The sequence below is a fragment of the Oncorhynchus kisutch genome, linkage group LG1 (genome assembly GCF_002021735.2).
Source record: "Oncorhynchus kisutch isolate 150728-3 linkage group LG1, Okis_V2, whole genome shotgun sequence".
Taxonomy (NCBI): Eukaryota; Metazoa; Chordata; class Actinopteri; order Salmoniformes; family Salmonidae; genus Oncorhynchus; species Oncorhynchus kisutch.
In genome coordinates this window covers 67,599,717-67,667,350 of record NC_034174.2, presented here as the reverse complement: position 1 = coordinate 67,667,350, position 67,634 = coordinate 67,599,717, and the positions used below count along the sequence as shown (strand labels likewise).

Genomic DNA, 67,634 nt, shown 5'->3' with positions numbered 1-67,634 from the left:
CCCATGCAGTATTAAACTGACTGACCTGCCATTCTCAGAATCTACACTTCAAAAAAGATGATGCCCTCCAGAGAGAGGTCATGTGTGTGTTCTCTCTCTCCTGTAGTGTGTCTGCTCTGCGCTGGGTTGGCTTCTGAAGGCTCCTTTAGTGCCTGAGGGCTTTGAGAACCCACTCAAGGTAAAATATAACTTTGTTTGATTTCTGAGTATTATTTAAGGAAATGAATTCTTTGAAGACCATACTCAATTTGATTTATTCATAAACATATTTCTTGTAATGAATTTACCGTCTGTTTTATTTTCTCTAGAAACATAAGTACACAGAATTTATCAATGCAACCCAGAATATATGCTCCCTGATTATAACCAGAAAAAAACTTTATGCTTGGGAATAATTGCATGTTTTTTTCATCTGCATAGAAAAACAACATCAATCTTTAAAAAACAACAACATGTGACATAATTAAGACTTCAAATGTGATCACTTTATCCATGTCAGTTGCAAACTACCGAGGGTATACCATATTCAATAAAAAAACATGTTCTTTGAACATGGCACATGCTGTGCGTGATTGATATTGAGAAGCCATTTGAGATCTAACGCAGTGTGAGCACATAAACAAAATAAGATGGATTATTAAGAAACCATATTCAATCATATTAATGTATTTCTTAGTCTTCGTTTTCCCTCCAGACTCAACAATCTGTATGTACTGTCCCACACACACACACACACACACACACACACACACACACACACACACACACACACACACACACACACACACACACACACACCTCTCTAGCTATATATGCTATGCTCCCCTGGGGAGCCAGTTATATAAGAAGATCCGTTGATCAGATCACACATTGATCCCATACTGTGACCTCTCTCTGTGGAGACGACATGAAACTAGGCCCCCATTCTATTCATCCTAAATGATGCTCTAGCCTGGTCCCAGATCTGTTTGTACTGTCTTGACAACATTGACATCCTATTGACAAGACAGCACAGACTGATCTGGAATCAGGATGTAATGATGCACCACTGCATGATAACCTCCAGGAGTCACACAATACAATATGCTCTCTATTTGAAAATCCATTGTAAACACACTGGTTAAGTGTCTGTGTTCTATTATGATGGAGCTGCTTGTCAATCAAAAGGGCTATATATTGTATATGCTTCAGAAATAATTCATTCAAGTAAATGTTATGCTATTTAAAGGGGTTATGCTACTTTTGTCAAAGGCCAGATAAAAGGACTTTCTACAGCTCCTTTAATGTAGTATGTGTCTGCTTATATATAATTGGTGATCCATCTATGTAGTGCTTATGAATACTTAATGAAAGCTCAATTAAGCCTTGATAATTGGTTTAAGTGTGCCTGAACTACCTCCTGTTGCTGACCATGGGCAAGGGGAAATGCATAATGAATCATCTCTTGTGAATTCCTTTTAGTATTCACTCCTAGTACCCGCACACTGCTCCAAGCGATAGCACTTTCGCCAAGTATACAGTAATTCGTAGTATTATTTAGTAATTGCAGATCTATGCTACTTTGTTCCTTTTCTTCCGTTCTACCAATTCACCCTCCATCCTTTGTGTGGTTGATTAATGTTATAACTGGGCCTCAATGCAAGGTTTTTGAAAGGATTAGTTCTAAGAATCTTATGTGTCTCCTTCATCTCATGAAAGAGAGGTACGTAGTTGCACACACACAACTCTAACCTCATCTAATAGTTGCCTTCAGATGGGACAACTTGCTATAGGCTCTCTCTACTTGGCTCTGTACAATCAACAACATCGCAACATGAGGCTCTCTAACACCAATCAACACAGGTACTGCAACTGTTGTGTATGGATGAGTCATCGTCAGCTGCTTCCCTCTCTTCCTGTTAAGCATTGGTCCATTACAAACTCAGCCTGCCTGTGAGAACTATATTCTGCAATGTGAGCACGCTGATCAGACCATTTGTTAAAGCCCATGGAACCATAGTTATCCTCTCTCCAAACTCCTCTCTAAAACAACGGCTGTAATGAAGAGTTTCTGCCTAGCAACAAAGGAAGAGGAACACAGACTGCCTGCATCCCAAATGGCACCTTCATCCCTATATAGTGCATTACTTTTGACCAGCACCCATGACATTGACGGACCAGCTGAATCCAAGTGAAAGCTATGATCCCTTATTGATGTCACTTCAATCAATGTAGATGAAGGGGAGGAGACAGGTTAATGAATGCTTTTTAAGCCTTGATACAATTGAGACATGGCTTGTGTATGTGTGCCATTCAGAGGGTGAATGGGCAAGACAAAATATGTAATTGCCTTTGAACGGGGTATGGTAGTAGGTGCCAGGTGCACCTACTACCGAAGGTGATCTGAGGGAAAATGGGGGGGTACAACTCAATATCAATACCCTACTCAACAAATTGGATGCAGTCTATCACAGTGCAATCCGTTTTGTCACCAAAGCCCCATATACTACCCACCATTGCGACCATTGCGACCCTCGCTTCATACTCGTCGCCAAACCCACTGGCTCCATGTCATCTACAAGACCCTGCTAGGTAAAGTCCCCCCTTATCTCAGCTCGCTGGTCACCATAGCATCTCCCACCTGTAGCACACGCTCCAGCAGGTATATCTCTCTAGTCACCCCCAAAACCAATTATTTCTTTGGCCGCCTCTCCTTACAGTTCTCTGCTGCCAATGACTGGAACGAACTACAAAAATCTCTGAAACTGGAAACACTTATCTCCCTCACTAGCTTTAAGCACCAACTGTCAGAGCAGCTCACAGATTACTGCACCTGTACATAGCCCACCTATAATTCAGCCCAAACAACTACCTCTTTCCCTACTGTATTTAATTAATTAATTAATTTTGCTCCTTTGCACCCCATTATTTTTATTTCTACTTTGCACATTCTTCCATTGCAAATCTACCATTCCAGTGTTTTACTTGCTATATTGTATTTATGGCCTTCTTTTGCCTTTACCTCCCTTATCTCAACTCATTTGCTCACATCGTATATAGACTTGTTTATACTGTATTATTGACTGTATGTTTGTTTTACTCCAAGTGTAACTGTGTCGTTGTATGTGTCGAACTGCTTTGCTTTATCTTGGCCAGGTCACAATTGTAAATGAGAACTTGTTCTCAACTTGCCTACCTGGTTAAATAAAGGTGAAATAAATACAAATAAATAAATATTAGGAAGGTGATCTGAGGGAAAAGGGGGGTACAACTCAATATTAGGAAGGTGTTCTGAGGGAAAAGGGGGGTACAACTCAATTTTAGGATGGTGTTCTGAGGGAAAGGGGGGGTACAACTCAATATTAGGAAGGTGTTCTGAGGGAAAGGGGGGTACAACTCAATATTAGGGAGGTGTTCTGAGGGAAAGGGGGGATACAACTCAATATTAGGAAGGTGTTCTGAGGGAAAGGGGGGGTACAACTCAATATTAGGAAGGTGTTCTGAATGCTTTGTACACTCAGTGTAGATGCCATTCATCTGTTGCATGCTGCATCTGAGGCACCCTGCTGGGAATCTTTATAATGCCCCCTGCTGGGAAACTTTATATTGCACCCTGCTGGGAATCTTTATAAAGCACCCTGCTGGGAAACTTTATATTGCACCCTGCTGGGAATCTTTATAAAGCACCCTGCTGGGAAACTTTATATTGCACCCTGCTGGGAATCTTTATAATGCACCCTGCTGGGAATCTTTATAATGCACCCTGCTGGGAATCTTTATATCGCACCCTGCTGGGTATCTTTATAATGTACCCTGCTGGGAATCTTTATAATGCACTCTGCTGGGAATCTTTATAATCTTTATAATGCACCCTGCTGGGAATCTTTATAATCTTTATAATGTTCCCTGCTGGGAATCTTTATAATCCACCCTACTGGAAATCTTTATAATCCACCCTGCTGAGATTCTTTATAATGAACCCTGCTGGGAATCTTTATAATGCACCCTGCTGAGAATCTTTATAATGCACCCTCTGGGAATCTTTATAATGCACCCTGCTGGGAATCTTTATAATGCACCCTGCTGGAAATCTGTTTTTGAAAACCACAATGACAGTGATAGTATAACCATGACCTATGACCGATGCCTGATTCTGTTTTAACAGGAGAAAATGAATGTTTCCATGAGAGACAGATGGTTGCGATGGCGAGGTATTACTTGACAAGAATAACCATAATACAAGGTTCTCAGAAAGTATCCATAGCTAGCTACTGTCAGTTCCCAGTCTACATAAAATATGTCAAGATATGAATTTCCATATTCAAATTCTGTCATGCCCTGATCTGTTTCACCTGTCCTTGTGCTTGTCTCCAACCCCCCCCCCCCCCCCCCCCCCCCCCTCCAGGTGTTGCCCATCTTCCCTATTATCCCCTGGGTACTTATACCTGTGTTCTCTGCTTGTCTGTTGCCAGTTTGTCTTATTTGTCAAGTCAACCAGCCTTTTGTCTCAGCTCCTGCTTTTCTCCAGTCTTTCTTTTTCTCGCCCTCCTGGTTTAGACCCTTGCCTGTCCTGACTGAGCACGCCTGCCTGACCACTCTGCCTGCCCCTGACCCTGAGCCTGCCTGCCGTCCTGTACCTTTGCCCCTACTCTGGATTACCAACCTCTGCCTGACCCTGAGCCTGCCTGTCGTCCTGTACTGTTGCCCCACCACTCTAGATTATCGACCCCTACCTGCCTTGACCTGTCGTTTACCTGCCCCTGTTGCTGTAATAAACATTGTTACTTCAACGCAGTCTGCATTTGGGTCTTACCTGAAACGTGATAAGTTTACCATGTTGCATTACTAGTAAACACCCAATTGACTTTAACTGACATCTTAAAAGGTTCAGGATGGTAACCGCAATAATTCCCTTTAATTATATTTATTGTTAGGCCTACTTAAGGGCAATGTTTTGAAGCAAGGTCCTTTGTCAGAGCACAACCATCAAATTGGACATACTTTAATAAATTTTGACATACCAAGATCGACCCAAACATCTTGTGGATTCAATACACTTTTCAATACACCCACTTTTACCCTTGAAGCACAAAATTATTTACAGTGATATAATGTCACCTTTGAGCTCAAAGTAATTGTTCACTTTGAAAAGATCTATTTGATATTTTCAACAAAACAAATGTTGTACCAAGAACGGTTCAGATGCTGAGTCTTTCACAATGGGTTATACATCAGACTTCTCTAAAGTGATGATCTTTAAAGAATATTCTGTAAACTACAGTTCATATCGTATTTGTCCAATACAATACCATGGACTGCCTGTTTTGTCACCCATTTTCTGCTTTAATAAATGCATTTTATAAAAGTACTGAGTATACAAAACATTAAGGACATCTGCTCTTTCCATGACATAGACTGACCAAATGAATCCAGGTAAGAGCTATGAACCCTTATTGATGTCACTTGTTAAATTTGCCATTTAAATCAGTGTAGATGAAGGGGAGGAGACAGGTCAAAGAAGGATTTCTTAGCCGTGAGGCAATTGAGACATGGATTGTGTATGTGTGCCATTTAGATGTTTTTTGGGCAAGACAAAATATTTAAGTGCCTTTATAACGGGGTATGGTAGTAGGTGGCGGGTGCACCGGTTTCAGTCAAGAACTGCAACGCTGCTGGATTGTTCACGCTCAACAGTTTCCCGTGTGTGTCAAGAATGGTCCACCACCCAAGGACATCCAGACAACACAACTGTGGGAAGCATTGGAGTCAACATCGGGCCAGTATCCCTGTGGAACGCTTTGAACACCTTGTAGAGTCCATGCCCCGATAAATTGATGCTCAGTATGTAACGGTTTTCCTCCTCTTCTGAGGAGGAGTATGAAGGATCGGACCAATATGCAGCGTGGTAAGTGTTCGTCATTTTATTCAATAGCACTGAACACTAAAAATACAAAGTAACAAAAAAAACATCCAAAACAGTTCCGTCTGGTAACTAAAACAAAGACAGAAAACAACTACCCACAAATCATAGTGGGAAAACAGGCTGCCTAAGTATGGTTCTAAATCAGATTAAGATTCAAAGTGAGATTTGAAGTGTCAAAGCTAAACAAAGACTAACAATTTATCAAAGAAATTCAGACAGGAGAATCCGCGATGCCTAATTTCATTGGCATTGCATAATTAATTAAGCAAATGTATGATTAATATGAGGATTGCACTGGTTATGCATGAAATTATAGTTAGTATTGCCTGTCTCTATACCGTGATGAGAAGTTTGAGTTTGAACCATATTTATTTTAACTTGACGTTAAAATACGAATAAATGAAAAAACTCTGATTCTGTATATGCAAATACAATTACACCAAAACATACAGTATCTATGTATATATTAATATAAACATATATATTTACAAAAAATCCACACCGAATGGTCATACATGATTACTTCTTAGAAAATGTACAAATGTATGGATAAAAAGTACTACGCAACATTCAGTGAAGCTGAAACATGTATTTATGGTGCAATTGCAGTGTAGGTACTAGGTACTGAGCATACTGTACAATATAAGTGGTATGTGAACATTGTACATTGAAATGAAATTTAACATACATTAGCTAGATTGCCAAACCAAAACTACAGTAAGGGATTGTGCTAAAACCTGCCTTCCATGAAGAATTGGAATTACAATGATACAATATCAAACTAGTCATCCTCATGCGGGTAATTTATGACTGTGTATGTATTTACATTTAGCTATGAATCATCTTGACTCTCACACTTTTCCATTATCCACTGAATATCATGTTTCAGTACCTATGTTTACTGTACTGAGTACCATGTGTTGGCCGGTACTCAATAATCTCATCCTGACTATGTTAAACATCTCCTCTCAAGCTCAGCCTGATCCTACTCACTGATGCCACACATATTGTATTCTTCTATTCTGATCGATCCATGAACTGTTCCCATGTAGACATACATCATTGATCCCATACAGTGATCCAATAAAATGTCTCGGACTGTACTTACTAGGTTTGCGAAAACTAGGGATGCAAAAAATCTGCCAACTTTCCCAAAATGACAAAGTTTTATAGATATCCTGGTTGGAGTATTTTGGATTTCCTGCTTATTACTTCTTGATTCAGGGAATCTTTCAAATCAGATATCTGGAAAACCAGGGGATTTGGGGAAAGTTACCGGATGTTTGCAACCCTACCCTGTACACGGGTCCATACATTGATTTAAAACACTGTTCATTCCTGTACACTATTCAAATTCAGTGATGACATACACAGTTCTTCCTATACACTGTTCCATAGATTGTCCCCATACACCGTTCTTGTACACTGATCTCATACCCTCTTCCACTGGCCACACCAGGTCTCCTTGGGTAAAGAGGTCTTGTGCAATAAAGGTTCAACAAAACTAAAATTGTCATACAACAGGCCTCAGTGGTCGGCCATATTGGCAGGCAGCAGCTCCCTGGAGCTCTGATCCTGCTGGGGTCTGTCAGTGGTCAATCTCAGACTAACACTACCCTCCGTGGTGCTGGTGGGGTTGACCCGGAACTTCCTGTGGACCGGCCGCATGGCCACGATGAGCTGCCTCTTGAAGGTGTCACTCAACACAATGTAGAGGAATGGGTTGATGCAGCTGTTAATGTAGCCCATGCTAATGGCTATGTTGTAGGCGTAGGAGAAGGCTGGGTTGGGGTTCTGGACTCCAACGTGAACCAGCTGGAGGATGTAGTAAGGGGTCCAGCAGATGAAGAAAGCCAGGCAGATGGCCACTGCCGTACGGGTTACTTTCTTGGTGCGCACCCTCAGGTTCCTGGGGGGCAAGGGGGCCACGCTGGTGGTCATGTGCTTGAGGATCTTGAAAAAGACCACACAGATGATGAGGAGAGGCAGAGCGAAAGCCAGGACAAACTGGTAGAGTGTGAACCAGTAGATGTTGGTAGACGGATCGGGAAGTAGCAGGGCACAGCCCACCAGGTCGCCAGGCAGAGGCATGAGGCCCGTGTACATCCACACCGGGATGATGGTCAGCAACGACAGCGTCCATACTAGAACGATAACCACAGTTGCCACGCACGGTGTCCGAACGTAGTTGAAGCGGATGGGGTGGACAGTGGCCAGGTAGCGGTCCAGAGTCATGACTGTGAGGATGTAGGTGCTCACGATCTGGCTGTTGGAGTCCAGCGCGGTGATGACTGTGCACATAGTGGCGCCGAAGCACCACGAGCCGTTGCCCATCAACTGGTGGATGAGGAAGGGCATACCGACGAGGAAGAGAAGGTCGACGATGGACAGATTTAAGATGAAGATGTCGGGAACGGTCTGCTTGGCGCGGCACTTGGTCTTCTTCAGGATGGTGTAGATGACCATGCAGTTACCCATAATGCCCAGGAAACAGATGATGCCAAATATGGTGGGCAAGATGGCATTGTTGTAGTAGGCATCATGACCCCCACCTATAGGGGCACAAGAGCAGCAGAAGAGAATGTTATTAAAGTACCAGTATGAAATATCTTAGAAACCAGACCTGTCAAGCAACAATTTACATAGCCTGGCTGCTGTGACCCAGGTGGTACACTCTTTTTATACAAATATATATATATTTAATAATATAACTTTTTTTTAAATTATTAACCCCTCCACCACCTCCCTCTTCGGAGGACAAATATCTTGTAGTTTTTTTACAGCTTTTTTGCTACATATACAGTTGAAGTCAGAAGGTTACATACACCTTAGCCAAATACATTTAAACTCAGTTTTTCACAATTCCTGACATTTAATCCCAGTAGAAATTCCGTCTAAGGTCAGTTAGGATCGCCACTTTATTTAAGAATGTGAAATGTCAGAATAATAGTAGAGAGAATGATTTATTTCAGCTTTTATTTCTTTCATCACATTCCCAGTGGGTCAGAAGTGTCAAGGTGTGTCTAAAGGCGAAGTCAGGTGCAGGAGAGCAGAGTAAGATAAATAAAGTGCACTTTATTAAAGTTCCAAAACGGGAGCACAACAAAACAAACGCGCTCAAAAACACGGAACAATAAAGTAAAGCGCTAAAGAACATCGTATGACATGAAAACAATTACACACAAAACATGATGGGAAACAGAGGGTTAAAAACAATTAGATTGATTGGGGAAATGAAAACCAGGTGTGTATGAAAACAAGACAAGACAAATGGACATATGAAAAATGGAGCAGCGATGGCTAGAAAGCCGGTGACATCGATCGCGAACGCCGCCCGAACAAGGAGAGGAGCCGACTTCGGTGGAAGTTTACATACATTCGATTAGTATTTGGTAGCATTGCCTTTATATTGTTTAACTTGGGTCAAACGTTTCGTGTAGCCTTCCACAAGCTTCCCACAATAAGATGTGTGAATTTTGTCCCATTCTTTCTGACAAAGCTGGTGTAACTGAGTCAGGTTTGTCGGCCTCCTTGCTCGCACACACTTTTTCAGTTCTGCCCACCAATTTTCTTTGGGATTGAGAGCAGGGCTTTGTATACCTTGACTTTGTTGTCCTTAAGGCATTTTGCCACAAATTTGGAAGTATGCTTGGGGTCATTGTCCATTTGGAAGACCCATTTGCGACCAAGCTTTAACTTCCTGACTGATGTCTTGAGATGTTGCTTCAATATATCCACATGATTTTCTTACCTCATGATACCATTTATTTTGTGAAGGGCACCAGTCCCTACTGAAGCAAAGGTTGGGGTGGTGTTCTTTGGCTTGCAAGCCTCCCCCTTTTTCCTCCAAACATAACGATGGTCATTATGGCCAAACAGTTCTATTTTTGTTTCATCAGACCAGAGGACATTTCTACAAAAAGTATGAGCTTTGTCCTCATGTGCAGTTACAAACCGTAGTCTGGCTTATTGATGGCGGTTTTGGAGCAGTGGCTTCTTCCTTGCTGAGCAGCCTTTCAGGTTATGTTGATATAGGACTCGTTTTACTGTGGATATCGATACTTTTGTACCTATCTGCTGTTGTTCTGGGATTGATTTGCACTTTTCGCACCAAAGTACGTTCATCTCTAAGAGACAGAACGCGTCTCCTTCCCGAGCGGTATGACGACTGCGTGTTCCCATGGTGTTTATACTTGCGTACAATTGTTTGTACAGATGAACGTGGTACCTTCAGGTGTTTGGAAAGGATGAACCAGACTTGTGGAGGTCTACAATTTCTTTCCTGAGGTCTAGGCTGATTTCTTTTGATTTTCCCATGATGTCAAGCAAAGAGGCACTGAGTTTGAAGGTAGGCAAATACATCCACAGGTACACCTCCAATTTACTCAAATTATGTCAATTAGCCTATCAGAAGCTTCTAAAGCCATGACATCATTTTCTGGAATTTTCCAAGCTGTTTAAAGGCACGGTCAACTTATTGTATGTAAACTTCTGACCCTCTGGAATTGTGATACAGTGAATTATAAGTGATATAATCTGTATGTAAACAATTGTTGGAAAAATTACTTGTGTCATGCACAAAGTAGATGTCCTAACCGACTTGCCAAAACTATAGTTTGTTAACAAGAAATTTGTGGAGTGGTTGAAAAAACGGATTTTAATGACTCCAACCTAAGTGTATGTCAACTTCCGTCTTCAACTGTACATGTTATTCAATCATTGCACCCACACTGCTCGTGCGCATCAATGATCACGTGCGTGGCCAGGCGCTAAAATAGAACTTGGTTCTATATGTGACGCTTAAGTCACGCCTTTCCCATCTCCTTTTTGGTTTTTAGTAGCCTATACCCATGTACCATTTCCTCATTAGTTTTGAAGAGCATATACCCACGTGGGTGACTGAAAGATTAACTGAGGTCCAGACTCCAGGCCAGTCGGTAGTGGTAATTAATGCACATTAAAGTTGGTTGCCAACCGCCATATAAAGTCCAAAGAAGAAGAAGAAGCCTGAAGGAGGAGAGATTGCTAGAAAACAAACTTTTACCCTTTTGTATGTGGATTAATTGTCGGAGTAGAGGACCTTGTGCATTTCAGGGAAAATAACAACTCAATGTTTATATCCCAGGACAAATTAGCATTTCCACTGCTCCAGAATCCAATGGCAGCAAGCCTTACACCACTCCAGCTGACGCTTGGCATTGTGCATGGCGATCTTAGGCTTGGGTGAGGCTCCTCGGCCATGGAATTTCATGTAGCTCCCGATGAACAGTTATTGTGCTGACGTTACTTCCAAAGGTAGTTTGGAACTCGGTAGTGAGTGTTGCAACCAATGACAGGCGATTTTTATGTGCTTATGAGCTTCAGCACTCAGTGGTCCCGTTCTGTGAGCTTGTGTGGCCTACCACTTTGCGGCTGAGCCGTTGTTTCTCCTAGACGTTTCCATTTCCCAATTACAGCTCTTACAGTTGACCGTGGTAGCTCTAGCAGGACAGAAATTTGATGAACTGACTTGTTAGAAATGTGGCATGCTATGACGGTGCCATGTTGAAAGTCACTGAGCTCTTCAGTATTTGCATTTGAATAAATGCATAAATACACCAATATGACTTTTCCATGTAAAAAATAGAATGACCACTGCTGCACCTCCTGCCACTGTTTTGAACAAATTAGATTATACTATAATGAACAAAAAATTTAAACTCAACATGTAATGGGTTGGTTAGATGAGCTGAAATAAAAGATCCCCAAAGTTTCCATATGCACAAAAAGCTAATTTCTCTCAAATTTTGTTTACATCCCTGTTAGTGATCATTTCTCCTTTGCCAAGATAATCTTGGCATGTCAATAAAATGATTAAAAAGCATGATCATTACACATGTGCTGAGGAGTACTTCTGTCTATAATAAAGCACTTCTGTGGAGGAAAACTAATAATGGTGTGCTGTGCCATGCTCCCCAGTGGGTGGGCCTATGCCCTCCCAGGCCCACCCATATCTGCACCCCTGCCCAGTCATGGTAAATCCATATATTAGGGCCTAATAAAATTATTTCAGTTTACTGATGTCCTAATATGAACTGTAACTCAGTGAAATCTTTGAAATCAATGTTCAGTATACATATTCAAATGAACATTGCTGATTACATATAGTGGTAACTGTTCCAACTTTGGGATTTGGATAGGCTTTAATGCAACTCATACACCTCTGTTAACTTCATTGAATCTACAAAACTGTTAGTGTTTAACTTTAACATGTGATGACAATACAACAGAACAGTTGAACAGGAATGACATTTGCACTAACGGGTGGCCCAAAAAATATATATAACTTAAAGCCACACCCATTCTAAACCACGCCTCCACAGTTCCTCCACGAACCAGTAGCTACATTGAACCATTATAGGTTCCTCCATGAACAAAAAAAAAAAAAGGTGCAAATATGAACCATTTTGGTGATTGTTAAGCAAATAACTGTTGGTGTCATGGTGATGCATATCCTGGCACACATAGCCTGATGCAGACCTTTTGGAACATCTACATTTTAAAAAGTCTAATAAATCCATGAAATATAGCCTACACCTTCACAATAAATCCATTATTTATTTTAGACAGGTCTAAAGAAACATGAAGAAAATGTAGTCTATTTCAGAAGAACAGAATAGCATACTCTGAGTATGCTTATGTTAGGTCCTGATCTAAATATGCCAAATGGCTGTATGCTACACTAGTTAATTTAGCAGACAAGATTTGCTTAGAATTCTGTGCCTTCATTTTATATTACTTTGTAGTATGAAGAATACAATTGAACAAAGCTGAATAAAATAAAAATGATATTTTCTTCAAACATTTTTAGGGAGTGCGCACATATGGCTATTCTGTTCTGAGCGGTTAACAAAGAAATAGGTACTTCTATATGCTTCATTTAGATTTATTCATGTAACTTTAGTTGTTCTACAAACATTGGCCTACGTGTTTAGAGTTTTTATACATTGTAAGGCTGCATGAGGTGACTCTTATGATGACTTGAAAAAATTTGCTTGAAAGGCTTGCGCTCTACTTTATTTTTATTTTTACGCAGGCTGTACACACTTCATCAGTCTCTCATTCACAATTTGACAAGCACTTGATAATGCCTCAAATTTCCCAGAGGCATCCCCTCTATGCACTTAAATAGCGAACGGAGGATGTTTTTCTGTGGTTCATATTCATTCCAGCCAGGAAGGCTATACTCCTGTTGTAAAGATAAGCAATGTGGTTAATATTAAGAAAGTTGAGAAATAAATGTAGTAGGCTTAGCCTAAAGAAAGCTGATGGGATCGTCCTCTTTTCAATAGAGGCCATCACTATGTTTTCTCCCCCAATTGCATAGCCTATAGAAATGTTGCGCAGCATGAGCTCATGGGCTCTCATGAAGTGTTTGATTATATTTTCGATCACATTTGCATTTAAGTCAGAGTGATTAGAGGGACAATGGAGTGCTGAATGCCAGTTAGCAAGTGTGGTAGGCTACTAATAACCATCAGCAGCGTCAGAGCTTGGAGAAGCCTAATTACGTGACTATACGGTCACATGGAATTTGACTGCCTCAATGAATCGTGATCGTCAGTGTAGTGTTAATACGGTCACCGCAACAGCCCTATTCACACCCCTTGACTTTTTCCACATTTTGTGGTGTTATAACCACAATTTAAAATGGATTCAATTGAGATGTGTTGTCACTGGCCTACACACAATAGCCATTGATGTCAAAGTGGAATTATGTTTTTAAAAATGTTTACTAATTCATTAATAATGAAAAGCTGAAATGTCTTGAGTCAATAAGTATTCAACCCCTTTTTAATGGCAAGCCTAAATAAGTGCAGAATAAAAATGTGCTCAACAAGTCAGATAAGTTGGATGGACTCTGTGTGCAATAATTGTGTTCAACGTGATTTTTGAATGACTATCTCATCTCCATACACCAGACATACTGTAAGGTCCATCAGTCGAGCAGTGAATTTCAAACACAGATTCAACGACAAAGATCAGGGAAGTTTTCCAATGCCTCACAAAGAAGAGCACCTACTGGATATTCCATTGAGCATTAATTACACTTTGGATGGTGTATCAATACACCCAGTCGCTACAAAGATACAGGTGTCCTTCCTAACTCAATTCCCAGAGAGGAAGGAAACCGCTCAGGGATTTCACCATGAGGCCAATGGTGACTTTAAAACAGTTACAGAGTTTATTGGCTGTGATAGGAGATAACTGAGGATGGATCAACATTGTAGTTACTCCACAATAATAACCCAACTGACAGACTGAAAAGAAAGAAGCCTGTACAAAATAAAAAAATATTCCAAAACATGCATTCTGTTTGCAACAAGGCACTAAAGCAATATTGCAAAAAATGTGGCTTGTCTTGAATACAAAGTGTTATGTTTGGGGCAAATCCAATACAACACATTACTGAGTACCACTCTCCATATTTTCAAGCATAGTGGTGGCTGCATCATGTTATGGGTATGCTTGTAATCATTAAGGACTGGGGAGTTTTTCAAGATAAATAATAAAAGGAATGGAGTGAAGAACAGGAAAAATCCTAGAGGAAAACCTGGTTCTGTCTGCTTTCCATCAGACACTGGGAGATTAACTCACCTTTCAGCAGGAACATAACCTAAAACACAAAGTCTACACTGGAGTTGCTTACCAAGAACACTCATGAGGGGCCGAGTTACAGTTTTGACTTAAATCCGCATGAAAATATGGCAAGACCTAAAAATGGTTGTCTAGCAATGATCAACAACCAGACAGTGCTTGAAGAATTTTGAAAAGAATAATGAGCAAATCTTGCACATTCCAGGTGTGGAAAGCTCTTAGAGACTTACCCAGAAAGACTCACAGCTGTAATTGCTGCCAAAGATGATTCTAACATGTATTGACTCACGGGGTTGACTAGTTGTGTTTTTCTTCCACTTTGACATTACAGAGTGTTTTGTGTAGATTGATTACAAAAAAACGACAATTAAATCCATGTTAATCCCACTTCGTAACACAACAAAATGTGGAAAGGTCAAATGGTTTGTATACTTTCTGAAGGCACTGTGTTGCTATACCACATTCATGTCAGCTCGCGGGATCAGGCGGCTTGTTGAGACCTCTCACGGTTTGGATTTGAAAACAGCCCCCCCCATTATCATCAACACATCTTGCCGACAACATCAAAACAGACTTTCCAGACACTGAAGACAGGACTTTGGTAGAATTTACGAGCAGCCGAGGAACATTGTAATAAAGCGTGATGCATCGTATACAGTATAGGCTATCCATAAACCAAACCTGTGAAGATATTTCACTTCCCAGTAATACATATTTTAGTGCCCTTGGTATGTGCTATATACACTATCTTAGATTTTTTTTTTTACTCAATAACATAGCTGCTACTGTATGTGTGTGGTAACTAAAAGTTCACATGAATTTTCATGGCTCTTTTGAGATTAAGGTAGAGAATGAACCATTCCGACGAAAAACAAGTCAGTCAAAAAGGAAAAGGTTGGCACTAGCTGTGCCTTCAGTAAGCTACTAGACAGATTTTCATTTACCTCTGAATAACAAGTGTTAGACAGAGCAGTGAAGGAAACCAACCATTAACGTCTTCAAGGAAAAACGAACGAAAATAAAAAGAGGATGACTGTAGCTTTCATTATAGCCTACATTATGTGTGCCATAATAAGATAAAGTGAAATCATTGTAGGCTATGAATTATTTTTTAAACGAGCAAAGATTTCATTCAGTGCAGTGACCATTACACGTTTCTACTGTTTAATTGCTATACTGAATAGCCTACTGTACAAATATATTCAACCGTGATAAATGCTTACCTGTTGAAGATTCAGATTTCACTGCAACCGGTGAGGTGTTATCATACAATACCGACACATTATAGAAATCCATTGATAACTTCCGATGTTAATCTCAATAAAATCTGGGTAAAGAAAAAAAGATCAAGTGTTTATGCTCAGGGAAAATTCTCAAGCAGTTAATAACCCAAATGTCTTGCTGTTTTTAAATGATATTGTAGTGGCTAGAACTCACTGATAAAACAAATAATATTTACAGTTCCATCTTGCACATAAAAATTCTAGTACTACTATTATTTGTGAGATCCATGATAATATAATAAACGTTTCCGCTCTTGTAGTGGACTTTGCTGATTAGTAGCGTATCGTTGGCACGCGCTTGATGGAGTGGAGACAGGCGCCCAGTGTCTTCAAGTATTTTACTAGGAGACTGACAACTCTCCTGCAGCTGCACGGCGCTACTGTATAGTCTCTTCGTCTTTCATTGGCCGAGGATGAAGTTTCGAGGATAACTCTTCTGTTGAGAAGTCTAGCTGACTGGCACCATTGAGATGTGACTGTATTGTCTTGACTCACAAGTCGATGTGTGTATTTAATACATTTTGACAGCCACATCAAAGATCAAGGACCAATGTACTTTTTTAATGCTAACATGGCACAATGGCACCTCAATAAAGACATTTTAAGAGCACGAAGAGGGGTCCTACTTGTTATTTGATGACCAATAGCCTAGCCCGAAAGAATACCTTCACCAACATACTGTACATTTCTGTCGCTCTAGCATATCCAATCCCGGAATTTATTGCTCCCCATCCTTCTTTTTTTAGTGACAAAATGAAAGCAAACATGTTCCAAGCATTGTGACGTTTTATTGATAATTTCAAACGAATTGGGAACTTACAGGTAGCCTAACTGCCAAAATAAAGGAAATATCAACATAAAGCAGCTTAATAGGACGCTGGGCCACCAAGAGCCAGAACAGCTTCAATGCACCTTGGTTGGCATCATTGTGTGTCGTAGAAGTGACGCCATCAAACGTCAGACAATGCCTACAAGTGTCTGGAACTCTATTGGAAAGATGCAACCATAGAGATCCCGAGTGTTCTAATTGCTATGGATGCAACACCATTCTTCCACATACTCCATTTGGTGTTTTGTTGATGGTGGTGAACATAGTGCTAATTATACTGTGAGTTTCGGGGCCTAATAGTAAAGACATGTCATTTAACTGTATATTTGTTTATATTACCTTTTTATTTGGCATGAACACAACCAATCATGATGTTTTCATCTTATTGTCAAACAAATCCCTTCAAAAAGTAACTATCAGCAAACAGAAAAATGATCACTAAAAATAGAATGTGGTGTATTGAGAAATGTATTATGTGTTAATGAGTTTAGATTTAAAATGGTTGCAAATAGCCAGTGGGATTTCCATGCAGGGATTCAGTTATTTGAATGAACAAATGACAATGGGGTTTCCGTTCTGGCATTGAAGTGATTGGATTATGCGATACAAGGGCGGGTAAAGTTCAACGATGGATTGGTGAGTTGGGCTGAAGACACTGTAGAGAGTGGCCGACTGGAATGTGTTACGGTGAACATGAAATAAATCTGTTCTGTTTATTATAAGTTTATTATAAGTCTTCAGCAGAAGAATCCAGCATCTTAGGATGCAACATACGAACATAAATCACCCGAACATAAATATTAGACACTGTTAAGACATTTGTGTGGAGATGATATCATTTTATTTGACATTCTGGGAGAAAGTAATTCCCCTACTTCACTCAATTCAGTGCTTCCAAGTTCCATGGATCAAGTAGTTATTTTGATTATATTAAAACTAGGAAAATCTGAAAAGTCCCCTGCAGATCCATAAATGTAATAAATTACAACAATAAAATAATAACAAAACTCATAACAGAATGGCAAAAGTATTTTCAACATTTTGTTACATTACAGCTTTATTCTAAAATGTATTAAATAAATACACACAATACCCCCATAATGACAAGGAGAAAACAGGTTTTTAGAATTTTAGCAAATGTATTAAAAATAAAAAACAGAAAAACCTTACTTACATAAGTATTCAGACCCTTTGCTATGAGACTCGAAATTGAGCTCAGCTGCATCCTGTTTCCATTGATCATCCTTGAGATGTTTTTACAACATGATTGGAGTCCACCTGTGGTAAATTCAATTGATTGGCCATGATTTGGAAAGGCACACACCTGTCAATTTAAGGTCCCACAGTTGACAGTGCATATCAGAGCAAAAACCAAGCCATGAGGTTGAAGAAATTGTCTGTAGAGCTCTGAGACAGGATTGTGTTGAGGCACAGATCTGGGGAAAGGTACTAACAAAAATTCTGCAGCATTGAAGGTCCCCAAGAACACAGTGGCCTCCATCATTCTTAAATGAATAAGTTTGGATCCACCAAGACTCTTCCTGGAGCTGGCCATCCGGCCAAACTGAGCAATCGGAGGAGAAGGGCCTTGGTCAGGGAGGTGACCAAGAACCCTATGGTCACTCTAACAGAGCTCCAGAATTCCTCTGTGGAGATGGGAGAACCTTCCAGAATTGACAATCATCTCTGCAGCACTCCACCAATCAGGCCTTTATGGAAAAGTCGCCAGACGGAAGCCAGTCCTCAGTAAAAGGCACATGACAGCCCACTTGGAGTTTGTCAAAATGCACCTAAAGACCCTCAGACCCTGAAAAACAAGATTCTCTGGTCTGATGAAGACGTGCATGCTCATCCCAGAATCGTTTCACGTGTCTGTTTTCAAAGGATGGAGCTGAGAACATGAACAACTTCACAGTTAAGAACACTATAACAATATGAGGGACTTCTATTTAAGTCAGAAAATGATACTCATATGATAGGTAAGATATACATAACCCTGCAGAAAGCCTATCTTTTAGAAAAAAATATAAACTATTGGAACCAAGACTTAAAAATAACTGATATTGGCACAGATGAAGAGAGTGTTGGAACATAACTAACTAGGTACAGCGGTAGCCTTTTGTGAGCCCTAAGCGAGATTTGGTGGAGGGGCATTTTCACCAAGTGGGCAAACAAAATGTGTGAAATATGTACGTTTTTTATGTTTTTTTCCTGCAATTCTACACATTTTGCAATGGGGCGTAGAGAAAATGTTGCAGTTCTATAACACATTTCATGCAATTCTACCTATTTTGCCATGGTGCAGAGATTTTTTTGCAGTTTTAAAGCAAGTTTTCTGCAGTTCTACACATTTTTGCCATAGGGTGGAGAGCAAATGTAACAATTGTATTATATTATTTCATGCAATTCAACACATTTTGCCATGACTTATGCCATGTTAATGGTATGTGAGTGAGAGTGACTGTTACGGATTCCGCCGGTACTGCTGCTCATTCCGTGCACCAGCTCCGGAGGTCTATATCACCGGCCTCTAGGTGTAACTGAACTGTTTCATTACGCACACCTGGTTCCCATTCCCCCTCATTAGTAATTGTATATATGTGCCCTCTGTTCACCATTGTCTTGTCGGTTACTGTTCCCATGTCCGTTGGTCTTGTGAGTACCTGTGCATTGTGTACTCGTTATTAGGGGTCTTGTCCCGTGTGTTGTTGTGCACTTGTTATTACAGGTCTAGTCCCGTGTGTTGTTGTGCACTTGTTATTACAGGTCTAGTCCCGTGTGTTGTTGTGCACTTGTTATTACAGGTCTAGTCCCGTGTATTTATTGGAGGTGTTACCTGGCTCTTTTGTTTGGGTTACATCCCTGTGTTTTTGTATACGTGTTTGTTTTGGGCTTCTTCCCTATGCCTTTCATGGCATGTTGTATTTTTGGGTGGAGTATTAAAACCCCCTATTACGTATTCCTGCGCCTGTCTCCAATCATTTATACACCGTGACAGTGAATAACAAAATCAATGGGGGCCCCCTGGAGGTCAGGGACCCAGGGCACATGTCCTGCATGCCCGGTCGGTATTCGGCCATGATTACTACAATTAAAAACTTGTTAGCTGACATGGCTAATTGTCAGTGACTGACAAAACAAGAAACTGTTGATACACAACATTTAGAACTTGCACCTTGTGTAATTCCACTTTTCTCGACTGAGTTCCAAAACAATATATATATGGGGTCGGTTGGAGCGGCAAGGGACCCTAAGCGACCGTTAATATCGCTTATGCCTGGAGCCGGCCTGTAACTAAACTAATGTACAGAATTGAATATACAAGAGACAAAATGTGCACATTGTACATCATATAAGCAGAGTCATGTCTTAAGTGCAAAACTAACAGTGGCTCAATGATTAATGCCTTCTGCAGTGCTATAATGTCCAAAAGTTATGGAGTTAGAAAGTTGGCTGTCAGAAGTTTTACAATATAAATGCACTTTTAGTCCATCTATATGCCTATTTCAAGGCATGGAATATGAGGGTGAGATGAGATACCCAATGGATTGGACATTATTTTTCTCGTCAATCATTTTTTTTTAAACTAGGAGATCTGAGGTACCGGAATGCATTAGAACAAAATCACCTTTATAATAAAGCATTGCATACATGTCATCACGTTTACGTAGTGACACAGAGCAGTAGAGTAGAGGAACTTATCGAAGTTACACACATGGGGAAAAAATGTTGTGGCCTAGTTTCCGAGAAATGTCGGGCCTTTTATAAACGCATTTCATGCAATTCCTCGTCATCTTACATGACTGGAGACTTTGGCATAATCGTTTAAAATGCCGCGTTTAAAAAAACGTGGAATTAGGAGTTGGGAAATCTCCGACTTCAGTGTGTTCAAGACAACTGGGAAAGCAGGGAAAAACAATTTCCTACTGGGAAAATTCGTTTTGAACGGTCATCCAACTCTACAATATGAGGAAAAAATTATAGTCCTAAAAATGCTTTCCAGTTTCACTGATTTACCCAATGATGCACAACTCGCGTGCTGGTGAGGGCATATGAGCTCGTGGCAAAAGCCTTTCTCTCTCTCGCTTTACTTAGTAAAACAATATTTTGTACCCTACATCTTTCCAACCTGTGCTTTCCTGCAATTGAAGACTATTTCAAATATTGCGAAAGGCCAGTTTTGTCTGCATGTTCTTTGTTCACTGACAGATTTGCTGCGTGTTCCCGGCTATAGGTTATGCCTTGTTATTGGGCTGCACTCCGCAGTTAGGCTATTTTTTAAATAAGCTATTTGTCTGTGGCTAAATTTCTCGTGGTGTAGTAGGCTATTATGAATTATTTCATTTATTTCTGAACACCCACAGTAACTCTATAACGTTGGCACATGTATTTATATTTATCAGGTGTGCTGCAGCTCCTCCGGGGTGGGGGTTGCTGATTGCTGATTGCTGTTGGCAATGCTGGACGTCCGATGTCTGTAGTGTTGCAGGGTAGTAAGAATGATGAGATGTTAATTTCTTAATTCACTCAGGAACCACACCTGTGTGGAAGCACTGGTTTTCAATATATTTTGTATCCCTCATTTATTCAAGTGTTTCCATTATTTTGGCAATTATCTGTATGGAGCCTATCAAATTATCTGCATGTTTTTTCTCCTGTATCATTTCACAATTTATTCAAATGTTGTACCACTAGATGGCCCAGTAGTCCCTGCTACGGAGTCCCTACACCTTATGACACATCTACAACAGGTGAGGTCTAGAGCCAAACTAAATGTTGTCTTCTACTCTTCACACATGCATATTCATACAAAAATGTGTGTGTGAGAGAGAGAGAGAGAGATCTTTAGAAAACAAAAATATAATTACTTGACACATTGGAAAGCACTAACCAAAGAAACAGCAAACTGGAATGCTATTTGACCCTAAACAAAGAGTAGTACACAGTGGCAGAATACCTGATCACTGTGACTGAATGAAGGAATATTCAAAATGAAGGAATATTCAGTTTCCACAAAATGAGGTGGAAATTGAGATGCACTTTCTAACCGTTTGCCAAATGTATGTCTTATTTTTGTTATTTGTTTAACCTTTATTTAACAAGGCAAGTCAGTTAAAGAACAAATTCTTATTTACAATGACAGCCTACTAAAAGGCAAAAGGCCTCTTGCGGGGGCGGGGGCTGGGTTTAAAAATAAATTCAATAAAAATATAGGACAAAACACACATCACGACAAGAGAGACAACACTACACTACATAAAGAGATACCTAAGAAAACAACATAGCAAGGCAGCAACACATGACAACACAGCATGGTAGTAACACAACATAACAACAACATGGAAGCAACACCACATGGCAGCAGCACAACATGGTACCAGCACAAAACAGGGTGCAAACATTATTGGGCATTGACAACAGCACAAAGGGCAAGAAGGTAGAGACAACAGTACATCACGCAAAGCAGCCACAACTGTCAGTAAGAGTGTCCATGATTGAGTCTTTGAATGAAGAGATTGAGATAAAACTGTCCAGTTTGAGTGTTTGTTGCAGCTCGTTCCAGTTGCTAGCTGCAGCGAACTGAAAAGATGAGCGACCCAGGGATGTGTGTGCTTTGGGGACCTTTAACAGAATGTGACTGGCAGAACAGAGATGACCAGTTTACAGAGGAGTCTAGAGTGCAGTGATAAGGAGCATTGCCAATGCCAATTAGAGACACATTTCCCTCAGATTACACAGACCCACATCCTATTTTGATAAACTCCCATATCTATAAGGTTAAATACCACACACAGTGTGCCATCACAGCAGCAAGATTTGTGACCAGTTGCCACAAAAGGGCAACCAGTGAAGCAAAAAAGGCATTTTAAATACAAACAATACTCATCTGTCTATTTATTTCCCCTTTTGTTCTTAAACTACTTTGTGCATAGCCAGATGTATAACATTTGAAATGTCTCTATTCTTCAAGAAACATTTGAGAGTTTAATGTTTACTGTTCTGATTGTTTATTTCACTTTTTTGTATCATGTATTCCACTTGCATTGGCAATCTGAACATGTTACCCATGCCAATAAAGCCCTTTGAATTGCATAGAGAGAGACAAAGCCATCACCTACAGAGAGATGAACCTGGAGAAGAATCCCCTAAGCAAGCTGGTCCTAGGGCTCTGTTCACAAACACACTTCACAGAGCCCCAGGACAGCAACACAATTAGACCCAACCAAATCATGAGAAAACAAAAAGATAATTACTTGACACATTGGAAAGAATTACAAAAAAACAGAGCAAACTAGAATGCTATTTGGCCCGAAACAGAAAGTACACAGTGACAGAATACCTGACCACTGTGACTGACCCAAACTTAAGGAAAACAGACTCAGTGAGCATAGCCTTTCTATTGAGAAAGGCCGCCGTAGGCAGGCCTGGCTCTCAAGAGAAGACAGGCTGTGTGCACACTGCCCAGAAAATGAGGTGGAAACTGAGCTGCACTTCCTAAGCTCCTGCCCAATGTATAACCATATTAGAGACACATATTTCCCTCAGATTTCACAGATCCACAAAGAATTTGAAAACAAACCTGATTTTGATACTCCCATATCTACTGGGTGAAATACCACAGTGTGCCATCACAGCAGCAAGATGTGTGACCTGTTGCCACAACAAAAGGGCAACCAGTGAAGAACAAACACCATTGTAAATAGAACCCATATTTATGCTTATTTATTTTCTCTTTTGTACTTTAACCATTTGTACATTGTTACAACACTGTGTATTTATACATAATATGACATTTGTAATGTCCTGATTCTTTTGGAACTTCTGGGAGTGTAATGTTTACTGTTCGTTGTTATTGTTTATTTCACTTTTGTATATTATCTGCTTCACTTGCTTTGGCAATGTTAACATATGTTTCCCATGCCAATAAAGCCCCTTGAATTTAACGTAATTTAATTGAGAGCGTGAGAGAGAGAGAAGTGGAACAGGGGAGTGGGATCATTTCTTTGCAGATTTAAGTATTCCCAAAATGTCGCGATAGGAAGCTTCCTATATACAGAGCTCACTTTCTAGGAAGTGGATAGCCTACTAATAACACGTGTTTGTAGAATTTCAAGGGATAGCAAGTATAAACAAAGTAACATTACATGTAGGTAGGTGGACTAGGCCTAGGAGACCTGAATAGTTTCACTTTAGCTTCATGCAAGTCCTGGTGTACCGTCGTTCACATTTTTGAAATGATGTAGCCTATATTCTTGTTTAATTAGCCTACATTGTAGGACTAGCACAACAATAGCCTAATAGTCGTATCTTCGTCATCTTTCTTGTGTTGGAGCTAAAGTAGGCCTACAAGTCTCCTTTCTAAATTTTAGCAATTGTGACAACTAGGTTACTTTTAACTTTGTAACAAACTGTTGCTTGTCAAACTTGGAAACAATCATTTATTGCATTGTTACAACTATCGCAGGTCTTTGTTTTTATTCCCCAATGTTTCACTTGAATGAGCTGGACATTTATACAAAATATTGATTTAGGCTAATGGCAAGGGAAGAGGGCAGAAAACATTGTACCAGACACAAAACGATTTTGAGTCGAAATGAGACATTCTACATTTAGCTCGAGTTGAGTCATCAACCACATCTGCCTGTCAAACATCCTCTACAAGGCGTGTAAATTAGCAATCCCATTGGTTTTGCACAGCTACAGTACACCTATTGGATATGACAGTATTCTCACATCCGATTGGTCAATTGTGGAGATGATGTGCTGTAGTTGGTCTGAGGAAACGTCAATCAGATTATATCCTTCCTCCTCTTATTGTGCGAGCCTCAGAATGCTAGTATTGTCTGTGGGCGCGGCATCACATCACAAGCTATCATATTAGTGCGTTGTTTTTCGGTGTTGGTTAATGTTGCTTTACTGCTACATAGTCTCAGGTTCTCTATCTGCGTTCTTATTCACAGGTTTGTAGCGGCGTGCAGCGAGTGAGGGTATTTGCGCTACTCGGAGTGACTGGTCAGACCAGGGGGAAAACGGGACCGGAGCTTTTCTGGGGGGGTTTTCTGACATTGTTAATAATTTTCATAATTCCTTGGAGGAATAAACTCCATTAAAATACTTCAGAAGGGTACTTGTGCGTTCCTCAACACCGCATACAAGTGTTCCAACAATCCTCACCATGGAGGCCATTGCCAAATACGATTTCAAAGCCACTGCAGATGATGAGTTGAGTTTTAAACGTGGAGAGACGTTGAAGGTAAGCAGCCAATTGTTTCACTGTTTATATTCTTAAGAAATGTGTCAGGGACAGCATGTTCCTGACTGATTAAAGGCCTAGTTATTACACTATTTGTAATAGCCTGTTACCTTTTTTGTTGTTGGTCATTTTGTGTCTTCATATTAGACACTCCTGCACAGTTAACTGGTTTTAAGGACATGATCTAAAAACGTGTAAACAGAAAGTTCCCTAATTCACTTTAATTGGTCGATATTCAATAACAAAGTATTTTCCAAGAGATATTACCTTGTCATTTCAAATCTCTATTTATTATGATAGGCCTACAGAAGGAGAGGGAATAGAACAGAATATAATATAAATAAAAACATGTTGTAGGGGTGTTGTCCTTTGGTTCCAACACATTTGAATGAGGCGCAGCTAATGTCTTTGTCAATGGCAAGTCAATGGTAATCGGTGTCACGTTTTCAAGGAAAAGTTCAGCGATTGTTTCCGTACAGATATGGAAAAGGATAGCACTGATAACCTTTGGCAGGACACGATTCTGTCTTTCTCACATCCTATAACAAGCATCCTATATTGTATGCCACATATTACACGCGGTCATCATTTTGTGTGGAGAACCAGAATGAGCAACCCCAAAATTAGTCTTCGTAGCCTATATGACAATAATTTTTAGAGTCAAATAAATGCTAAAAGAGGAGTCAGAATGCTATGGTAAGTAACCCTACCCATAGTTGGTTTAAAACGATGCTTAAGCTCTTCCATCAAATCCTTTCTTTATCCTCAGTAGTTCAGCAATATTGGACTTCTTCTGTGGTTAAGTAGGCTATGTGATAATGCTGAAACAGGAAGTCTCCAGTATCATCCTTGGCTTCTATACATTTTTCCTCACTCAGAGAGTCAGAAATGGAGAGGGAGAAGGAAAGAGAGCAGAGAGAGAGTGAAAGAGAGAGGATGAGCTGGCAGTATGTTTACAACCACACCCCTTCCCTTGCTGAGATTATGACAGCTCCTTCATTTCAGTGTCAGAACAGTACTTTAACAGCTCTGCTTCAAGACATGCTATAATGGTTATAAAAGCTCTATTATAGCTGAACTTTTTTTGCGGCATAACTGCACGCTGACACGACTGCCTGCACTGCAATCATAATACTGGTGTCAGTTCGGGTTAAAACCATATGCAAAAAAAAAACAGCAGTAAAGAGAAGATTGAGAGTGAAGTGTGTGTCTCTGATGTAAATGGCTGGTTGTGGTTGTGTGCAGTCTTGTCTTCTTTCCAGCTCCCTCTCTCCACTGGTGTTTTGAGAACGGTCTGGCCCTGGTCTTGGCTCACCCTCCCTCCCCTGTTCTCCTCTACTCCGGCAATGTACCCCGGCAACGCCGCGTTCAGAGGCAGAAACAGATCTGGCGAACCAGGACAGGAATACGCATTCATATCTCCTCAAGAGAAACATCAGTTGAAGATGTTCACACTAGAGACAGGAACATATCTGATCATGTGGCTTTAAGAGAAATATGGCCGCGAGCTGTGAAAACGGTGAACACGGTTGAAACGGTGAACAAAGTTATCAGTCAATTTGTTGCCTACTGACTTAACAAGTCTGTGATTGCCCAAGAGGAATATCTGAAGGATGATTGGTGCGATTGCCGATCAGTGATAGGAGGCATGTGAGTGCAGGCTATACTGCGTACAGTATACACTAGTCTAAGTAACTTTTACTATCCGCATAGTACATTCTGTCATCCAAACCAATGGATGTCCCTCCCTCCTGTATTAGCCACAAGCTTTTAGCCGGCTTGACAATGACCATAGCATTTGGCAAGACAGCACAAACCAATCTGGAAGCAGGCTATATTCTAACAGCCAAGTCAATAGATTTCTTTCTCGTGTTAGCTGATTTGTTCACAGAAATGAAGCTCAATGGAGAGCGAACATTCTTTATCACAGCGCTGTAGAAGGGGATGGGGGAGTATGCCAGGCAGCTTACTCCATCCCCCTGGGCTTTAGGCTTCGCTCGCTCGGCGGGCACCACATAATAAATATTAATCATCCAAGAGTGTAGTGTGTGGCAACAGCTTGCCGGTAAAAACACTACTACACCCGAGGCTATAATTTTTTTTCCTTCCCCCTGCTCGGTTCTTTCTGCGTAGCGCAGCATGCATGAACTCCGCCCGGAGTTGCGAAAGGGTTCTGTTGAGTTGAGTTCCGTTCTTGCAACTTCCTGGGACTGCTCTGCTGATGCAGTCTTGGCTCTTCTGAGTTCAGAGAGGGAGGGAAGGAGAGAGGGAGAATCTGGAGGGGATTCAGGAACGTCGGCAGTGATTGAATTCTGACCATGGAGGGAGGATGGGGCTCTTTGGCACTGTTCTCAGGGCCCATGGGCGGCCTCTTCTTAACCACACACTTCAAAGCTTCTGGCCTGGCACTGGGTTTTTAGCTCCAGTACTGTTCCAGCATGTACTATTACACAAGTGTTGTTACAGGGTATTTAGTCAAGTGGCTCTTATGAAGTAGGTCTACTCTCTTGATGAACTGAGCTCTTATGGAATAAGCCTACTGTCTTGGTGAATTGCTGAGAATTAGAATACAGCCAATGCGTGACGTGCCATGTCCATGATCGATTTAGCTCGGTTCTTGAGATCCCCTTACAATACAGGGGACATTAAATCCTCATGGATATTTTTAGAAATCTGTGAAGATGAGAGATTATTTCCTCTGAATATGTAGGGTAACTCCCCCATCCCTCACTTTACAAAGGGTGGAGGAGTTTATTCTCTGGTATTGAGTTGTCAGGAAGAGAAGCATGTCAGAAATAAATAACGCTTACTGAACAGAAGTCTTGTCTTGTTTTTTGTGATACTCGACATCAAGACATCTCGGTTTTTCTCGCATTTTGAAGGGCAGGAGAGGAGACCTCCGTTTTTATTTGGGGAAGTTTTTTTGTTGGATAGACATTCAATGGCTCTGGGGCATGCAATCTCTCTTTCTCTCGTTCTCTATTTCTCTCTTTCTTTCTTTTTTCTGTCAACTGAGGCCCCAGCACAAAAGCCGGGCAGCATCAGGTCTAAATTTAGCCTGCAAGGAGTGGAAAGAAAAACCATCTGAGACAGGAACCTGGCCAAGGGCTGCGTGTCTGACGGAGAAGCCCAAAGAGAATGGAGCATCACTCTGGTCAAACAAAGGAGAAGAAGGAAACAACAAACAGCTTTGGTCTCAAGTGTCTGGCTAAATAGTTTTTAGGGAAGTAGCAGCACCGTAGCCTGGTCCCAGATTATTTTTTTATGTATAGCCAAATCCTGTGGCCATTGTCAATGCCATTTGGCTAAGGCTATACAGCACAGATCTCAGGCCTGCAAGGTCACACTTTGGCTCTTTGACTTTTTGGTGCCAACCCACGGACACCAGAAGTCTGTGTTCCAAGCTGGCAGTCAGGCACAGAAGGATAAACCGAGAGAGAGCGAGGGAGAGAAAGAAAGCACTCCACTCCGCTCTCCCAGAATGCCAGAGGCAGCGGGAGTCTAAAACGGGATGTACTGTGAATGTACAGTGAAGGACAGACAGCGTCTGCCAACGCTATCTAGTGAACTGAACTCATTCCCATGGCGGATGCTAACCTGCTAGGTTTCTTAGGAGCTTATACACCAGAAGCTGCGTCCTATGGGTCACTTATGTCATATGCATGATAGGTTCTTCTGCCATTTGACCATAGCCATTCTTTGTGTCTATTTATGAGTGTGTATGCTTGTGTGTGCACCTGCATGTGTGGGTGACACTGACTCCTTTGACAGGGGCAAATGTACAGTGTATCACTACCCGATGCAGATGAGTGTCAAGACAAGGGCGATGGAAGGAAAGACAATAATAGACACACATTGACTATCCCCATTGAGAGAAGAACAGCACAATCATTCATCCATCTGCTCTTCTCTGTCACAGATCTTGTCCTTCTCTTTGTCCTCCAGAAGGAGGAAATGGAGGTGAGGGATGCGGCTGGCTGCACTCCTCCATCTCTCCATATCTCTCCTCTGTTCCCTTCATCCCTCGTTCACTTCATCCTGCCTATTGGGGAGGGAGGGAGAGGGAGCGAGAGTAATCTAAACAAACAAACTAGCAGGTCCCATGTCACAGCTTGTGACCTGCTAAAGGTGCTAAAGAAGACCGAGGGAGAACAGGCCTAAAGTAAACCCACAATCCTGTGCCGGGCTTCTCTCTCGTCACCTCCCGTCGCCGTGTACAGAGTTACAGTATATTGACTTACAGGGCAGGAAAACAAAGCATGACAAAGAAAGAGAGAGTGGGATGGCAGAAGGAGAGGTAGACTAGTGTTTTTAAACCTTTGTGTTGCCTTACTACGCGATAGACACAACTTTAACAACCCAAACACCGGACCTAAATTGGTAGAACAAGGGTCTTTTCAAGAATTAAACCCTCAGGTTAGGTTTGTGAACTAATGTCCGGGTGTTCTAACAAATCGTGCACTCCCCCAAGGCTAAGTTAGGATGTTCTAACAAATCGTGCACTCCCCTCAGTACAATGGCAGGGTGTTCAAAACATTTTTGCCCCCCCCCCTGCGGCTACTGCAGCATGGATGATGCTTATTACCCTTGGAAGTGAATCTGACCTAATTACAGTATGAGATCGTCTGACTGGAGGGCTGGCAGTGCACACATGCACAGAGAGAGAGACACACACCCCGAGTTGTCTCACTGTAGCTTTGAAAAGTTTACTGCTACTGTCTGACCCAGTCGTAAGGCCAAAGGCTGCTCTTATTACCCCTGTGTTCAGGGACCTTCGCTTTGAAGCCATCCTGGAGCCTTGCTTCCTTGTTTTCCTGCTTGTCCTCCTGCATGGTTTGGGATAGGTAGATGCCGAGTTTGCTCCATTTCTGTTGGGAATGCCTTGAGATTTGACTAAATCTAAGGAACGAGGGATTTTAAACTTTCAGGAGAAGAGAAAAGAGTGTATATCTTCTCAGGTGTGTTCAGAACTTTCCAGGACTCACAACTTGCCAGATAGTTTCATTTTGCACGGGTTGACTTCCCCCAGTCGTAATTCTGTCCAGGGCTACAGTAGTTGAGGCTCACTACAACACACTCCCTACTGCTCTTTAGCTAAGAGTGTGATCATTGGCCCGACAGTGTGAAAAGCAAAACATGGTTTCCTGTCACATCTAATGCTGTTCTTGACTCTCAGCTTCACAACCATATTTTTTATTTGTTTATTTAATTAGGCAAGTCAGTTAAGAATACATTCTTATTTACAATGACGGCCTAGGAACTGTGGGTTAACTGCCTCGTTCAGGGGCAGAATGACAGATTTTCACCTTGTCAGCTCAGGGATTCGATCTAGCAACCTTTCGGTTACTGGCCCAACTAATCTAACCACTAGGCTACCTGCCGCCCCACCCTTGGCCTAGGGGGAGTGCAAGTAGATACGCACACATACACACACACACACACGAAACAGTGTAAAGCACACCGAAACAGTGTAGAGAACACATGCACACTGACACACACACACTAAACTAATCCGCAGTGGGACTAGCTTGGGCTGTTCAACATTGTTTTTCGTCAAAGCTGCGATCCTAACACCGCTCTGTCTAATGTCTCGGAAACAACCCTCTCCCACACCTCTCTCTCACACCACACACCACACACAGCCTCTCACCCTCTCTCCAGTGCTGTTTCAAAGATCCATCTCTAAGCCCAGTCAAATGCTTTAACCATTGATTAAACCTAAACCTGCCTTCTCCCACGTGGACAGACCATAGAATACAATACCCTGGCCTGTTAGCTCAATACGGATGGCTTCCTAACTAGAAGCTTTGTTTTCCCTCCCTCCCTAAGCTTTGGGTTTTTTATCGCAACACCCAGAAATGGCTCCCTATTCCCTATATAGTGCACTACTTTTGACCAGAGTCTTATTGGCCCAATCAAAAGTAGTGCGCTATATAGGAAAATAGGGTTCCATTTCAGCTGTGAAAGTTGCCTTCTCACACCTCATTTGTTTTTACTGTGATGTCAATAGAGCCATTCTTACTTTATTTATATAGTTCAGGGGACTGGGGGGAACAGGCTAAATTCTCACTATTTATATAGTTCAGGGGACTGGGGGGAACAGGCTAAATTCTCACTATTTATATAGTTCAGGGGACTGGGGGGAACAGGCTAAATTCTCACTATTTATATAGTTCAGGGGACTGGGGGGAACAGGCTAAATTCTCACTATTTATATAGTTCAGGGGACTGGAGGGAACAGGCTAAATTCTCACTATTTATATAGTTCAGGGGACTGGGGGGAACAGGCTAAATTCTCACTATTTATATAGTTCAGGGGACTGGAGGGAACAGGCTAAATTCTCACTATTTATATAGTTCAGGGGACTGGGGGGAACAGGCTAAATTCTCACTATTTATATAGTTCAGGGGACTGGAGGGAACAGGCTAAATTCTCACTATTTATATAGTTCAGGGGACTGGGGGGAACAGGCTAAATTCTCACTATTTATATAGTTCAGGGGACTGGGGGGAACAGGCTAAATTCTCACTATTTATATAGTTCAGGGGACTGGGGGGAACAGGCTAAATTCTCACTATTTATATAGTTCAGGGGACTGGAGGGAACAGGCTAAATTCTCACTATTTATATAGTTCAGGGGACTGGGGGGAACAGGCTAAATTCTCACTATTTATATAGTTCAGGGGACTGGGGGGAACAGGCTAAATTCTCACTATTTATATAGTTCAGGGGACTGGAGGGAACAGGCTAAATTCTCACTGCAGGATTATTTACTGGTTTGCTTCAACTCCAGGAAAAGCGTAATTGTTTCAGGAACCGTGTGTGTGTGCGCGTGTGTGTGTGATAGGGAGATAAATGAAGCCATCTCCTCTCTCCCTTTTCTCTCCCATCCTGTAATTTGGTCGTCGCGATGGAACACAATTCCATCAACATGATGAGCATGAAAATACCCATAACTTTTGCTTATGTGGTTGCCAAAGTGTCATTTCCGTGTTGTATGGCTTCTGGAACTGCAAAATATGGTTATTTTGTTTGAATGGGCACAGAAACGGTTTTAATGGGATCGTTACAATATCAGAACTATTACTTCTTAGAGGAAACTCATCAGAAACCCTCAACAGAAACTCTGGGTATAGACTAGAGTTTGGGTATAACCAGAGATACTGGATATAATGATGGGATTACGCGTCTCCCCCCTAACAATGGGATTCGTTATCCACAGAGCGGAATGGCAGGCTGTCGAGCTCCTGTCTATTCCTCTCTGGTGATTGGCGTATAGATCTCCGTTATTTAATACTTTTTTTTTTTTTATATTCGATGAGCCGTCAACCGCCTGTATTCAATGTAGAGTGAGATGCTATGCTAACCTCATGAATATGCATAGACTGTCACGAGTTCTGACAAGGACAACTCTGATATAAAGTATTTTTTCTCAAAGATGCCTGGATGTCACTTGTGACACACTTACGTCAGTACACCCGTAACATGCTACGCATTACGAAATGGCTGTTAGATCAAAAAGCCTCACTTATCACAATAGCAATACATTTTTATCTTGACTAAACTCTCATTGACCCCCATACAAAAACACCTCACTTGCTTAATAATCTACTAAGTGTGGACAGATTTTGGGCGGAGTAAAACCTCTCGCTTCGCCTCTTCAGGCTTAGTCCCACCCTTAGCCATCCCGCGAGCCACATCAAGTCGGAGTAGTGTTCCAATTCAACTTTGGGCAAGGGTAGTGCCTTTGAGCCCTGTAGTTGTCCCTCTAAACGATGCAAATTGACATGCAGATTTTCTATCTAGTGGTTATCAGAACTCCCATGAAGCACTGCGACCGAAGTCTCTAAAGTTGCTTCAGGAAGGTGGCTGGCAAATATACTATGATGGAAGCAAACATAAGTAATTATAACGTCATAACAGGTCATGCAAAAAATGTACAGTTAAGAGGAATATATTAATGCAGAAAAGGATTATGCATATTTATTGGTCATGAAGTTCATTTATAAAAATCGCTATTTAACATGCTGACTAGCTAACATTAACCAACTAGCCATACATTTAGCTTGCTGATGGGCGTGACATTTGTATGACTTGTAATTTGGGATGCACGATATATCGGTGAACATATCGGAATCAGACGATTATTAGCTAAAAATGCCAACATCGGTATCGACCGATGTCTAGTTTAACCCCGATGTGCGAAACCGATGTCTACGCTGACGTGCATACCTACAGTTGAAGTCGGAAGTTTACATACACTTAGGTTGGAGTCATTAAAACTCATTTTTCAACCACTCCACAAACTTCTTGTTAACAAACTATAGTTTTTGCAAGTTGGTTAGGACATCTACTTTGTGCATGACACAAGTAATTTTTCCAACAATTGTTTACAGACAGGTTATTTCACTTATAATTCACTGTATCACAGTTCCAGTGGGTCAGAAGTTTACATATACTAAGTTGACTGTGCCTTTAAACAGCTTGGAAAATTCCAGAAAATGATGTCATTGCTTTAGAAGCTTCTGATGGGCTAATTGACATCATTTGAGTTAATTGGAGGTGTACCTGTGGATGTATTTGAATGCCTACCTTCAAACTCAGTGCCTCTGCTTGACACCATGGGAAAATCAAAAGAAATCAGCCAAGACCTCAGAAAAAATTGGCAGACCTCCACAAGTCTGGTTCATCCTTGGGAGCAATTTCCAAATGCCTGAAGGTACTATGTTCATCTGTACAAACAATAGTGCGCAAGTTTAAACACCATGGGACCACACAGCCGTCATTCTGCTCAGGAAGGAGACACGTTCTGTCTCCTAGAGATGAACGTACTTTGGTGCGAAAAGTGAAAATCAATCCCAGAACAACAGCAAAGGATCTTGTGAAGATGCTGTAGGAAACAGGTACAAAAGTATCTATATCCACAGTAAAACGAGTCCTATATCGACATAACCTGAAAGGCCGCTCAGCAAGGAGGGAGCCACTGCTCCAAAACCGCCTTAAAAAAGCCAGACTCTGCACATGGGGACAAAGATCATACTTTTTGGAGAAATGACCTCTGGTCTGATGAAACATAAATAGAACTGTTTGGCCATAATGACCATCGTTATGTTTGGAGGAAAAAGGGGGAGGCTTGCAAGCCGAAGAACACCATCCCAACTATGAAGCACGGGGGTGGCAGCATCATGTTGTGGGGGTGCTTTGCTGCAGGAGTGACTGGTGCACTTCACAAAATAGATGACATCATGAGGAAAGGAAAATTATGTGGATATATTGAAGTAATATATGAAGACATCAATCAGGAAGTTAAAGCTTGGTCGGCAAGTGGGTCTTCCAAATGGACAATGACCCCAAACTTCCTTCCAAAATTGTGGCAAAATGACCTAAGGACAACAAAGTCAAGGTTTTTGAGTGGACATCACAAAGCCCTGACCTCAATCCTACAGAAAATGTGTGGGCAGAACTGAAAAAGCGTGTGCGAGCAAGGAGGCCTACAAACCTGACTCAGTTACACCAGCTCTGTCGGGAGGAATGGGCCAAAATTCTTGCAACTTATTGTGGCAAGCTTGTGGAAGGCTACCTGAAACGTTTGACCCACGTTAAACAATTTAAGGCAATGCTACCAAATACTAATTGAGTGTATGTAAACTTCTGACCCACTGGGAATGTGATGAAAGAAATAGAAGCTGAAATAAATAATTTTCTCTACTATTATTCTGACATTTCACATTCTTAAAATAAATTGGTGATCCTAACTGACCTAAGACAGAATTTTTACTAGGATTAAATATCAGGAATTGTGAAAAACTGAGTTTAAATGTATTGGCTAAGGTGTATGTAAACTTCCGACTTCAATTGTATGTCATGTGGCCTTGTGGTGTGTGTCTGAGTGTAACCGGGGGAGAGAGAAGGCAACCATGTTGACTTGCAGTGGTAGGCTTTTTGCTGGTTATTCAACTCATCTGATTACATAGTATCTGTCTTGACTGCATCAACTGAGAGAAACTAGCTTAGCTTGCTAGCTAACGTTAGCTAGGCTAATTGAGACTACATAACTTTAGCTGTGTGCTTTCCATTCCCTTCTATAGCAAATAACAACTACATTCAGAGTATTAAGTGGCAGCCTACCTGTTGGCTCTTGGTGTTGTAGCCTGTCTTTCTCATTTAACTTTTAGTTTTGTCATTTTAATTCCATTGACTAGCCTAGATATCTGCCACACGGAGCGGAGCGTCTATCTATGACTGTAGCCTAGTGCCGGTTTGATGACTTCAGAACAGTACTTCCACTGGTAGTGACTGAGTGAAGGAAATGCGACTGTTAAACTGCTATGGAATGAAAGTCCAGCTTCAGTACTCCTCCACTTTGAACCACAACCAGAGGATGGGTATATTACGGGCATATTGTTTTTCTGCTGTTCTCATTTGTTGCTCATATGGTAAGTACATATTTGTTGCACGAGAAATATAAGGAAAGCTATTACTGCCACCAGTACAGGCATTGTGAAAAACACAAGGCTCGTCGCCAATGAATTGAGTGATATCCGTTGTCAGTTTCTGATGTGCGCAACTGATGGAGTGATGTCCCATTCCCTAGGCCTAATTTACCTCTCCCTACCACTAGTTGCTCCATTTGAGTGCCACTCCTCCACCGAGCGACCCTCTAAAACGAGGGGGAGGGCTAAGGGGAGGTATTGGGAATAAGCCTTCCTCTCTGGTGTAACCTTAGTCCTTGAGTACCAACATATAGTACAGGACTCTCAACACTAGTCGTTGTGTGCCAACATACAGTACAGGACTCTCAACCCTAGTCCTTGCATGCCATGTTTTTGATTGAACTGACCTGGAAGACCAGCCGTGTTAAATTCAATCACTGAACTGATCAATTAGCTCAGTTGGTTAGGTTTGTTGCCTTGTTGGGACAAAAAGATGATGGACTATGTACACCCTCTGTTGCCTCATGCTGACTCATCTCCAGCTGGCCTCCCATCACCGTGGGTAAGTCAGTTGGCATTAGAGTGCTAACATGCTAGGCAGGCACCAGCCCCAACATACAGGGCTCACCTTCCCGATCAGAGTGACTCATTCCACCCCTAAGTTATCCCTGCGCTCCTTCACACTAAACAGCATACATTGTTTTCCACCATCACATGGAGTAGCCAGCCAAATCGGAAATAGTAGCCAGCCAGGCTCTTGTTAAGAAATTTTTGCTGAACAAGCTCTATTTTGGTACATTCTAATACTAGATATTTATTTTCTGGCTGAAAATACAATCAGGATATAACACTGATCAAAAATGTTCACACTTTTACATTGCTGGTTTCATCAGCTGTTGTGCAACATGATATAAACACAGGAACAACTTAATTCTGACTGCACTGGGCCTTAAAAAACCTGTAACACGGAACCCAAACCGGCTGCTCGCGTGCGCCATCATGCATAAATGTATTTTGTCCCCCCACACCAAACGCAATCATGACACGCAGGTTAAAATATCAAAACAAACTCTGAATCAATTATATTAATTTGGGGGACAGGTCGAAAGCATTAACAATTTGGCAATTTAGCTAGCTAGCTAGCTAGCTTGCACTTGCAAGCTAATTTGTCCTTTTTAGCTAGCTTGCTGTTGCTAGCTAATTTGTCCTGGGATATAAACATTGAGTTGTTATTTTACCTGAAAGGCACAAGGTCCTCTACTCCGCCAATTAATCCACACATAAAACAGTCGACCAAATCGTTTCTAGTTATCTCTCCTCCTTCCAGGCCTTTTCTTCTCTTGACTTTATATTGCAATTGGCAACTTTCATAAATTACGTGCATTTACTGCCACTGACTTCGTTCGTCTTTCAGTCACCCACATGGGTATAACCAATGAGGAGATGGCACGTGGATACCTGCTTCTATAAACCAAGGAGATGGGAGAGGCAGGACTTGCAGTGCGATCTGCATCAGAAATAGAACTGACTTCATTTTAGCCCTTGGCAACGCAGATGCTCGTTGGCGCTCGCGAGCAGTGTGGGTGCAATAATTGAATAACATAGATTTCTAAATGTATTTTGCGACGCGAGCGGTGTAGTCCGCCTGTAAGAGTCTGACTTCCACAGGCTTCAGGTATGATTGAAGAATGACGCAGGTGTTAAACATGGGCTTTGCCATACAGAAAGCACCATTGTCAAAATGTTGATTAAACCAGTAGACCTACAGTATATCAATATCTCTGAAAATAAGTATAATTAGCTTTTAAAACAATTCAAAGCCTACCCGTATGCAAATTATAGAGTCAAATTAACTGCTCTCTTAGTGATGCGATTCGGTAGACTACTGACTAGTCACTCACTTTAAAATCAGTCTGGCCAGTACCCAAAGGACTTCAAATCGAAAATACAAATGAGATCTGTAGTTTAGTTGTGCCCGATGCGACACCATGGACATATACAGTAACTACGTTGTATGAGATTGACTTTATTCAGTCAGTTCCACACCTTTTATAGACGAGTTAAGCTTGCTGTTCGTCAATCAAAGCACAGTAAATAGCCTATGCGCCACCACTCCGTGGCTGTTTATGAAACACGCCAGGGTCCAATGTTAGCTTTTATTCTCACTGGTAAAAATCATCCAGTTAACGTTGGACGCTGGTAAAAATCTATTGGCATGAACAGAACTTCTACTGGCCTGGACGTGGTGTAGTTCTTAAAGGGATAATTCAATATTTTGGCAATGACTGTTTGAATGAAGTTGCTGACTAGCATTAGCGCAATTGCTAACTAACATTTACACAATGGCTGGAAGACTATGGTAACTGCTAGCATGCTAGTAGAGACCTAGCATTAGCTTGCAAAAACTAACACCAACTTCCTTCATTGCCAAAACCCAGGAGTATCCCTTTAAATGAACTGGGGTCATGCAGGGCCTATAGGTTGGCATGCTTTCTCTAAATTCAGCTATTAAGAGGCTAAATTTGGTTATTGAATGTTTTAAAAAGCTGTGTAATATAATTTGGCAATGTAAGTCATTACACTATTCTTCAGAATTGCATTGTATTAATTGTATACAGTTTTGTTTCTAAAGTATGTCTTTTTGAGATTTGAAAATAGGATGCTGCCTCTTTAAGAGTCCAAAAGACATATCGACATGGCTACAGTAGGCTAGCCAAGACTAATGCTACGTGTCTTTTTGTAGCTTTCTTTTTGCAGACTATCAACAGTAGCCAGCATATTGCTAGAATGTTTACTTTTGTAAATCACTTCCACTAAAAGAATACAATAGGCTAAATGGATTTGCACTCATTTATTGGACGTGCAAATTCATGCTCCATCCCTCCGTGTAAAGAAATGTGACTGCAACCACAGCACACACAACACACACAGACCCAAGTACTGAAAGAAGGAACAGACCGCAGACTGTCAAACCATCAGTGTTCCCGGTCATCGCTCACTTTGTAAAGCATAACCTAGTTCAATAGTTCTCCTCAAAATAGGATCAGTTGCAGTTACCCCTGTAGCATCTGCTCGTCTGTCACCTGGGGTGAGTCAGTTAGCATTACCCCGCTAACTTGTTTACGCTAGCTCTAACGTACCCAGACCCGGCTGCCTGCTGTGTCTCCTGTGAGGCGAGAGACATAGTTAGCATTAGAGGTACACCAGAGTGACTCATTCCTCCCTTAAGTAACCCCTGAGCTCCTTCACAAGTGGTAGATGTCATACCACTCACTACACCTGTCAGTGGAGCAGGGCAGAGAGCAGGGTAAAGGGGTTAGCTTGGGACGTGAATGTGTTTTGTGTGTGTGTGTGTGTGTGTGTGCTAGAGGTCAACCGATTATGATTTTTCAGCGCCGATACCGATTATTGGAGGACCAAAAAAGCCGATACCGATTAATCGGATGATTTAAAAAAACATGTATTTGTAATAATGACAATTACAACAATACTGAATGAACACTTATTTTAACTTAATATAATACATCAATAAAATCAATTTAGCCTCAAGTAAATAATGAAACATGTTCAATTTGGTTTAAATAATGAAAAAACAAAGTGTTGGAGAAGAAAGTAAAAGTGCAATATGTGCTATGTAAGAAAGCTAATGTTTAAGTTCCTTGCTCAGAACATGAGAACATATGAAAGCTGGTGGTTCCTTTTAACTTGAGTCTTCAATATTACCAGGTAAGACGTTTAAGATTGTAGTTATTATAGGAATTATAGGACTATTTCCCTCTATACCATTTGTATTTCATTAATCTTTGACTATTGGATGTTCTTATAGGCACTTTGGTATTGCAAGTGTAACAGTATAGCTTCCGTCCCCCTCCTCGCTCCTCCCTGGGCTCGAACCAGCAACACAACGAGAATAGCCACCCTCGATGCAGCGTTACCCATGCAGAGCAAGGGGAACAACTACTAGAAGGTTCCGAGCGAGTGACGTTCGAAACGCTATTAGCACGCGCTAACTAGCTAGCCATTTCACATCGTTACACCAGCCTCATCTCGGGAGTTGATAGGCATGAAGTCATAAACAGCGCAATGCTTGACGCACAATGAAGAGCTGCTGGCAAAACGCACGAAGGTGCTGTTTGAATTAATGTTTACATGCCTGCTTCTGCCTACCACCACTCAGTCAGATACTTAGATACTTGTATGCTTGTATGCTCAGTCAGATTATATGCAACGCAGGACACGCTAGATAATATCTAGTAATATCATCAACCATGTGTAGTTAACTAGTGGTTATGATTGATTGTTTTTTATAAGATAAGGTTAATGCTAGCTAGCAACTTACCTTGGCTTACTGCATTCACGTAACAGGCTCCTTGTCTCAAAAATACCGATTTCCGATTGTTATGAAAACTTGAAATCGGCCCTAATTAATCGGCCATTCCGATTAATCGGTCGACCTCTAGTGTGTGCTTTCTCCTGCAATAAAAGCTCCTGTCGATTCTGCTTTCTCTCTCAATTCAAGTTAATGGTTTATTGGCATGGGAAACATATGTTTATATTGCCAAAGCAAGTGAAATAGACAATAAACAAAAGGTCTCTCCCTCTCTCTGTCTCTGTGCTGACCCTGAAACTCTACTGTTGTTGACAGTTTGCAGACATAGATAGAAAGCCCTCCCAGGGGGGGAGAGTGTCTGAGAGGGGCCATCTGGTCAGACTAGATTCAGAGGCCTGTCCCCTACACTGAGCCTCTCTAGTCTGAGTGAGCTTGTTGGGACTGCTTGTCGGAACCTAATGGGTCTGCTCTTTCACACTATCTGTCACTCTTTCTTTCTTTGTAATCCAGACAGCCCCAATCTGGGATCTCGTTAAAAGTGTCCCAGTGCTGTAGCTGGATTAGTGGTTTAGCTGTCGCTCCTCGCCCTTTATCCCCTCAACCGACATAGGATAAATAGACCTCATGGATTAGCCCCAAAACAGAGGCTGGGACCGGTGCCAACCGGGCAGAACCAGGACAGGGGGCAGAGGGAGACACAGCAGCACATAACTCTCCAGGAAAGCAAGGCCTCAGCTGCTACAGGCTAGGCTCTTGGCACAATCCAAAATCCCAGAAAACTATTGCGTAATGAACCTCGATTACCACTGACTTTATCCAAGTGAAGGCTTGGATGTGTGTCAACTGGCAATGCAATATTCATTCCAACTAGAGGATTGTGTCGTGATGTAGGGGCATACACCACTGCTTTGTACACCATGCTATTATACTATGCATCAATGTTTTAGTGTTGCTATTTCCACAAAGCAGTAGTTTGGATGATGTTGTAGACACGCTAGGTACCATGTTACTATGCAAAGTATGCATCGATGCTTAATGTTGCTATTTTCATAAAGCAGTGGGTTGGATAATGTCGTAGACGTGTCATAGTTGTTTGTTTTCAGAGATCTAAACGGATGCAAATCACTGTGCTGTACATGGAAATGCACCTCGTTGTTCACTGTACCAATTCCCACAGTATGCTTCTGTAAATCGCTGCTTAAAGCACTATTTGTACATTTTTGTGGAGACAAAGCAGATTCTATTTATGTAGAGTTTATGTAGAGGCTCTTCGTGGAAAAGAAATGTACCAAACAAAAATATAAATGCAACATGTAAAGTGTTATAAAAGATTCCAGAAATGTTCCATATGCACAAAAAGCTTATTTCTATCAAATGTTGTGTAGCATTGTGTTTACGTCCCTGGTAGTGAGTATTTCTCCTTTGCCAAGATAGTCAATCCACCTGACAGGTGTGGCATATCAATAACCTGTTAAACAGCATGATGGGTCACCTTGGGGACAATAAAAGGCCACTCTAAAATGTGCAGTTTTGTCACACAACACAATGCCAAGTTGTCTCAAGTTTTGGGGGAGCATGCAATTGGCATGCTGACTACAGGAATGTCCATCAGAGCTGTTGCCACAGAATTTAATGTTAATTTCTCTACCATATGCCGCCTCCAACGTTGTTTTAGAGAATTTGACAGTACGTCCAACTGGCCTCACAACTGCAAACCACATGTAACCACGCCAGCCCAGGACCTCCACATCCAGCTTCTTCACCTGGGGAATCGTATGAGACCAGCCACCCGGACAGCTGTTGAAACTGTGGGTTTCCACAACCAAAGTATTTCTGCACAAACTGGCAGAAACCGGTTGGAAGCTCATCTGCATGCTCTCTCAGGGAAGGTCATCTGTGTGTGCGTCATCCTCACCAGGGTCTTGACCTGACTGCAGTTTGGCGTAGTAACCGACTTCAATAGGCAAATGCTCACATTCGATGGCCACTGGCACCCTGGAGAATTGTGCTCTTCACGGATGAATCCCTGTTTCAGCTGTGCCGGGCAGATGGCGTCATGTGAGCGAGCGGTTTGCGGATGTCAACTTTGTGAACAGAGTGCCCCATGGTGGCAGTGGGGTTGTGATATGGGCAGGCAAAAGCTACGGACAACAAACACAATTGCATTTTATCGATGGCAATTTGAATGCATAGAGATACTGTGATGAGATCCTGAGGCCCATTGTCGTGCCATTCATCCGCCGCCATCACCTGATGTTTCAGCATGATAATGCACGGCCCCCTGTCGCAAGGGTCTGTACACAATTCCTGGAAGCTGAGAATATCCCAGTTCTTCCATGGCCTGCATACTCACCAGACATGTCACCCATTAAGCATGTTTGGGATGCTCTGGATTGACGTGTACAAGAGCGGGTTCCAGTTCCTGCCAATATCCAGCAACTTCACAAGCCATTGAAGAGAAGTAGGACACCATTACACAGGCCACAATCGACAGCCTGGACAACTCTATGCGAAGGAGATGTGTCGTGCTGCATGAGTCAAATGGTGTTTACCAGATACTGTCTGTTTTTCTGATACACTCCCCTACCTTCTTTTAAAGGTATCTGTGTCCAACCGATGCATATCTGTATTCCCAGTCCTGTGAAATCCATAGATTAGGGCCTAATTTATTTATTTAAATGGACTGATTCCCTTATATGAACTGTAATTCAGTAAAATCTTTGAAATTGTTGCATGTTGCTTTTTATATTTTTGTTCAGTGTAGATATAAATGTATTTCTTTTGCACGTTCCCCTCTGCAGTTGATCAATTTTCTTGTCTGCCCTGATTCCCAACATGCACACACACACACTCTGATTCCCCTCACATAGTTCATTAAGTTTTCTGTCAGGTATCGCCCGTCTTTCTCCACGCGCGTCTACGGACACATTGGCTGTTTTTCCCTCAGGGAGAAAGATAAGCTTACCTTCTGTGTGTAAGTCTCTCTCTCTCTCTCTCTCTCTCTCTCTCTCTCTCTCTCTCTCTCTCTCTCTCTCTCTCTCTCTCTCTCTCTCTATATTTCTTTCATTATGCAAAAAAATGTCTCTCCTTCCCTCTCTTCTACCATCTCATGTATATTAATGACGCACCAGAAACCAGTATTCGCCCTGAATGCCTTGTTCCCTGGCTGGTTGTGCATACTGAACACGCTCACACACACATACACTGAAACACATAAATACATACACACACATTCCCCCCACTCAAACACCACACACAAGTCTCTCTTATTTTTTTCCAGTGCGGGCAATTAGGAGGCAGAAGGCAGTAAGTGTGAAGGTGTAGAGTAATAGAGGAGAGGAACCCCCTGTGGATATGATTTAGGTTTAAGAGCAAGTCTGTTGTCTGCTGAGTTGTTTCCCTGATTGAATTCACACCCCTGGTTATAATCCTGCAGTTTGATTCCTTCCCAATCCTCTCTGGACTACACTCTGCATTGGCAAAATGCCCCCCTCTTCCATCTTCCATCTCCCTCTCTTCCATCTCCCTCTCCCCCTCTTCCATCTCCCTCTCTTTCCATCTCCCTCTCCCCCTCTTCCATCTCCCCCTCTTCCATCTCCCCCTCTTCCATCTCCCTCTCTTCCATCTCCCTCTCCCCCTCTTCCACCTCCCTCTACCTCTCTTTCACCCCCCTCTCCCTCTCTTCCAACTCCCTCTCTTCCAACTCCCTCTCTTCTAGAGGTCGACCGATTATGATTTTTCAATGCCAATACCGATTATTGGAGGACTAAAAAAAGCTGATACCGATTAATCGGCCGATTTAAAATGTGAAAAAACCGTGTTTATTTGTAATAATGACAATTACAACACTACTGAATACTGAAAGGTATTGATATTTATGCTTAGGTACATTCGTGCAACGATTATGCTTTTGTCGCAAATGCGCTTTTGTGAAAACATCCCCCGTTTGGCGAAGTTGGCTGTCTTTGTTAGGAAGAAATATTCTTCACAGTTCACAACGAGCCAGGTGGCCCAAACTGCTGCATAAACCCTGACTCTGTTGCACAGAATGCAAGAGAAGTGACACAATTTCCCTAGTTGAAAGAAATTCATGTTAGCAGGCAATATTAACTAAATATGCAGGTTTAAAAATATATACTTGTGAATTGATTTTATGAAAGGCGTTGATGTTTATGGTTAGGTACACATTGGTGCAACGACAGTGCTTTTTTCCGTGAATGCGCTTGTTAAATCACCCTTTTGGCGAAGTAGGCTATGATTCAATGCAGGACAAGCTAGATAAACTAGTAATATCATCAACCATGTGTAGTTAACTAGTGATTATGTTAAGATTGATTGTTTTTTATAAGATATGTTTAATTCTAGCTAGCACCTTACCTTGGCTCCTTGCTGCACTCGCATAACAGGTAGTCAGCCTGCCATGCAGTCTCCTCGTGAAGTGCAATGTTATCGGCCATAATCGGTGTCCAAATATGCCGATTACCGATTGTTATGAAAACTTGAAATCGGCCCAAATTAATCGGCCATTCTTCCCCCTCTTCCACCTCCCTCTCTTCCACCTCCCTCTCCCTCTCTTTGACCTCCCTCTCCCCCTCTTCCCTCTCCCTCTCTTCCACCTCCCTCTCCCTCTCTTCCACCTCCCTCTCCCTCTCTTCCACCTCCCTCTCTTCCACCCTCCCTCTTCCACCTCCCTCTCTTCGACCTCCCTCTCCCTCTCTTCCAACTCCCTCTCCCTCTCTTCCACCTCCCTCTCTTCCAACTCCCTCTTTTCCACCTCCCACTCCCCCTCCCCCTCTTCCAACTCCCTCTCTTCTAACTCCCTCTTCCACTTCCCCTCCCCCTCTTCCACCTCCCTCTCCCTCTCTTCCACCTCCCTCTCTTCCAACTCCCTCTTTTCCACCTCCCTCTCCCCCTCCCCCTCTTCCAACTCCCTCTCTTCTAACTCCCTCTTCCACTTCCCCTCCCCCTCTTCCACCTCCCTCTCCCTCTCTTCCACCTCCCTCTCTTCCAACTCCCTTGCTTCGACCTCCCACTCCCCTCCCTCACTTCCATCTCCCTCTCCCCCTCTTCCACCTCCCTATCCTCTCTCTTCCATCTCACTCTCCCCCTCTTCCACCTCCCTTTCCCCCTCTTCCACCTCCCTCTCCCCCCTCTTCCACCTCCCTCTCCCCCCACTTCCACCTCCCTCTTCCACTCCCTCTTCCCCCTCTTCCACCTCCCTCTCCCTCCTCTTCCACCTCCCTCTCCCTCCTCTTCCACCTCCCTCTCCCTCCTCTTCCACCTCCCTCTCCCTCCTCTTACACCTCCCTCTTCCCCCTCTTCCACCTCCCTCTCCCTCCTCTTCCACCTCCCTCTTCCACCTCCCTCTCCTCTCTCTTCCACCTCACTCTCCCCCCTCTTCCCCCTCACTCTCCCCCTCACACTCCCCCTCTTCCCCCTCACTCTCCCCTCTCTCCCACCTCACTCTCCCCCCTCTTCCACCTCCCTATCCTCTCTCTTCCACCTCACTCTCCCCTCTTCCACATCCCTTTCCCCCTCTTCCACCTCCCTCTCCCCCCTCTTCCACCTCACTCTCCCCCTCTTCCACCTCCCTCTCCCCCCCCTCTTCCACCTCCCTCTCCCCCTCTTCCCACTCCATCTTCCACCTCCCTCTCCCCCCTCTTCCACCTCCCTCTCCCCCCTCTTCCACCTCCCTCTCCCCCCTCTTCCACCTCCCTCTTCCACCTCCCTCTCCCTCCTCTTCCACCTCCCTCTTCCACCTCCCTCTCCTCTCTCTTCCACCTCACTCTCCCCCCTCTTCCACCTCTTCCACCTCCCTCTCCCTCCTCCTCCACCTCCCTCTCCCCCCTCTTCCACCTCCCTCTCCCCCTCTCCTCCATCCTTCTCTTCCTTCTACTCCTCGTCCATCATGCTCTTGTATGGAACCTTATTTAATGAATTAACTTTATATTTTATTTAAAGTATGAGAGAACATGGTGCAGTAGCATTGGCGTCCTATATTTAGATGTGGATAGGCATGCAAGGTGTGTGTGTGTGTGTGTGTGTGTGTGTCTCTGCGTTTTAGTTAGTGTGCGTACATGCATGCATGTGGTTTTGCCACCCACAGCCATTGACAGGCGTGTTCCACTCCCATGGTGAAGCGTGTTCCTCCCAGGTAATTTCACCTCATGTCACGCACAGCCCTATCTGGTGTCCTTCCTCCTGAAAAACCACAGTGGTTCTTCACACACACACACACACACACACACACACACACACACACACACACACACACACACACACACACACACCCACACACACACACACACACACACACTGTAACACTTGGTTCCTCAGTGCACGGTGGCTGCAGCAGTAATGGGGCCATCACAAGACTATCACGTCTGGTTTAGGAGATGGCAGAATGAGGATTTGGGATGATCATGATGGTGTGTGTGGCAGCTGTGAAGGAGATTACTCCGGGGCCTGATCTTGTAAATGTAACCGCATCAACGCCCTTACAGAGGTTTACAACAAGGCAACGAGACCGTGCCTCAGCCACGACCAGTAACACTCTGCGAGGAGATTACCATACTGAGATATATCATTCACTACAGCCACTATGGTTCTGGATACTGAATGGGAAGCAGGTGCTTACAGCTTCACCCTCCGTTAGCACGCTGGTTGCTGATGACATATACATACCACAGGGTCATTGTGCTTCTGTATAGAAAATAGAGAGAAGTGGAGACAGAAGGGGGGGGGGTAGTACAGAGAGAGAACAGGGAGAGATTGCGATGAAGCAGGACAGAGGTATCAAGAAATGTGGAGAGGGAGAGAGAGAGAATGCATCAATGTGTGAGACAGGAAGAAAGAGCTAGGAGAGACAGATGTGTGTGCATGTCATTGCCCCGGCCAGTCAGCCTATTGTGACAGCTAGGCTACCTCTGTTTCTGTCCCTAGGCCTGATACAATCAAACTAGCAGATGGTATTATAGCACTGAGTGGTGTGGTCTCATTTCATGAAGTCGACAGACAGATGTATGTTTTTCCAGCTTTAAAACACATTACCGGCCTCTGTTATGGAAAGGACAAACTGAATTAGACAGCCACTGATGAAACAATGTACTGTACAACTAAATGTACTGTTAATGGGAGCCAGAAAAGAAAGACTGACTGACACTGTCTTCATTGCAGTGTCAGATGGGTTTTACTAGTCTGTTTTGTTTGTGTCTTTCTTTGAAGTGCGCTTGTCTTTGTTGGGCTTTTACAAATCCCTGGCTCAAATTCACTTTGCTGTAGTGCCAAATGCATGGCCGCATTGCCTTTATTTTGTCTTTATAGGAATGAAAAACAATGGGATAACAAAGGTATTGCCTTCCAAACCATGGATTAGATATGTTTTTAGAGAAACTCTCTCTCTTACGTCTTACTCTTCTGGTTGGGTTGGAAGGTTAATGTGAACGGGCTGTCTAGTTCTTACTAGTCAGCAAGCAAGGTGGAGAACGTCCACAGTACCCTTCTGTTATGACCCCCATATCGCCCCCCATATCGCGTGTCTCCTGTCTGTCTGTCTGTCTGTGTCTCTGCCTCTGTGTCTGTCTGTCTGTGCACTAGCTCCTTGTTTCCTAGCATTGGTGTAATTAGTTTTATCAGCAGCCGGAGCTCCTGCCTCGCTCAGGGGAGGGAGAGGAGAGTCATTATCTCCCTCATTTCCTTCCCTCCAGCTCACACACACACACACACACACACACACACACACACACACACACACACACACACACAGAGAGACTGACAGACACACACGCAGAGACACAGTGTTGCACATTTCCACACAGACATGGGAGTGCACAGGCAGGCACACGTACATGGATGTACACACACACACTTACACTGGCATAGAGATGTTAGCTCATCCTCTCCTTCTCCCTCAGAGATTCATGTATGAGCAGTATTCAGTCATACTAGAGGCCCTACATGTGTCTGTCAGGACTGGATTGGCTCTGACTCTTCACAAGGTTACAGCACCGCTCCTCTCTTCATCACTAGCAGTAGCTATCACTTTAGAATCCTGCTCAGGCCAACACAGCCCCCAGGGTACAGACGGGCTGTGACGGTGCACTGGGTGAGTCACCAGTACTGAGCAGCTGGATGTGTGTGTCTGGAGGTGGAGGGTGGAACTGTGTGTCACACTGTGTCTTTCTCTCTCTCTCTTTCTCTCTCTCTCTCTCTCTGTATGTTTATCTCCTGCGTTCTCAACCTGCATGAGTGGTTATTACCGTGTTTTGGAGTCTGAGGTCATGCAGAGTTTAGAGGGACAGCCGGCCAGTGTTCAAAAGAGGCATGGGCCACACACACACTGCGCTGGTCGTGCTATAGGAGGTGCTGTGTGTGATTGGCAGATTGGGAAGCAGTCAGAGGCCAACAGTAGACACACACCAGCCTCCCTCAGAACAAATAAGTGTATCCACCCCCTCATCTGTCACTTTCTGTGTGTGCGTTGTATGCTTGCTTATCTGTCTTCTCTGCCAATGGGAGATTTGAATTCAATTGAACAGGAATTGGGGCAGATTTTGCATGTATTCAGATATCTCTCCACAGGAAAAGGAGGTCAGCTAGTACCACACTGGTTCCATATGTATAATTCTTTTTTGGAACAAATATTTCTGGTAAACAGTGGGTAAATTCCACGGTTACAGAATTATGCTGAGACGTATGTCTGTATGTCAAACAAAAGCAGTCAACTCTTTGCACAAGGATGACTTTTTCCACGTAAAATTTCCTTCATAATTTCCACAGAACATTTGACAAAAACCCATTTACTTGAGGAACGGTGCCGATTAAAAATGTGGTAACAGAATGACGGCACAAACTGTTACCAAACTTTGCATCTGCACAGTCCAACTAAATGTGTTTTTGTAACATTTTCAGTAGCAACTGCTAGAAGTCGTCCTCGTGCGTAGAGTTTTATGGTTTGTTTAACTTTGCAGTCACTGGTTTCTGTTTAACGTGCATTTTAACCTGTTGCGACGAGAAATCCCGTATCCGGGATCCTATTTATAGCCTCAAGCTCATTACAATAACGCAACGTTAACTATTCATGAAAATCGCAAATGAAATTAAATAAATATATTTGCTCTCAAGCTTAGTCTTTTGTTAACAACACTGTCATCTCAGATTTTCAAAATATGCTTTTGAACCATAGCTAAACAAGCATTTGTGTAAGAGTATTGATAGCCTAGCATAGCATTAAGCCTAGCATTCAGCATGCAACATTTTCATAAAAACAAGAAAAGCATTCAAATAAAATCATTTACCTTTGAAGAACTTCAGATGTTTTCAATGAGGAGACTCATTAGATAGCGAATGTTCAGTTTTTCCAAAAATATTATTTGTGTAGGACAAATCGCTCCGTTTTGTTCATCATGTTTGGGTAAGAAAAAACCCGAAAATTAAGTCATTACAACGCAAACTTTTTTCCAAATTAACTCCATAATATCGACAGAAACATGGCAAACGTTGTTTAGAATCAATCCTCAAGGTGTTTTTCACATATCTATCGATGATAAATCATTCGTGGCAGTCCATGCGCCTATTCCATGCGAGAATAGGCGCATGGACCTGGAGATTAAACAATAATTTCGATGGAGGACACCGGGCGGACACCTGGTAAATGTAGTCTCTTATGGTCAATCTTCCAATGATATACCTACAAATACGTCACAATGCTGCAGACACCTTGGGGAAACGACAGAAAGTGCAGGCTCATTCCTGGCGCATTCACAGCCATATAAGGAGACATTGGAACACAGGGCATTCAAAATCTGGACCATTTCCTGTATGAAATTTCATCTTGGTTTCGCCTGTAGCATTAGTTCTGGGGCACTCACAGATAATATCTTTGCAGTTTTGGAAACGTCAGAGTTTTTTCTTTCCAAAGCTGTCAATTACATGCATAGTCGAGCATCTTTTCGTGACAAAATATCTTGTTTAAAACGGGAACGTTTTAAAATTAAAAGAGCGCCCCCTATCTCGAAGAAGTTAAAGTGAACAATCTGAGTCTCGGCATCATCCTATTAGTGTAGAATTGTCCAGTAGTAGATATGATGAAGATCATGGTACAATAGAAAGCATTTTAGGAATCACTGGCACAGTTAGCTCCATTTAAAAATTGGCCCATATGTGACATCACAACTGCCTATACATTTACAACCCACTATTATTTACTTATTATTTATTTAAGCCTAAACTATAACCCATGTCTGTTTCTTCCTGCTTGGTGCACATTGTTTCCTGTCCTCTGTGTTTACAGTGGCAGTCCATTTCACTTGTGGCCTTGGTAAGAGTGGCGCCATCGCCCCATGGCAGAGGCCGAGAGAGAAAGCTAAGATGAATGGGTGTTTACTGAGACCAGCGAAGGCTAAGAGACTGAGCCTGGCCATTTCTCTCCACTAAGATGACTGGGTCATCCACCATAGAGTGTGGAGACACCGTGGGAGACGTTGAAGGCCCCACTCCCCAGTCACATCAGTGTATGATGGTATGATGGTCTTGCTTGTGGGAGACGATACAGTCCCATGCTGAAGCGGAGTTGGTTTGACATCCGACAGGGACAGGGTAATAAAGAGTGGAGGTGTAAGGCCATGTGTTTGAACTAGTCTGTCTGGGTAGAAGTTGCCTTTATAGACACACAATAGGAATTTTTCACTCCAAAACAAACTCATCCAGAAAGAGCAATTCCACCAAGATTCATACTACTCCCACCCACACCTAAAATCCAATGTGTGTTCGAACAACCGGAATCCTCCTCCATCCAACCCTAAAAAGCCATGTAACTCGTTGTCTCTCAGGGAGCTCTCTTGGCCGGTTACGGAGTGTTAGTGTCAGCCGTTGATGCTGATGGATCCGGGGCCAGAGTGGTTGTGACAGATGGTGTCTCTGTGGGGACAGGAGGGGGTCTGGGTCTGGTATAGTGGTGACGTGGTGGCAGTCTGGTCAGGTCCCACTGTGGAGCCTCCAGATGATCACGGTCAGGTTGACTGACCTGGACTAGGTCTCATGGGGCCTGGGATGGGCCAGTCTGTCTGGAATGTCTTTTCACCTGGCTGGGCTTTGTGAATGGACGTATGGGAGGTTAGGGGGGAAATATGTACGGTAAATGGCAGTTATGGGATGCATGGTGTATTTTAAGCAGTGTTGTCCTAGAATTGCAATGTTTTGCTTTTCATCTCTGAGTCTGGGAGCATATGGGGGGAATACTCTGTACAAAATATTATGAACACCTTCCTAATATTGAGTTGCAAAACTCTTTTGCCCTCAGAACAGCCTCAATTCGTTGGGGCGTGGACTCTACAAGGTGTCGAATGCGTTCCACAGTGATGCTGGCCGATGTTGACTCCAATGCTTCCCACAGTTCTGTCAAGTTAGCTGGATGTCCTTTGGGTGGTGGACCATTTTTGATACACACAGGAAACCTTTGAGCGTGGAAAAACCCAGCAGTGTTGCAGTTCTTGACACACGCACCCCGGTGCGCCTGGCACCTACTACCATACCCTGTTGAAAGGCACTTTTGTCTTACACAATTCATGTCTCAAGGCTTAAAAATCGTCATTTAACCTGTCTCTCCCCCTTCATTTATACTGATTTGAAGCTGATTTAACAAGTGACACCAATAAGGGATCATAGCTTTCAGCTGAATTCACCTGGTCAGACTATCAGCAGTTCCTAATGTTTTGTACACTCAGTGTATGTACATAGCAGTACATGAATATAGAGGATCTGCATGATATTTCTTTAAATAATATTTGTGGTTAGCTCATACAATGGTTTCCACACCATTATGTTGGCTTTCATGTACCCACTCTGTCAGTTTTTTAAAATAATGTAGTCTTGTGGTCTTACGTTTGTCACGACCATGCTTATAACCATTTGTGACTCTTTGACCAAACTCTCGTCCCTCTGTTTTGTGTCTCCAGGTTTTGAATGAAGAATGCGACCAGAACTGGTACAAGGCAGAGCTGAATGGCAAAGAAGGCTTCATCCCCAAAAACTACATAGAAATGAAGGGACACCCGTAAGTATGAGCCAGCCTTAGATACCAGTTGCCCTATATGAGCCTGCCACAAGTCCACATGAAACTGGAGAGCCAAAATGGCGGCGTTCACCTCCCCTAAATTACCTCATGTTTAACCTGGAGCTCAAAATTGGGGTATCAAACGTGAGGTTCTAATGTTGGAAGGTTCCACTACTAGTTTGTGAAACTTATTTTTTCCAAAGGGCATTTATTTGTGCTAAATATCAGGGGGGAAAAGTAACTTCATAGACAGATTTACTTCTCTAGTTCCCATGTTTAGAACCATTCGGAAGACACTTGAAACAAAGTTTAGCTAACTCCTGTGGCTAGGATAAATGCTCCTCTGGTCTGAAGATAAGGGGGAGAAAGGTCTCATCATGCTGCTTCTGTGGTCTGGAAGCTAGCCTGGAAGTGACCTGGCTTTCTAGAGCTCATTTGTGGGTTTATAGGCCTCTGAGATCCATGTGGTCGCAGGGTTGTCGGTTTGGCATCCCAGAATCCCTCATCATGTGGCGTCGTCAGTCCTGATTCCAGAGTCTGTTTCTGCTGCGTCAGGCCTATTAGGTTTGCCCCCACAATCGCCCTCTGGCCCAATATAGCCTGTGTGGATCTTTCTACATACTCTCTACTTAACATGCAGTGCATTGGGAAAGTATTCAGACCCCTTGACTTTTTCCACATTTTGTAACGTTACAGCCTTATTCTAAAATGGATTTAAAAAAATGTTTTTCCCCCTTATCAATCAACACACGGTACACCGTAATGAAAAAGCAAAAACAGGTTTTTAGAAATTGTTGTGCGTGTGTGAACATACATACAGTTGAAGTCAGAAGTTTACATACACTTAGGTTGGAGTCATTAAAACAAATTTTTCAACCACTCCACAAATCTCTTTCTTCTGAAACTCGTCAGTCTAACCAGAATAGAAAGAGGAGTGGGAGGCCCCGGTGCACACCTGAGCAAAGGGACAAGTACATTAGTGTCTAGTTTGAAAAACAGACGCCTCACAAGTCCTCAACTGGCAGCTTCATTAAATTGTACCCGCAAAACACCAGTCTCAACGTCCACAGTGAAGAGGTGACTCCGGGATGCTGGCCTTCTAGGCGACATGCTATATTTAGTAAAGAATATGACTTCAGCCGAGCAACAGGGCTTTTGTGTAACTGTCAGATAGGAGATGGATTGTACTGTAACTGTCCTACAGAAGTCCTTTCTACATAAACTTCAGGGTTACTAAATGGATCTTATTCTGAGATAGCCACTAAATAGAGATGGATTGTACTTTATATTCTACAGACGCACACAGTAGCAAAGAGGGACTTTGTCCTGTGTAGTCGTCAGCTGTGTGAGAACGCCTTCCCCACCACCGCCACCTGCTCTCAGGGCTGAGAGGGCTCTCACACCGCAACCAATCAGATACAGAGGGCCCTATTATAGCAGTCAGGAAGAGACTGTCCATTAGCCTTAAGGACCCTATGACTGATTGGTCAGCTGGGCCTAAATACAGGAGGGAGGGAATCACCTGCTCTATGGAGGAGCAGCTGGTGGAGGAGGGTCCAGGATAGTAGGCAGGCAGATGGTGGGGCTGGATATGAAAAAAAACAGTACTCACTTCACTATAGGGCTGGCCTTGGCCTGGTTACATCCACCATGGTTGCTGTTACCATGCTGGAAAGGATCATGTGAGGAGAAGAAAGCCAAGTCACCACAGCATGGTTTGGTTTGGCTCGATAGTGTGTAAAGGGCTTTGACTCCCTTATGGAAGCCTGGTAGCCGTGGATGTCAGTGTTACCTCATCAAAGAGCAGCACTCCCCCACCACAAAGCAGGAAGGACCGGGATAATAGGAGGATATCCACAGTATCTCTCTACACACAGGGTTACTGTTACCTCAGGGTGTTACCTCGGGGAGATCAGAGCACTGTGGATGAGGGGGTTGGAGTTCTGTCATCTCTAAGCCTGTTTGTGTGTGAACGCCAGGCACAAAGAATAGCATTGCTAAATGCTAAAGGCTTGTGGGTTGAAACCTATGGCCCAGAGATGCTAGTGCTACCTGACAGGTCAATGGTGTGTGTACTAGAGGTTGATCGATTATGATTTTTCAACGCCGATACCGATTATTGGAGGACCAAAAAAAGCTGATACCGATTAAAACGGCCGATTTTTTAACACTTTTATTTTATTTGTAATAATGACAATTACAACAATACTGAATGAACACTTATTTTAATTTAATGCAATACATCAATAAAAATCAATGTCGCCTCAAGTAAATAATGAAACATGTTCAATTTGGTTTAAATAATGCAAAAAAAAGTGTTGGAGAAGAAAGTAAAAGTGCAATATGTGCTATGTAAGAAAGCTAACGTTTCAGTTCTTTGCTCAGAACATGAGAACATATGAAAGCTGGTTGTTCCTTTTAACATGAGTCTTCAATATTCCCAGGTAAGAAGTTTTAGGTTGTAGTTATTATAGGAATTATAGGACTATTTCCCACTATACCATTTGTATTTCATTAACCTTTGACTATTGTATGTTCTTATAGGCACTAGCTAGCCATTTCACTTCGGTTACACCAGCCTCATCTCGGGAGTTGATAGGCTTGAAGTCATAACAGCGCAATGCTTGACGCACAACGAAGAGCTGTTTGAATGAATGTCTGCCTACCACCGCTCAGTCATATGCTTGTATGCTCAGTCAGATTATATGCAACGCAGGACACGCTAGATAATATCTAGTAATATCATCAACCATGTGTAGTTAACTAGTGATTATGATTGATTGTTTTTATAAGATAAGTTTAATGCTAATCAGCAACTTTACCTTGGCTTACTGCATTCGCGTAACAGGCAGTCTCCTTGTGGAGTGCAACGAGAGAGAGGCAGGTCGTTATTGCTTTGGACTAGTTAACTGTAAGGTTGCAAGATTGGATCCACCGAGCTGACAAGGTGAAAATCTGTCGTTCTGCCCCTGACCAATGCAGTTAACCCACAGTTCCTAGGCCGTCATTGAAAATAATAATGTTTTCTTAACTGACTTGCCTAGTTAAATAAAAGGTCTAAAAATACATTTTTTTAAATCGGCAAATCGGCGCCCAAAAATACCGATTTCCGATTGTTATGAAAACTTGAAATCGGCCCTAATTAATCGGCCATTCCGATTAATCGGTCGACCTCTAGTGTGTACACATGTAATAGGCTTGTTCTACTCATATCTGTCGTCTTTACCCAGCAGGCAAAACTAGCCGGTGGATATGTGACTATCGGCTTGTGACACTGTTTGAGGACTCTGCCCTGATGATGATACTGTATGTGAAACCTGGCTGGATTATCATTCCCTCATGAGGAACAGCTGGAGTTGATCAGGTCCTCTGGCTTTGTCATGTTGTCTGAGCTCAGAAACGAACAAGCTAAGCGGCATAGCGCTAGCGCTCACCTGCACTGACATGCTCTACTGCAGAGGCTATGGCTATTGGCCAAGCCAAGGGTATGCTATCACTAGGATAAGCTACAGTATATGGTAAGGCTAAGCTATATGGCTAAATTAAGCTATATGGATAAAGCTCAGGGTTTGCTTTCACTGGAGATAGAGGAGGCAAACATTGTGTGTTGCAACACCTTTGTTGGCACATTGTGACATAACACCTTTATCCGGACAGTACAATTCCACACCTGACTAGTCACAGAAGGAAATGGAGATCCCACACACTGTACACCCATGCACAAACACACACACACAGTGACACACACACACACTCTGTATGGAGTATCCGTGGGGGTTGGTGACTGACCGCTGGTATTGGGCACCAGTCAGAGCCAGAGGAGTAGGTCGCAGGTGAGGTTGGCATGGCACCACACAGAGTTGTCATTGTCTCGGCCCAAGGCTCCACCAGCTCTTTTATCAGACCAGGAACCTCCCTGTAATTACAACCTACTAGGACAAATGCAAAAAGACTAATTAAATGGCCCACATGTGCTCACTTACTGCATTGATTTCATTCTATTTGGCATGCAAACTAGATGCGATATTCTGATTTTGACATCATTGTTTAGTGTTATTGGTCGCTATGCACTTCACTCACTACTCAAATCAAATGTTATTTGTCACATACACATGGTTAGCAGATGTGTAGCGAAATGCTTGTGCTTCTAGTTCCGACAATGCAGTAATAACCAACAAGTAATCTAGCTAACAATTCCAAAACTACTACCTTATAGACACAAGTGTAAGGGGATAAAGAATATGTACATAAAGATATATGAATGAGTGATGGTACAGAGCGGCATAGGCAAGATACAGTAGATGGTATTGAGTACAGTATATACATATGAGATGAGTATGTAAACAAAGTGGCATAGTTAAAGTGGCTAGTGATACATGTATTACATAAAGATGCAGTAGATGATATAGAGTACAGTATATACATATACATATGAGATGAATAATGTAGGGTATGTAAACATTATATTAGGTAGCATTGTTTAAAGTGGCTAGTGATATATTTTACATCATTTCCCATCAATTCCCATTATTAAAGTGGCTGGAGTTGAGTCAGTGTGTTGGCAGCAGCCACTCAATGTTAGTGGTGGCTGTTTAACAGTCTAATGGCCTTGAGATAGAAGCTGTTTTTCAGTCTCTCGGTCCCAGCTTTGATGCACCTGTACTGACCTCGCCTTCTGGATGATAGCGGGGTGAACAGGCAGTGGCTCGGGTGGTTGTTGTCCTTGATGATCTTTATGGCCTTCCTGTGACATCGGGTGGTGTAGGTGTCCTGGAGGGCAGGTAGTTTGCCCCCGGTGATGCGCTGTGCAGACCTCACTACCCTCTGGAGAGCCTTACGGTTGTGGGCGGAGCAGTTGCCGTACCAGGCGGTGATACAGCCCGACAGGATGCTCTCGATTGTGCATCTGTAGAAGTTTGTGAGTGCTTTTGGTGACAAGCCGAATTTCTTCAGCCTCCTGAGGTTGAAGAGGCGCTGCTGCGCCTTCTTCACGATGCTGTCTGTGTGGATGGACCAATTCAGTTTGTCTGTGATGTGTACGCCGAGGAACTTAAAACTTACTACCCTCTCCACTACTGTTCCACTACTGTTCCACTACTGTTTCCCACAGACACAACAACCACTACAACTGTCAACAACAGGGGTCAGGTTTGAGGTCAAGCTCTGCTAAAGGCCATGTTCCCATGATATTGAGTCACGCCTATGACCCTGCGCTTTGAGGTTACTCAAAGGTCATCGCTAACTAGCTACCTGTCACAACCACACCACAATCAAATTCTGGTAAGTGCTGCTTTTCCTACAAATGAAGAAGAAAAACACCCAGCTTGGTAGGGCTGGTTGAAACAACGTCATTACAACCAAATTACAACCATGTAATAACGTCATTTCAACCAGTTTTGCCCGCAGGGTATTTTTTCTTTCTTCATTTGCAGTAAATCAGCACTTATCACTGTTACTTGCGACTTGTTTTTATATCATTTTTCATGAGTTATTAAAGTGTTTTGTTCTGATTTGTTATTGTTGTCCCAGGTGGTTCTATGGTAAGATCCCCCGGGCGAAGGCAGAGGAGATGCTGAACAAACAGAGGCACGATGGGGCCTTCCTCATCCGAGAGTCGGAGAGCGCACCGGGAGACTTCTCCCTCTCTGTCAAGTATGTCGCACGCACACACTGTTTTATTGAACCTTTATTTCATTTCAGTTCAATCATTGTATAACTGATCGGCCGATTATCTGTTTTCCCTTCTTTTTTTTTACTTTAGAAAATACACTTTTCTCCAATATCAGTTCTGTTTACATATTTTTTTTCCAACTCTGTGTTAAGAGCTTGCTTTCTCATGCACAGTTCCCATGTTGGTTTGCGAGCGTCTAGCCAGCTTAACCTGGGAGGTACTGACTGTTCTAGCAGTGACTGGCCACACTGTTCCCATTCTAGTCTTCATGTAAAGTCGCTGTGCAGATCTACAGATCCATATCAAGTTAATTGGCTGTGTCATCTCTGACTCACCTGGGGATAACCAACAGTTATCTGCTACTAAAGCATGTTGGTCTCTGTCAGATGGCTCCAGTGTGGGCGCTGCTGCCTCTTATCAAAGCTTTACAAGCTGGCACTTTCCCTAGTCCCGGGCTGTGTCGTGAGTGAGTGAGTGAGTGAGTGAGTGAGTGAGTGTGTGAGTGTGTGAGGGAGAAATGGAACCTTATTCCCTTTGTCCAGGCCAAAAGTAGTACACAAGCTAGGACACAGTAGGACACATACTCCAGTTCAGCACTTAACAGTAGGTGACAGAATATAATATTATTCTTGTCGCTACTGCTTCAATTGCACTTTCCTAGTGTCACAGCTGTGTACCAAACAACTGTCCCTGTCTAATCCATTTGTAATGAAATCTAATTGAAGTATATCTTCTGTGTCAAAATCCCAAACTCATGGTATCACGCAGTGAGAAGGAAAGTGGGCCAACTGGGCTTAAATCATTCATGAAAGCGCTGACACAGATGGTTATAAAACTAGTGCCCACGTGATGTAGACTTACCAGTGTTTTGACTGCTGTCCTCAGATGGTTACCAGTTCTGTTTATTCTATACTTATCTCCCCCTTCTCCTCCTCCTCTGCCACAGGTTTGGTAATCACAGATCTGAAACGGTTGGACTGATGGAAGTAGTAGGACGGTCACCTTGTTTAATCTTAACCAGTCACTTCTAGATCTATGCTACCTCTCCCCAGGTTTGATCATCACAGATCTGAAACGGTTGGACTGATGGAAGTAGTAGGACGGTCACCTTGTTTAATCTTAACCAGTCACTTCTAGATCTATGCTACCTCTTCCCAGGTTTGGTAATGACGTGCAGCACTTCAAGGTCCTGCGTGACGGGGCTGGGAAGTACTTCCTGTGGGTGGTCAAGTTCAACTCTCTCAACTCCCTGGTGGACTACCACCGTTCCACCTCTGTGTCCCGCAACCAGCCCATCTTCCTCAGGGACATCGAGCAGGTCCCACAGGTGAGGAGGGAGGGACACACGCACACACAGGGGGACACACGCGCGCACACAGGGACACACACACACATACATGGACACACACACACACAGGGACATACACACAGGGATACACACACAGGGACACGGGCACACACACACACACACTTTAGAGAAGCCACTTTTCTCCAATATCACTCCTCCTTTTACCTTATCAGTAATCACTAATGTTCTGTTTATTCTATCCTCATCTCCCTCTTCTTCTGCTTCTTCATCTTTTTCCTCTTCTGCTCATCCTCGTCCTTCTCCCCGCCCCCCAGAAACACACACACAAATACATGTAAACACACAGATACAGGGCCTTCAGAAGGTATTCACACCCCTTGACTTATTCCACATTTTGTTGTTACAGCCGGAATTAAAAGTGTATTACATAAATTTTTCCCCTCACCCATCTACACACACTACCCCATCATGACAAAGTGAAAACATGTTTTTTTGAAATGTTTGCAAATGTATTCAATATGTAATACAGACGTATCGCATTTACATAAGTATTCACACCCCTGAGTCAATACTTTGTAGAAGCACCTTTGGCAGCGATTACAGCTGAGTCTTTCTGGGTAAGTCAACATTTTGATTGTGCAATATTTGCCTATTATTCTTTTCCAAATTCTTCAAGCTCTGTTAAATTGGTGGTTGATCATTGCTAGACAACCATTTTCAGGTCTTCCCGTAGATTTAAGTAAACTTTAACTCAGCCACTCAGGAACATTCACTGTCCTCTTGGTAAGCAACTACAGTGTAGATTTGGCCTTGTTTCAGTTTTTTTTTGCTGAAAGGTGAATTCATCTCCCAGTGTCTGGTGGAAAGCAGACTGAACCAGGTTTATCACTAGGATTTTTTCCTGTTCTTAACTCCATTGCATTTATTTTTTTATCCTGAAACTCCCCAGTCCTTAACGATTACAAGCATACCCATAACATGATGCAGCCACCAATATGCTTGAAAATATGGAGACTGGTACTCAGTAATGTGTTGTATTGTATTTTCCCCAAACATAACACTTTATATTCAGGACAAAAAGTTCATTGCTTTCCCACATTTTTTTTGTTGAGTATTTAGTACCTTGTTGCAAACAGGATACATGTTTTGGAGAAGAAAAAAAAAATCTGTAGAAGCTTCCTTCTTTTCACTGTTAATTAGGTTAGAATTGTGAAGTAACTACAATGTTGTTGATCCATCCTTAGGAGAAAACTATCACAGCCATTAAACTCTGGAACTGTTTTAGTCACTATGGCCTCATGGTGAAATCCCTGAGCGGTTTCCTTCCTCTCCGGCAACGGAGTTAGGAAGGACGCCAGTATCTTTGTAATGACTGGTTGTATTGATACACAATCCAAAGTGTAATTAATAACTTCACTGTGTTCAAAGGGATATTCAATGTCTGCTTTTATTTTTTACCCATCTACCAATAGAAAACCTCCCTGGTCTTTGTGGTTGAATCTGTGTTTGAAATGTACTACTCGACTGAGGGACCTTACAGATAATTGGTACAGAGGTACAGAGATGAGGTAGTCATAAAAAAACACTTTTACTGCACCCAGAGTGAGTACATGTGACTTGTTAAGCAAATGTTTACTCCTGAACTTATTTAGGTTTGCCATAACAAATGGGTTGAATACTTATTGACTCAAGACATTTCAGCTTTTCTTTTTTTTAATGAATTTGTAAAATGTCCAAAAACATAATTCTACTTTAACATTATGGGGTATTGTGTGTAGGCCAAGGACAGAAAACATTTCAATTGAATCAATTTTAAATGCAGGCTGTAATACAACAAAATGTGGAAAAAGTCAAGGGGTGTGAAAACTTTCTGAAGGTAATGTATGTATACACAGCGCTGCACATCATACGGAATACCAGGGAAATCCTCATCTCTGACAATCATTTAATGAGATTGCATCACGTATTCTCATCTAAGCAATCATGCAAAAACATGACCGATTACCAGTGAAATACAGTTCACTAAGCAATTTAGCAGAAAAATAGCTAAATCCACTATGGTCGCCTTCATGTTGGTTATGAGACAAATATACAAGTAGAAGTACAATACAATTGGAAGTTGGAAAAAAGGCTAATGTTCATTAGGCACCAAACAGAACAATGATTTTTAACAGAGGGTCTAGTACACAGACCAATAAGAAATACTAATTTCCTATTCCATTGCAAAGCGTTTTAAAACATTATCCGTTGCGTGCCTGTAACGGTTTTCGCCGTCTGAAGAAGAGGAATCGGACCAAAGCGCAGCGTAGTAAGTGTTCACGCTTTTTATTGAAACTGAAAAATAACAAAATAACAACGAGAATAACTGAAACAGTCCTGTCAGGTGCAAAACACTAAACAGAAAATAACTACCCACAAAAACCATGTGGGAAAAAGCTACCTAAGTATGGTTCCCAATCAGAGACAACGATAGACAGCTGTCCCTGATTGAGAACCATACCCGGCCAAAACAAAGAAATACAAAAACATAGAAAAAAGAACATAGAATGCCCACCCAAATCACACCCTGACCAAACCAAAATAGAGACATAAAAAGCTCTAAGGTCAGGGTGTGACAGTGAACACAGGAGTGCCCGACTACACTCCTCACATATTCTAACCCATGTGTTTCTCCTCTCGTCTCTCCAGCATTCAACGTACGTGCAGGCGCTGTTTGACTTCGATCCTCAGGAGGACGGCGAGCTGGGTTTCCGACGCGGCGACTTCATCCAGGTCCTGGACAACTCCGACCCCAACTGGTGGAAAGGGGCTTGCCACGGCCAGACGGGCATGTTCCCGCGCAACTACGTCACCCCAGTCAACCAAAACATGTGATCATGTCACGCCCGTCAACCAAAACATTTGATTGGCTAAGTGAATAATGACATGGCCCCCCTCGTCCCCCATTGGCCCATTTACACCCCCTCAGGACTTTGAGGGACACTTCAGAAACAGACCTAAATGAGGAATGGAAGAATGGGAAGAGGAACAAAAATCCTGCAAATACACAGAGCGAGAGGCAGATTTCATTACTCAGACTCTACAGTTGACTCTGGATTCTTTGATGCAATGAGGGAGACACACGGAACAAGAGAAGCATTGCAAAGGAACCTAAGTTGAAGTAAAAAAACAAACACAAGGGATCCGGCTGTAGCTCGACTCCGGCAACGGCCTCCCTTCTTATACGTTCTTTGTTTTCTTTCATTATGCATAACATCACCATCCTATGTTACAGTCTATTAGACAAAGACAATGAAGAAGATGTCAGAGACCAAAGACTCTAGTCTAGTGTGTTATTGATCTCAACCCAACTTTGGGAGAGAAGGACCATGGACTGGAGAGAAATTCTATTGTTATCGATGTGTATGTGTATCTCTAAATATTTGTAGTTTGAGCCTGTTTAAGTGTGTGTTTTTTTTCATTCATTTACTTGATTTATTCCCTATTTGTAGACCTACATATTGTCATTTTCTAGGATCATATTCATTTAGTACCAAATGGAAGAAAATAGACAGGGAGGATCTACCTGAACTGAATAAGAAACACTCATTTTTGTTTTCCGTTGCAAAACGTCTTGTTGCGTTTTGAAACTGTGCACTAATTGATATGACCCAGATCATGCACAGAGTCTCTGAGACAAGAAGCTAAATGGTTTTCATGTGATTGGGAGTTATGCAATACTCTCAAGACAGAAATTATATTTCAATAATATTTCAGGTGGAAATCTAATTTGGAAAATGTCAGGATTTCTACTTTGTTCTGGTTTGAAAGCGGAAGCGCGGCTATCAGCTAGAACAAATTGTGTCATTTTTTACCCATTTAGGCATTTAGTGGCTTTCTGCATTCTTAAATGTAGCCATCGTTCTCAAATAAATCATAGACAATGGTATAGAGTTTTATGTCCATCCGCAATCAATAGACTTAACTGATGATGGGGCTGATTCAATATGACCTAAATGTAGCTAAATTGGGTCGTACGGGTTCTTTATGGAGATTGCTAGTGGTTGACTGGGTTGAAACGGCAGTATCCTTATAATCATTAGTTCTATGAAAGAAGGTATTGAATAGTGCTACACTCACTGATTTCACCCTGCGTTTGTGGAAGTTGGGTAGTGCCTTTTCCATCTCTGGTGTTTTTTGTCTCTCCAGGTTGACCAATGAGTGCTTTTTAAGCAGCAGACCGCAGAGATACGGTGACCAATACAATGTCTCCATTCTCCACACATGCCGGCCATTGGTTAGGAGCTACCTTATGGAAACCCAGTCTGAATCTCTAAACCCGTCTCAGCTCTGCAGTCTCTTCTGTCTCACTTTCAAGTATGATCATTCGATGAAAGAGAAACATAATGTTTTCTGCCAGAGAGTGTTATGTAGTGCTTCCCTTGAGGAATGACTAAATGGTGTGATGTAAATGTTCAGTGTTGTTCTATGTTTTCAACAGAATGACATGCATATGACAAAGTCTTGTTTTGTCTGATTATGGGACGTATCAAAAGGGCTTTTGGAATTCTATGTGATTAGATGCGAACACATGATCTGTCGGTTTGGTTGCGTCTAAAGGGGGACATTTTTGACAGCGGGCGGAAAGAAGTCACAGAAAAAGGTAGTTTAGCGTTACCTGAAAGAGGGGGCATGAATTGTCATAAAGACCAACGTAAGTGCTTGATCTGGGCAACATCTTAAGTATTTATCCTTCAGTCAGTGTCTGCTTGTGACGGAGGCAGAATGGAATCCTCCATCTTGATAAAGAGATTAAAGGACCAATGATGCTGACAAACTGACTCTAGATCAGAACGACTAGCGCAACGGGTGGGTCAATGACCTCTATTGAACTCTGTGTCCTCAACTCTCTACTTTGGACCTTTTGAGAATCTTGAAGAGGACTTCAAATGCAAGGAATTCCATATGATCTCTCCCCCACTCTGCTTGTTATTCCCTATCTACACTCTTTGATTTGGAAAACTACTCGAATATGCTTTATGGTTTGTTGAAGTAAAATGGCTGAAATACACGAAGAGGCAGGTCTGAAGGGAATATGCAGGGAGGGGACCATGCAAGTTTTTCAATGTTATTTCTAGCCTGCAATGAACTGCAATGAGCCATTCCAATGACCTGATAGTCCGATTGACTTGCAGGTGTTTGAAAATGCAAGGGCAGGAGAAACCTTGCTTACGTGGTTTCGCTATGAACTGTAGCCTGGCTATGTGTTGCCTTGCTGTTGTTGCAAAGCCCCCCCCGATTCAAAGTTCACTATGTCACACTATGTAAAAAAAGCACTAAAGTGTGACGCCTGTGTGTATTTTCTGTACGTGACATGTATTTACCTCTTCAGGTGTGTCTGTATTCTCAGCCAATCATATGACATGTATGACCCTGAGGTTTTCCTGACCACCTGACCATCTGATCTGGAGTATTTCCAAGTCATGGCACGTGTTCAGGAAAAATTCCTGGCCCTAGACCTTATGTGATTACAGGGGTATAGGTATAGCAGGTATAGAGTTGAGACTGGTATCCTATTGGTTGACTCTTAGCCTGGTTGAACCAGATTGAACGCTGCGTTCAGCATTCAGTGTCTTCTACCAGGCTAGTTGACGCTACCAGACGGTGGATTCCGCTGCTCTCAAGGGGCCTGATAAATAGGACCCAGTCCAAAACTTTGTCTATTGACGCTGTCTCTCGGTTCCTGGACAGCCTTGCACTCTCCCATGGTCAATATTTACTCTCTCCTCGGTCAGTCAGTCATTCATTACAGTGCGAAGGCCGCCAGCAAGTGTACCATTCATTAAGCCTAGTTAAATATGACATAACACTGCACTCTGCACTCACTATTTGTTTCACTTCGGTGACAATAGTCTCCAGTCTGCTACCAGTATCATTCTATGGTTTATTTCCTCGTCCATTTGCAGCCGTCCGACTCGTTATTCCGGAGTGGGATCATACGGTGGTTGACACCTAAGACGATGTGATTGTTTACCTTATGCTGGAAAGTCTTTGTATGTATATCTGACATGGTTGCTTTATGACGTCATTTCATGATGTGCGTGAATTAAAAACGTTTCCGTTTTCAAACGGGAGGATGATGATGTCCCCTGATGTCTGTCACAGCATTTGATTTCCTTTGAACGTAGATCGACGACGACAGAATAATAAAACAATCGCTATGAAGAAGCTACTGTTGTGACGTTGGTTATTTCCTGTTGTCGCCGGTACTGTATGTTTCACATTAGAACAATCCACATTGTTTTTAGGAGGAAGTTCTACACATAGAAAGTAGAACCCCAGACATAGATTAAGCCTAGCCATTACGTTCAAAACTCTTTCAATGTAGATTCTCCATTGAGAATGCTTTTTAGTCCAGGGCTAGGCTTCATCCGGAAAACTGGCCCTGTATCTCTATGGTTACTCCACTAACTATCTCACCACTTTTGCACAACAGAGAGAGTTCCTACAGAGAGCATGGAGGAGCAATGTAGCAGATTGGGTGTGGGCCCTTATCATGGGTCATGCTTGGGTTACACTCAACACCACACAGTGTAACCTAATGTTTCAAAACAGAAAGATGCTGATTAACTGGGTGACATAGGTGGTCAGATGATATGCCCAAGTCCTGATCTAAGGTCAGTTTGACATTTACCCATTAATGGTTACTATTGGAATGAGTGTAAGCTAATTCTTATCCTAGATCTGTGCTTACAACCCAGACAGTCTCTCAGATATAGGATCAGTTTAGCTTTTTAGATCATTTATGTGATTATATGGACAGTGGGGGGACCTGATCCTAGATCAACACTCCAACGCTGAGACGCTTTATGAATACAGGCCCATAGACTACCTCTACCCAGTAGCGGTGCGTAGATAAAATCACCGGGGAAGCCAAGCCAGGAAATAAAATAACCATTTTACAACCTATGTGTTGTGATAATTGTGTTGTTTGCTCTATAACCACGGCTAAGGGCTGTTCATATGCCTTGACACCATGATATATAGGCCTAAAGGCCGAGACAATGGGAAGGCACAGTGGCAGAATAAATTCAACCACACCTTTGTTTCGTCACAAAACCTGAGAGCAAAGACCTGTCTGGTGAAGTCCACAATGCATTTTGCATGTAACAAACCGTTACATGACCTACAGCATTGTCAACCAAGGTTATGTTTCCGACATTTTCAGACCACTAAACAACTATTGATTTAGAACCACAGAGTTAAGAAAACAGGAACTGCCTCCACTATTGCAGCATCATTTCAACATCATCTAATCACCTCTGCTTAGTCTAATATAGTGACAACTAAACTATACCCAAAACTTTTAGTCCAATCAACTTAAGCTAAATATGTGCCTGTCCATGGTACTGATTTCTGTGTGTGTTTGGTATATATGTGTGTGTGTGCATGCAAATAGATAAAAACATGTTGACTCACCCTGCTACACCAATTTCGCCATCTTTTTTCATGTTGCCTAAACAAGTCTATGACTGTAATACAGTACACACTTTTAGCTTTTGTTTTCCAAGGCTACCTGGCTAAAATGCTTGATCACTAGCCTAACTTCCTTTCATGGGCAATGATGCACCAGGTCAGCTCGTTAACATTAGCCTACTACATCTAGCTACCTGTTGAATTTCCATCCTCTCGGGCCAGGGGCACAATGGTGTAATTTATGGTTGGAACAGAATCGTGTTATAATCATTGGCCAGTATCGAGAAGTAAAACCACAAGTCCAAATCCCTACCTCCATCCATGGCTAGTTTAGAAAAGGGCTGATTTTAGCTAGCTAGCTAGCTAGCTTCTGGGGGAAAACAACACGAGATGCAAAAATTATAGTTTTTTTCTGTCAATGACGTTTGGCTTCTGGTGTGATTGGTCTGAATCCAAATCCAAACTGGCTTTCCTTGACACTTTCTTTTGGTGCATCAGGACAAATCACAGCTAAGCTCGCTCAGTTTAGCTCAATGCTGATTGGCTGTAATTCTTTTGAAAAATTATCAAGGGAGGCCAAATGCTCGCTGGCATCCCTTGGATTCAATTCTACTGGCAGCAAAAATGGCATACTCTTTTTGACCAGACAGCATCAGATAGATACGCTACACATACTGAGACAGAGATGTGCAGTTTCTTTCGTTTGGATGCTTTCTCCAGTGAGATACATTTAGCCGTTTGAAAATTGAATGAAATTGATGAAACACAGTGAGACAAAAGATACATTATTTTGTATGTTTTTTTCCTGGTACATTTATTGGGGGAAGCCTGGCTTCACTTGGCATCCGTGAATACACGCCACTGCCTTTACCTGGAGTGTATGTAATAGAGATGGTCTCTCTGGGTTGGGAGGGGTTGTCTCATACCCATCCTGCCGTCTGTCATATGTACGACCCATCTCCAGATCAAAGTCAGTGTGTGGGGTGAAGGAGCCACTTCTCCCTGACATGATCTTCCTGTCTGAAACACATGCAAAACCCCTTCCGCTGCCTCACACTGGTTTATTGTACCCCAGCCTGCTCTAATCTGAGGTTTTGATCTGTGTCTGTTAGACTGTGCTGTTCTTTCACACACTCCCATCAGAGTGTTCACAGGGAGGAGGATCCCTGGGAGGTTACTCACCTAGACAGGAGAGAAGTGAATGAAGAAGAAGAGGTTAACTGGTCTAGCCCAGTGCTCTAGTAGTCATCTACAGTGTGACATGCTGTTTATCTTGCATCATTGCACCCATGTAATACTTGCATAATGAATGACCCAATGGCTCTATCTAGCGTTTCGCTCTTGTGAGGCTTTGGTACTCTGGCTCTTTCTAGTGAGGCAGGTGGTATTCCCGCCATCTGCTGGCAGTACAACATAATTACAGTACAAAAACAACAGAACACCAACCACAGTGACTACAGAAAAAGTTAAACCTATTC

The 67,634-nt window shown here is 42.5% G+C and overlaps 2 protein-coding genes across 2 annotated transcripts; one reads left to right on the top strand and one right to left on the bottom strand.

The window, feature by feature from the left end:
* Nucleotides 1-7,229: 7,229 nt before the first annotated feature.
* LOC109866622 (melanin-concentrating hormone receptor 1-like) lies at nt 7,230-11,153 on the bottom strand. Its single transcript, XM_020455757.2, has 2 exons — nt 11,093-11,153; nt 7,230-8,454 (listed from the first exon to the last, which is right to left on the bottom strand). Exons 1-2 carry the CDS (start codon nt 11,151-11,153, stop codon nt 7,430-7,432), a joined length of 1,086 nt encoding a protein of 361 aa, XP_020311346.1. The 3' UTR covers nt 7,230-7,429.
* A 13,303-nt stretch (nt 11,154-24,456) lies between these two features.
* Nucleotides 24,457-64,908, top strand: LOC109888563 (growth factor receptor-bound protein 2-like). Its single transcript, XM_020479729.2, has 5 exons — nt 24,457-24,905; nt 51,624-51,721; nt 57,251-57,373; nt 58,551-58,719; nt 61,390-64,908. Exons 1-5 carry the CDS (start codon nt 24,828-24,830, stop codon nt 61,573-61,575), a joined length of 654 nt encoding a protein of 217 aa, XP_020335318.1. The 5' UTR covers nt 24,457-24,827; the 3' UTR covers nt 61,576-64,908.
* The last annotated feature ends 2,726 nt before the right edge of the window (nt 64,909-67,634 follow it).

Excerpts from the sequence above, each read along its gene's own strand:
- LOC109866622 (XM_020455757.2), bottom strand. The coding sequence starts at position 11,153 with ATGAAATTCCATGGCCGAGGAGCCTCACCCAAGCCTAAGATCGCCATG. Across the intron at positions 8,455-11,092 it reads CGCCATGCACAATGCCAAGC|GTGGGGGTCATGATGCCTAC; the intron begins GTCAGCTGGAGT and ends GTGCCCCTATAG.
- LOC109888563 (XM_020479729.2), top strand. The coding sequence starts at position 24,828 with ATGGAGGCCATTGCCAAATACGATTTCAAAGCCACTGCAGATGATGAG. Across the intron at positions 51,722-57,250 it reads ATAGAAATGAAGGGACACCC|GTGGTTCTATGGTAAGATCC; the intron begins GTAAGTATGAGC and ends TTGTTGTCCCAG. Across the intron at positions 57,374-58,550 it reads GACTTCTCCCTCTCTGTCAA|GTTTGGTAATGACGTGCAGC; the intron begins GTATGTCGCACG and ends ACCTCTTCCCAG.